This window comes from Humulus lupulus, chromosome 5 (assembly GCF_963169125.1).
Source record: "Humulus lupulus chromosome 5, drHumLupu1.1, whole genome shotgun sequence".
NCBI lineage: Eukaryota > Viridiplantae > Streptophyta > Magnoliopsida > Rosales > Cannabaceae > Humulus > Humulus lupulus.
Genome location: NC_084797.1, coordinates 150,497,599 through 150,569,687, shown reverse-complemented (window position 1 = coordinate 150,569,687; position 72,089 = coordinate 150,497,599). Strand labels below are relative to the sequence as shown.

At 37.7% G+C, this 72,089-nt stretch overlaps 1 protein-coding gene and 1 non-coding gene across 2 annotated transcripts; both read right to left on the bottom strand.

Annotated features, from left to right (window-relative positions):
* Positions 1–27,994: 27,994 nt before the first annotated feature.
* LOC133781063 (small nucleolar RNA R71) lies at positions 27,995–28,101 on the bottom strand. The gene has a single exon (XR_009869859.1). It is a non-coding gene; the product is annotated as a small nucleolar RNA R71 (small nucleolar RNA).
* Positions 28,102–43,043: 14,942 nt separating this feature from the next.
* LOC133777745 (26S proteasome non-ATPase regulatory subunit 13 homolog A-like) lies at positions 43,044–56,413 on the bottom strand. Its single transcript, XM_062217483.1, has 6 exons — positions 56,163–56,413; positions 54,072–54,515; positions 47,915–47,995; positions 46,410–46,606; positions 46,215–46,314; positions 43,044–43,477 (listed from the first exon to the last, which is right to left on the bottom strand). Exons 1-6 carry the CDS (start codon positions 56,310–56,312, stop codon positions 43,343–43,345), a joined length of 1,107 nt encoding a protein of 368 aa, XP_062073467.1. The 5' UTR covers positions 56,313–56,413; the 3' UTR covers positions 43,044–43,342.
* Between the last annotated feature and the right edge of the window lie 15,676 nt (positions 56,414–72,089).

Sequence of the window (72,089 nt, the reverse complement as noted above, 5' to 3'; positions counted from 1 at the left end):
CCCATGATCCATCATATAACACCACAATATTTATATGTGTTTGATCTGTATAACATATGACAAAGCTTAGGAACCCAAAGGTTATTAGGTAAAACTAGCCAAAAGAAATAAGAAATAAATGTGTGAAGCATGTGTGAACCAAGTGTGAAAGGTGTGTGAACCGTGTGTGAACCAAGTGTGAAGCATGCATGTGTGAACAATGTGTAAATCATACGTGAATCATGTGTGAACTGTGGAGTCCCAAAATGCTTACTTAGTTAGCTAGATAGTTAGTAGTAGTTATAGTATTTTAGATTTCGTGGATTTTGATTCAAACCGGGACTTAGTTGGAAACTCATAGCAACAATTATGGATTTTTATAAATTTAACCTATAGTTTAGGAATATTAATTATAATATAAGGTTTGATTAATATTGCTGGTCCTAGATATATTATTTATTATACTATAAGGTTTAGATAGAATTAATAAGACTATGACACTTGTCATGTGCATGTTTATTTAAGGATTTAACTATAGTTTAAATAAAAGAAAGTTCTAGAAAACTCTAGAACCATCCAAGACCATTAGGAGCATGGCATTTTTCATAGTCTTGTTTATTTGAGGAATTAAGCATTTTTAAGTGGATAATTCAAAAATAGAAGTTTCCAGAAGCTCTAGATCCTTCCAGAACTTGCTGGAATCTCATTATACTTAGTCAAAGTAGTTATCCCATTCAAATTATGCTGAAAAAGTGCAATTACGTGTTTAAAATATTCACGTATGCCGATATATCGCAGCAAGGGAGCCGATATATCGCCTAACAGAGGGTACGGAAAATACGTTGGCGTTGCACGAACGTACGAACGGAGGCTCGGGACTAGGGCAGAGCCGATATATCGCCATATAGGGGCAATATATCGCCCTTAGTGATATAATTTTTGAAACTTTTGTTTTTAATTTAAAAATAAGGCTTAACTACTTAGACCTACCTCTGAACGTTTTGACTGAGTCTTAAGCCTCTGATTGACGAATATTCAAATATTTTCAATTAATATTCATTATTTTTATTCAAATAAAAAAGGGTTTAGTTTCACTCCTTACCTCTATAAATAGGACCTAGTACCCACCCATTCCTCTCATTCTTCAAGCTGTGATCAGGGCCTCCAAGGTGCTAGTGTTACCATAGAGTGATAAACACTTGTGTTGGGAAAAAACTTTGTCATTCTTAAGCTTTATAAAATACTTGAGAAGTGAGGTTTAGTGTATTTCGGTATTGAAGTTAGACCAATCCATAAGGTCAACTAAGGTATTCCTATTCTTTAGTCCACTTCTTTAAAATTCCTTAGTTTTCTTAGTTTCTTTTATTCAGATCCTAACTTTTGTTATTGGTTCTTGATTAGGTTCTTGAAACTTAAAGATCTTTCTTGGTAAGTTTCTTCTTGAAGGTTTAGTTTCCACATTTATTCTTTACTCTTTAGAAATACTCACCGTTCTTATTGTTGGTTTTAGGAGTGTTCCAAGTCCCGCATTTGTTCTCAAATATCCCGGTTTTGGTAAGGAAAATAGGATAGTTTTTATATGCTTATATGTTATGATTATGCTATAATATGTTATGTTATGATATATATGTTTTTGGGGCTTATATTTGCTTAAATAGAAAACCCCAATACTTTTATGTTTCTTGGGGCTTATAATTGCTTAGCTATCAAACTCCAATGTATTTTGAGGCTTATAGTTGGTTAGCTAGTAAACCCCAATGTTTACCATGTACATGGGTTAGAATTGTGATATATGTTTTATAGTATATGTTTTTGTTATAGTCGTACGTTTATGTTTTATGTTATATGTGTTAGTATATTTTCCTTGTTGGGCATTAGGCTCACTCCTTTTTCTTTTAGTGTGATGCAGGAAACTAGATACGGAGGCGGGAGGATTCTTGGTGGCTTGACTTGTGTATTGAGGACGAATGGAATAAATGGGCTGCGAGTCAATCGATGATGATGTTATTTTTAGTTTTTTTTTAATTATATTTCATGTATTTTCCGCATCTAGTTTTGTAAACAATCTACTTTAGTTTAAAATTATGTTTTATGTTTTAAATAGTGAGTACCCATACCAAAATTCTATTTTACTTTGTAATTTCCACAATATTATGTTGAAGTTTTAATAAAGTTATTATTATTTCTTATGTATATGTTCTTCAAAGTAATAGCTATGTTTAGTAGTTCTAATGGTCCAAGGTCTTAGAATAGTTGGGTCATTACAGTTGGTATTAGAGAAATGATCCATTTACATGAAATTCTCCTTGATACACACACTCAAGCTCCGAATCTAACCACCAATGTAGGTATTTATGTTTTAGTTATTATGTTTCTGTGTTTTAGCTAACGTTTTAGCCTTATGTTTCAGTTAAAGAATGGATGGAGCTTTAACATATAACGATATCCGAGCCATTAAGGTCGTAAAAAGGATTAGAGAACCAAGGAATATAGTAGGAATATTGGAAAGAATCACTCGAAGATTACTTTTATTCCATAATCAAACAGTTCATCTCCAAGCAACTAAGCAAATAATTATGAGAGCTACAGAACAATATATTTTAGTAATTAGGCTTTTTCAAAGATTTAACTTTTGTAATTGCTGCTTTGGAAGAAATATGGGAGACAATAGATGTTGAAGATGAAATACCAGTGGAAATGAGTTATTATTTTCTCATAATTAGGTTTACCTCTAAGATGGAATTCCAATTCACAAGAGAACAAAAGAATAGAATCTTTACGAATCTTCCCCGAGGAATTTTCGAGGCTCACGAAAATGATGATTATGAAGAGATAGATGATGACATGTTAGATGAAGGATCTGATGTAGAAGATCCTGATTTTTAGAATAGATTAGTTTCCTTATTTATTTTATTTATTATTTTGCCTTTATGATTGTACTTAGTGAAAACTATTTTTCCAAATTAATATCATTGTTATTTTGATGACATGTATGAGTTTGATTTTATTTTGCAATCATAATAAATAATAAATTTAATAAATAATGACTAAGTTTGGTGAGGGTGGATACAAATCAATGAACCAGGGTTCTATATTGAGAGTTAGGGGCCATAGTAGTGGGAACGATTTTACTGATCCCAGCCCTCCCTTAGTATGGTTAACTTTGGAACAACGATGAGCTTCGAGCCTGAGAATTAAGTCATATAGGACAATTAGAAACACACTTCGAAAATAATAAAGATGGCTTATTTTTCCAAGTTTAGAAACACACCCTAATTATAAAGAAGGCTTATACCGGTTCGCAGAAGGGGAGTGCGTGCTAATGCCAACCAAAATGCACCGCCGCCGTTGGTTGACAACACTGTAGAAATTTCCAGGCTATGGCAGCAAGTTGAGGAATTACTACAACAACAGTGACAACAGGCTCAGCCTCAGACGCAGCCTCAGCCGCAACCACAACCTCAACATATGGCTCAAGCACCCCATCAAGTAGGTCCTTATGGGGGATGGCCAATGACGAACTATGCGCCATATCCAGCTCAGCACATGGAGCCAGTTTATGAGCGGTTTCATAAGCAACACGCTCCGAACTTTGAAGGGACAGCAAACCCTTTTGAGGAGGAAGAATGGCTCATAAATGTGGAGCCAATCCTAATGCACATGAATCTCGACAACGCGGACCGCATATCCTGCATTTCGTCCCTGCTTAAGAAGGATGCTAGAATATGGTGGGACCTAGTACAGTAGACTCACGATGTCGCCACCATGACTTGGACCAGATTTGTGGAGCTGTTCCACAAAAAGTACCACAATTTGGCAGTCATCGCTTCAAGGGTCGAGGAGTTCGCTGGTCTGAAGCAAGGAAGTTTATTAGTAGCAGAATATGCTCGACAGTTCGACCGATTAGCCAAGTTTTCATCAGAAATGTTTCCAACTGAATTTCTGAGGGTGACCAAGTTCGTTAGAGGACTTCTACCAAAGATTGAGCTAGGGGTTAAGCTAGCAAACCCAGGAAATACTACTTATGTCGATGTTATAGAAACGACAATAGAAGTGGAAAGGCTTTAGGCAAATGTTAGTAAAGAGGAGGCCAGTAAGCTTGAGCCTAAACAACAGAGTCAACCTCAGAATGGTCGGAACAACCACAACAACAACAACGGTTAGAAAAGAAGGCATCCTGACAATAAGCAGTCCGATAGCGGTAAAAGGGCATAGACGAATAATGGAAGTAATAGGCTGGGTTATGTAGAATACCCAAAATGTGCTAAATGCCAAAAGAAACATTCTGGTGAGTGTCGTCCAAACACTAAGGGATGGTACAACTGTGGTTAGGAAGGTCACCGAAAGAAAGAGTGTCCCCAGCTCAAGCCAGAGGGAAAAAAGAGACGACAAGATGGTTCCTGCTAGGGTATTTGCCTTAACCCAAGGAGAAGTTGATGCTAGCAATAAAGTGGTTACATGTCAGGTTTCTATCATCAATAATGTATGTTCTGTATTATTTGATTCGGGGGCCACTCATTTGTATATCTCGTTAGGAATGATAGAAAAATTAGACAAACCTTGTGAAAGATTTAGAACTAGGTTTGAAACAGAATTACCTTCGGGTGAAATAGTCCTATCATCACGGGTAGTACAAGGCGTACCGATCAAGATTGAGGACGTAGAATTAGAAGGAGACCTGATAGAACTGGAGATTAAAGACTTCGACGTGATACTAGGAATGGACTAGCTAGCAAGGCATGGCGCAACCATCGACTGCAAACGCAAGAAAGTAACGTTCGAGACTTCTGACGGTCAGAGACTATGCTTTATGGGAAAGGTTTCAGGGCTACGCACACCGCTTATTTTGTCACTCAAAGCTCAGAAGATGATAGAAAAAGGATGTCAAGCATTCTTATCCAGCGTTACGGATTTGGTAAAAGAAACACCGATAAAAGTTGGAGACATTCATATTGTAAAGGAATTTTCAGAGGTATTTCCTGACGACTTACCAAGGTTGTCGCTGACTCGGGAAATTGACTTCACAATCGAACTAGTACTGGGCACCGAGCCTATCTCTAAGGCACCATATCGGATGGCACCTACCGAACTCAAGGAGTTAAAGATGCAACTACAAGAACTCTTAGACTTGGAATTCATTAGACCGAGTCATTTTCCATGGGGAGCACCGGTTCTATTTGTGAAGAAGAAGGACAGGAGTATGCGGATGTGCATAGATTATCGCGAACTGAATAAGGTGACAACTAAGAACAAGTACCCGCTACCCCAGATTGATGACTTGTTTGATCAATTCTGAGGAGCGACCGTGTTCTTAAAGATTGATTTACGGTCTGGATATCATCAACTCAAGGTACTGGAAGAAGACATTCCTAAGACAACTTTAGAACTCGCTATGGGCATTATGAGTTTCTAGTCATGTCTTTCGGTCTTACCAATGCTCCAGCCGCATTTATGGACTTAATGAATAGGGTCTTTAAGGACTACTTGGATAAATTCGTCGTAGTATTCATTGATGATATCTTGGTGTACTCAAAGGATAAATTCGAGCATGAGAAACATTTAAGGTTAATCTTGTTGCGACTAAAGGAGCATCAACTATATGCCAAATTCAAGAAGTGAGAATTTTGGCTTTCACAGGTGGCATTTCTCAGCCACATAGTATCCAAGGACGGAATTGCTGTAGACCCATCTAAAGTAGAAGCTATGAAGGATTGGCCAAGACCCAAGAATGCATCAGAGGTAAGAAGCTTTCTGGGACTAGCAGGTTATTATCGGAGGTTTGTAGAGGGTTTTTCTAAGATAGCCACTCCACTTACCAACCTAACCCGGAAGCAACAAAGGTTCAACTGGATGGATAAGTGTGAAGAGAGCTTCCAGTTGCTTAAGGATAAGCTATGCTCAGCATCAGTACTTTGTGTACCGGCACCTAATGACAAGTTGTTAGTCTACTGTGATGCGTCAAAGCAAGGATTGGGTTGTGTGTTGATGCAGAATGACAAGGTGATAGCCTACGCCTCAAGGAAATTGAAGGAGTACGAGCAACGCTATCCAACACACGCTATGGAGTTGGCAGCGATAGTCTTTGCATTAAAAATCTGGCGCCATTATCTTTATGGAGAACAGTGTGAGATTTATACGGACCATAAAAGCCTAAAATATTTCTTCAGGCAAAAGGAGCTCAACATGAGGCAGCGCAGGTGGTTAGAACTAGTAAAGGATTATGATTGCGAAATTTTATACCACCCGAGAAAGGCAAACGTAGTTGCTGATGTGCTAAGTAGAAAGAATTATGGAAGTCTAGCAGCATTAGCTGGATTAGAAAAGCCACTACAGCAGGAGGTGATCAATGCTGGAATATAAGTAGTCATTGGTAAACTGGCTAACTTGTCCATACAGTCAAGTCTGTTAGAAGATATAAGGATTGGGCAAGGGCACCATGACATATTAGTAGCACATATAAATGCAGTCAAGGAAGGCAAGGCAACAAATTTCACAATATCAAGACAGGGGTTACTGAGATATAAGTATCGGGTATGTGTGCCAAATGATCAAGGAATTAAGGTGAAGATTTTAGAAGAAGCACACAATACCCCATACTCAGTTCACCCAGGGTCGACCAAGATGACTCACAATCTTAAGGAAATATATTGATGGCCAGGAATGAAGAAGGATATAGTAGAGTATGTGTCTAAATGTTTGGTATGCTAGCAAGTGAAAGCAGAGTATCAGCGGCCTGCAGGCTTATTGCAACCACTTAGCATTCCAGAATGGAAATGGGACGACATAGCCATGGATTTCGTGACGGGTTTTCCTCGAACGAATAAGCAGCATGACTCGACTTGGGTAGTAATAGATATATTAACCAAGTCAGCTCATTTCCTGCCTGTCAAGACTTCATATACAGTAGAACAATACGCAGACATTTATGTCCAAGAAATAGTAAGATTGCATGGAATCCCTAAGAAAATAGTGTCTGATAGAGGATAGGTGTTTACATCGAGATTTTGGGGAAGCTTGCAGCAAGCCATGGGTACCAAGTTAAGTCTTAGTACGACATTTCATCCTCAAACAGATGGTTAGTCCGAGCGTACCATACAGATTTTACAAGATATGTTGCACGCTTGTGTACTTGATTTTGGAGGATCATGGAGTAAGTATTTGCCACTGATAGAATTTTCCTACAACAATAGCTATCAGTCAACAATCGGGATGGCACCTTATGAGTTTCTTTATGGAAGGAGATGTCGATCGCCGTTACATTAGGATGAAGTAGGAGAAAGGCAACTTCTTGGACCCGAAGCTGTTAGAGAGGCTCAGGATGCAGTAGCGCTGATTAGAAAGCATATGTTCGTTGTTCAGAGTCGTCAGAAAAGTTATGCGGATACCAAGCGATGTGATGTGGAATTCAAAGTCGGAGATCAAGTCTTCTTAAGGATATCTCCTATGAAAGGTATGAAGCGGTTCAGAAAGAAAGGCAAGCTTAGTCCCAGGTTTATAGGTCCTTTTAAGATATTGGGCAAAGTGGGAGCAGTTGCATATAGATTAGCCCTACTGCCAGCTTTAGCAGATAGTCACAATGTGTTCCACATCTCGATGTTGCGTATATATGTGTCAGACCCATCTCATGTCCTCAAGTATGATGCGATTGCACTCTAGAAAGACTTGAGTTACGAGGAACAACCGGTTAGCATCCTAGATAGAGGGATGAAGGAGTTACGGTCTAAGAGTATTCCAATAGTCAAAGTCCTATGGAGAAATAATTCTGAACGGGAGGCAACGTGGGAGTTGGAGGAGGACATGCAAGCTCGGTATCCAGAATTGTTTAGTAAGTAAATTTCGGGGACGAAATTCTTTGTAGTAGGGGAGAATTGTAGAGTCCCAGAATGTTTACTTAGTTAGCTAGACATTTCGTAGCAGTTATAGTATTTTAGATTTCGTGGATTTTGGTTCAAACTGGGACTTAGTTGGAAACTCATAGCAACAATTATGGATTTTATAAGTTTAACCTATAGTTTAGGAATATTAATTATAACATAAGGTTTGATTAATATTGCTAGTCCTAGATATATTATTTATTATACTATAAGGTTTAGATAGAATTAATAAGATCATGACATTTGTGGTGTGCAGGTTTGTTTAAGGATTTAACTATAGTTTAAATAAAAGAAAGTTCTAGAAAACTATAGAACCTTCCAAGACCATTAAGAGCATGACATTTGTCATAGCCTTGTTTATTTGAGGAATTAAGCAATTTTAAGTGGATAATTCAAAAATAAAAGTTTCTAGAAGCTCTAGACCCTTCCAGAACTTGCTGGAATCTCCTTTTACTCAGTCAAAGTAGTTATCCCATTCAAATTATGCTGAAAAAGTGCAATTACGTGTTTAAAATATTCACGTATGTTGATATATTGCAGCAGGGGAGCCGATATATCGCCTAATGGAGGATATGGAAAATACGTTGGCGTTGCATGAATGTACGAACGGAGGCTTGGGACTAGGGCAGAGCCGATATATCGCCATATAGGGGCAATATATCACCCTTAGTGATATAATTTTTGAAACTTTTGTTTTTAAATTTAAAAATAAGGCTTAACTACTTAGACCTACCTCTGAACGTTTTGACTGAGTCTTAAGCCTCTAATTGACGAATATTCAAATATTTTCAATTAATATTCATTATTTTTATTCAAATAAAAAAGGGTTTAGTTTCACTCCATACCTCTATAAATAGGACCTAGTACCCACCCATTCCTCTCATTCTTCAAGCTGTGATCAGGGCCTCCAAGGTGCTAGTGTTACCATAGAGTGATAAACACTTGGGTTGGGAAAAAGCTTTTTCATTCTTAAGCTTTATAAAATACTTGGGGAGTGAGGTTTAGTGTATTTCGGTATTGAAGTTAGACCAATCCATAAGGTCAACTAAGGTATTCCTATTCTTTAGTCCACTTCTTTAAAATTCCTTAGTTTTCTTAGTTTCTTTTATTCAGATCCTAACTTTTGTTATTGGTTCTTGATTAGGTTCTTGAAACTTAAAGATCTTTCTTGGTAAGTTTCTTCTTGAAGGTTTAGTTTCCACATTTATTCTTTACTCTTTAGAAATACTCACCGTTCTTATTGTTGGTTTTAGGAGTGTTCCAAGTCCCGCATTTGTTCTCAAATATCCCGGTTTTGGTAAGGAAAATAGGATAGTTTTTATATGCTTATATGTTATGATTATGCTATAATATGTTATGTTATGATATATATGTTTTTGGGGCTTATATTTGCTTAAATAGAAAACCTCAATACTTTTATGTTTCTTGGGGCTTATAGTTGCTTAGCTATCAAACCCCAATGTATTTTGAGGCTTATAGTTGGTTAGCTAGTAAACCCCAATGTTTACCATGTACATGGGTTAGAATTGTGATATATGTTTTATAGTATATGTTTTTGTTATAGTCGTACGTTTATGTTTTATGTTATATGTGTTAGTATATTTTCCTTGTTGGGCATTAGGCTCACTCCTTTTTCTTTTAGTGTGATGCAGGAAAATAGATACGGAGGCGGGAGGATTCTTGGTGGCTTGACTTGTGTATTGAGGACGAATGGAATAAATGGGCTGCGAGTCAATCGATGATGACGTTATTTTTAGTTTTTTTTTAATTATATTTCTATGTATTTTCCGCATTTAGTTTTGTAAACAATCTTCTTTAGTTTAAAATTATGTTTTATGTTTTAAACAATGGGTACCCATACCAAAATTCTATTTTACTTTGTAATTTCCACAATAGTATGTTGAAGTTTTAATAAAGTTATTATTATTTCTTATGTATATGTTCTTCAAAGTAATAGCTATGTTTAGTAGTTCTAATGGTCCAAGGTCTTAGAATAGTTGGGTCATTACATGAACCAAGTGTGAATCATGGGTGAAGTATGCGCGAACCAAGTATGAACCAAGTGTGAATCATGTGTGAACCAAGTGTGAATAATGTTTGAACTCATTTGAACAATGTGTGAACGCAGTGACCTAAATCGTGGAAATCATTGAACCGTGTGTGAACCAAGCGTGAATCGTGTGTGAACCATGTGTGAACCAAGTGTGAAGCATGCACGTGTGAACAATGTGCAAACCATATGTGAATTATGTGTGAACCAAGTGTGAATCATGTGTGAAGTACGTGTGAGCCAAGTGTGCACCAAGTATGAATCATGTGTGAACCAAGTGTGAATAATGTGTGAACTCGTTTGAATAATGTGTGAACTATGTGTGAACGCAGTGACCTAAATCGTAGAAAACAATAAAAAATTTGTCATCTCAACATTAAAATATTTCTTTTCACAATTTTTTTAGTGTAGAGTAGTTCAAAAATTCTATTTAAACTATTACACAAGACACCCATAACCTATAAATAAAAAAAATACTTACTCATTATCAAATCAAATGTTCAATCTTCTTCAAGTTTGGGAGATGGTTTTCTTTACTCTTCAATCTTCTTCAACCTAGGTGAGAAGAAAAAAAAGTGTGATAGACAACATCACTTTCCAAAGCTTTGTGAGAAGAAAAATGGTGATGATCTCTCTTTCATGATGATTTGAGAGAGAAGAGGTGTTTGTTCTCTTTGTGAGAGAGAAGGAAGAGTAATAGAAATGGTGAGGAGGGCTGGTAGCTGAAAACGAAATGGGAAAAGGGAGGAAGAAGCCCTAACGTTAATAAGGGTAACTTAGTCATTTCACATGGGTATAAGGTTAAAAATATGAGAAACATTAAAGTGAGGTTAGAGTTAGTATTAAACTATTAAATAGAGTTCATTCATGGAAAGTACCTTGTGTAAAGACTCAGATTTTAAAAAAAAATTAAATCATATTTTTTTTATATAAGTGGGACCCGCTGAGTCAAAAGAGTTAAAGACTATTTTTCTTCTTCTCTTCCCCCTAACTCCTCTCTCTCTCTCTTCTCCTTCTCTTTCTTTCTTGCTCTATTGATAAGCAATGAAAACCACCAAACCCAACCATCGCTGACCATCATTTTTAACACACGCCGCCTCTGCAGCTTCCCTAACTGGTGATGACAACAACTCCAAAGTTTGGTGGCAATCGGAGCAGGGACACACTCGTGTGGATACTCAAAAGTTTCACCGTCAAAACTTTGAGGTGACATTTTGGCCAACTCTGACCTCTGTTTGACGAGTGGTTGGTACCATTGGAACCAACGTGAAGAGAGAAACGTCGTCCACTAAGTCTTTCTGGTCAACTCACCATTTTTCTTCGATGAGATTTTGGGTATCTCCACCACTTTCTGGCGAGTCTGAGCACTTTTTTGACCGATGGTTGGCATGAACATGATCTACTCGCCGATGTGGCCATTTTGATATATGCCACGCCTACCTTCATCGACGTTTCCAATACACCGCTCACTACTGCCACCAACCGCTAATGTGCACCGCTTGGGTGAGGTTCTGGAACTTGAAATTTTAAAGATGGTTATATTATATGTCATTGGACATGATTTTGAATAAGGAATGCAATGATGATAATCATTTTCTCATTCGATGCACGTAGGAAAAACGTGATATTAAAATTGGACTAAATCACTCTAGGATCATCGTTAAGCTTAGGAGCGTTGCTTTGGACTCGGATTGAAAATTTTAAGGAGGTAGGGACTCAACTTGACTTTTGGACTTATTTTACTCGTATTGAATTGCATTAAACATATTCCAATTTTGATATTTATAAAATGTTTGAAAAATAGAAAACTTAATTTGCATGTTTTCTGATCTGTTATGAGGTCTTCACTTATTTATGCAGGTTATAATTTTCGGGTTTTATTCAAATGCATCTGTTATGTTGCCCAAATTTCTAAAATATAAAGGGAATATGTTTCTTGCTTTTCATGTTTACCTGCATTTGGTTATACTGATGAGATCCATAGTGATCATGATTTGTGCATGTTGTTGTTTCACGACCTAGTCTCTATGTCATCATAGGTAGATCAGGCGTTCACTCACCTGTAAGTGTAAAGACCTAGCATCTGTATTTAAGAAGTTTTCTGAGCCTCCCCCTTGTGGTGGTTATTAGGTCCGGCTACCCGGTTTAGGATGTCAGTTTTTCTATGGTGGGTAATGGGAACTAGGGATCTAGTGGACGGTGTGATGTGCACGTGTAGCTATGCTCTTATGATTATTTGTGGTTTCTCTCTATTTTGGTTTATACACGATGATGTATATTTTATTTTCAAAGCTAACCATTCAGGGGTTGTATTAAAATTTTGGGTCCTATGATATTAGTTGCTTTCCTACTGAGCTTTATAAGCTCACCCCCTATATTTCTCTCATTCTAGGAACTCAGTGATGTGAATGTGGAAGGTGAATATTGATGGAGCCAATGTATTTAGCCTAGTTCTATTTAGTGTCATAGATTATCTTTTGAACATTATATATGTATTTGATTCAGGACTTAATGGTATGTATATCTCAATTATCTATGTAATAGTTAAGAATAAGGAATGGTGGATGCTAAGTATTATTTTGGCTGTTTTATGACTTATTAAATTTAACTGTTTGGTGACTACATAACCGTGGGGGATATTATTGTTCTATGTATAATGATAAATGATCATGCTTTTATCACTAATATTTTTATATATAAGGGATAATGGCGGCGATAATACCCAAATTTTTTCAAAAGTTGCACTTTAATACCCAAATATTTTTTTTGGCGGTAATAATACCTAAATATATAATTTTGGTGGATCCATTAGTACTCACCGTTAATTTCCCGTTAAGTATCCACGTGACACATATTTATTAGTATAATTGGCGGCAATAATACCCAAATCTTTTCAAAAGTTACACTTTAATACCCAATTTTTTTGCGATAATACCTAAATCTACAATTTTGGTGCAACCGTTAGTACTCACCGTTAACTGCCTGTTAAGTATCCACGTGACACATATATATTTCGATATGATTTTAGACTAAATTATTTAAATTCTTTAAATATTATAAAAATCATTTTAAATTTTAAAAAATCTAAAATAATATTAAAAAACTAATTAATAATATAGATTTTGGGATGATTTTGAGTTTCAATTTTAATTTGGGTGAGTTCGAATTTGCTAAAAAGACCCTTCAGAGAACTAGATCGCCTAATCCGAGTCTGTGTCCTTTAACCTTTGAATTGAAATAATGAGTGATCTTCTGTTGATAATGGGCGAGCTGTAATTTTGACGCCTCTCATTTTTCTTCGATTAGATTAAGGGATGCACTAAGTAGCTCGTGGTTATGATCTTGATCAAAGGTTTTTTTGTCTGTGAGTCATTACCAACGCCTCAATTGGGAGCATAGCCTCGCTTCCAAAGGTTAGAGAAAAATGGGTGTGTCTTGTGGAGGTTCTATGTGAGGTTCGGTAGGCCCATAGTACTTGTGGGAGTTGCTCGGGCCATAATCCCTTGGCCTCATCTAGTCTTTTCTTCAAGCTTGCCTTCAAGGTTTTGTTTACGGCCTCGACCTGGCCATTGGCTTGTGGGTACACTACCGATGAGAAACTCTTTGTTATGCCATATTTTTCACAAAAGTCTGTGAATAGATCACTATCGAACTGAGTTATGTTGTCTGACACGATCTTTTTAGGGAGTCTAAATCGACATATGATATTCTTCACAACAAAATCCAGGACTCTCTTCGAGGTGATGGTTGCCAAAGGTTAAACCTCTACCCACTTCGTGAAATAATCGATGGCGACTACTGCATAATGAACTCCTCCTTTCCCTATTGGCAGGGAACTAATTAAGCCAATTCCCTATACTGCAAATGGCCAAGGGGATGAGATCATGGTTAGCTCGACTGGAGCAGCTTGGGCAACTATGGTGAAGCGTTGGCATTTGCCACACTTTTGCACATACGAGATCGAGTCATTTGTCAATGTGGGCCAAAAATAGCCATGTCGTAATGAAATTGTAAATCGTAATGAAATAATAAGAACCCTCTCGTACACACACAACTTTTACGTGGTTCAATGGGTAAAATCCACCTAGTCCACGAGACAGTATTATTGCTTTTCTCTCACAATTTCTGTAGAGTTTTTGTAATACAAAAAGGTCATCCCTTTCCCTGTCCATTATCTCTGATATTTATAGGGGAACTTCATGGACAGGTATGGGTAACTGCGTGAATAAATAAGGTATACATTTAATATAGATTATTCCCATTTACAAAGGGAGATGATTTGATAACATAATAGAATATACTCTTGCTATCTCAGATAATAAATGATAGATATGCAAGACAGCCTAGGCATTAGTGAGCGTATAAGGAGCCTCTGATTCTCTTGGGATCCATCAATATGCGTTATGACTAGGTTTCCATGAGCTAGATATCTCACTCAAGCTCGTGTTTAAAGACTATCCGAACCTTAGTTCGTATTAAGCTCAGAGTGCCCAAATGTGGGTCTGGCCACTATAAATCTCGAACTGGATTTTTATCCTAAGAGACAATCTGATGGAAATATATATGTCGTGTACGAACTGGATTGAGTCTTGAGCTGCTCACATCATTGTTAACCAAGTATCCTACTTGGCTATTTTTCCACGTATTCATTTACCAGTTGTACCTGAACTGAGTAATTGAACTCGTGCTAATTTTAGGGTACAATAAGTTGTAACTAGGGAGTACCGCTAGGCTCAGGAGGAAAGGATCACACTCAGAGTTGTTATACTAAATTGCTCAAGACTTGAGGTAAGAAAACTGCACCTTGACTGAGATTAGGGCTTGAGCCCCAGTTTCTGAACGTGGTTATAACCATGCTTAGGAATGTTTTATTAAACATGAATGAATATATTATGCATAATTGTGTTATATGTGAAATACTTATCTGTTTGTATCTAATTGAAAATCTCGACTTATAATTTGTAGTCGACATTAGCATGCGGAATGTAGGGCGTTATGGTTGGGCCAACCCGGAAGCGTGATATACGCTCGAATGGATCTATAGTCTCTTGAAAGATTGAAGCATGATATACGCTTGTATGGCTCTATAGCCGCTTTAAAGATCGAAGCGTGCTATACGCTTGTGCAAACCTATAGCCATTTAAAAGAAAAAGGAAAGCGCGGTACGCACTTAGGTGGCCCTATGGTCGCTTAAATGGATTGGATGCATGCTTGAGTATTGGTTATAACTGCTAAGCATCCTATTTATGATATGGAATCTGTTGAATATCTGTTTATGTTGTTATCTGTGTTTTTGTAACGTCCTCCTAATCCAGAACCATTACACTGTGTACTTTAAATTGTGTCAGACTTGCTAATCAAGTCATTTGGCTCAAAATGTGTAACTATGGTTAATGTCAAGGATTAGGATTAAAAATTTGGTCAAAGAAACTATTGACTTTTATTTAAAAAGTTTCATACATTCGTGGAATCCCAAAATATTACAACCAAATTCTTAAAAAGATGTATGTATATCAAAAATTACATCCAGTCGACCTAAGCGGCAGAAATAGGGCTATAACCCTAGTTCCTTTGAGATATCCTCGGTCGTGGTGGTTGAGCAGCCACATATGTACACACTGCCACTGAAGCTCTCCAACTCATGGCTGGTCAAGCTTTCCCTTCCCCTTACTTGCACCACAAAGCACCTGTGAGCCAAGGCTCAGCAAGAAAACTATACATGTGTATAAACAGAACAATACAGATTCCCAGATACTTATCTAGCATGTCCAGTAGTAATAACCTGCACATACAGTCATTTAGTTACAAACAAATGGTCATTGGATCAATTTGGGGCCGCTGCCCGGAACAGTTGACCATAGAGCCAACCCTGGGCCTATGCCCTAGCTATGTGACCATAGAGTCACCTGGGGTCCCCGCCCTTAGCTCTGAGTAACTAGCCATAGAGCTAGCCCAACACCTTTGGTTTTCCAATGACCATAGAGTCGGACAACATAATAGTACGTTGCTGATTTAGGCCTAAGCCTTTCGATCAGCACGCACGCGCTTTTGCCATCCTTGACTAATAAGTCAAGCCCTGATCTAGGTATTCAAACTTCAATACAGAAACATTTATGAATAGACATATCCCAACAAAACAAGCACGTATGTATGTTAACCGCATAACACCATCGAGTAATCATACTTGTAATACTAATCATACCTACTTAACAGGCCTCAGGCCCTAACCACAGAATCCATGCAACAAACATGAAACACTTTTGCAGGTATAAAATATTCAAGTAGGATCAATCAACATGTGAAACAATATCTTAAACATAAACATTCTCAGGGGCCCAAGCCCTAATCACATATAACACGTATTGGGTGCAGTTTTCTTACCTCAGGTTTGAGTATAGCGTAAAATAAGGACAACCCTCGAGCACGATCCCGGTTCCGAACCCTTAGCGATAACCTAGTCACAATCATAATATAGGATTCCATCAATAACGAGCAAGTAAAGGCTTCCGGACCAAAACCTAGCCTCCAGGCCTTGAATTCCACTAAACCAGGTAGAGGAATCGATCCCGAGACCTAAGGAAAAGGTTCTCGTCATTAAAAACTCCACAAGGACAAAACTGCCCAGGTGGGCCGTGACCTGCCCTTGAGGGTCGCGGTGCACCCCTCTAACCCAAGGCCCTCTCCCTCTGCCAAAGGGATGCGGGTCGCGACCTGCCCAAGAAGGTCACGGCGCGCCTCCCAGATAGAGGCCTCCTAGGGCTCTGGGTTCAACTGAGTCGCGACCCCTCAAGAACAGAGCCACGACTTGGCCCTACGAACCTAGATTTTCCTCATTTTCCAACAGCCAAGTTCAACCCAAACTATCCCAATTTCACTCCCAAAACCATAATTCAATCACCACAATAGTTCTAACATCTTCCCAGCAGCAAAACCCAACAAGAATCTAGTTATAAAACTCATCAAAACACCAAATTCGCTCATGAGCTAAAAGGTTCAAAACACCTCAAGAACAGCCATGGATTCTACAAAAATTCAGTTACAACAAAGAGATTGAATTGTTACCTTAGCTGTGAATGAAGATCCCCTAGCCACAAGCTATCCAAATCCCAATCCTAAGCCTTCAATTCTTTGGTTTCTAGCCAAAATCCTTCTTAATTCTTCAAAGACTAGCTTAATGAAACTTTAGAGAGAGAGAGAGAGAGAGAGAGAGAGAAAGAGTGAGTTGGCCAGTGGTACACTTCTGAGTGTTTCTTTTTGTTTCCTAAGGCTTAAGTTTCACTTAAGCTAATCCCGAGGCGGGGTACCAAAAACATCCCCGAGGGAAAAATGGTTAAATTCCCCGACATTCCTCCTAAACTCACTAACTCCAAATATATCCCCAATTATTTATTCCCATTACCCGATAACCTAATTTAGTGCCAAATACCCCTTAACTCGCCCCGAGTCGGGTATTGGGTCCCGTTGTGACTTTCCCGCTAACTTGCTCCCTAGGATCGTCTCGTGTCGAGTAACTCAAATAAACCCACGTAATAATGTGGTCTCACACATATATCATAAATATGTACATATATATACAATTATGCCCATAACAGGCCAAATTACGAAAATTGCCATTCTATTAAGAAACAGGCTTACATGCATGTTTAATACCCCTAAACATGCACAACTAGTTATATTATCACATAACTCACATAATCACAATCAAATAAACATATAATTCCATATATTTCCATCCTGGCCCCCTAATTAAGGCCCTGAGCCTTATTAGGTAATTTTGGGACGTTACAGTTTTCTTACTGAGCTTTGGCTCACGGGTGATACGTGGTGCAGGTAAGGGCAAGGAGAAGCTAGACCAGCCATGAGTTGGAGAGCTTTGTGGGCAATGAGTACATATGCGGCGTGCTCGATCACCACGGTCGAGACTTCTTTTGTGGATCTAGGACTATAGTTCACTTTTCCATTTAGGTCGGCCACCTTGTACCTTGTTTATGGTTGTAACGACTTATAAAATATTTTCTATGATCCCATGTATATAATGAACTCTTTTAATGAAAAGTAATAGTCTTTTGGGCAAAAATTTGAATACCTAATCCTTTAATTAACTTTAATTACATGTTTAAGTCCAAATGACTCGTTTAGCGAGTCTAGCACTATTTTAAACACACAATGTGACAACCCCTGATTAGTAGGGAGTTACAACTTGGTATCAGATGTGCCAAGGTTTATTGGTTCCTGAAGATTGGCTGGACATGTACACTCACTACTAAAGATAAGCTCGATTCAGGGTTTGGTAACTAATGATGTGACTATGAGCTTAATTGTTTAATTGATATGAAAATGCCTTATCTGCATGTCTGAATAGGGAGCATGAGTTATACTAAGGGGGCTTGGCCCTTTACTGCTACATGAATATGAAGAGATGTGGTTATTAACACTATTGTTGCTTGTGGATACTAAGAACGTGCTTATTAGCACTATGGTTGAGCATGAATATGAAAAGGCTTGCTTAATAGCATGATTTATGTATGTGAAAGCTATTGAAATTATTATTAACATTGTTATTGCATGTGAATGCTTATTTGTGCAGTTTTGGGACTATGGGATGGTGCTGGGTACCGTTATCATTGCCTGATGAGCCGAGTCATTGATTACAGATATACTTGGAATTATGCTTCCAAGGAGATCATATAGACTAGTCGACGCTGAAATACAAGCTAGAAATGATGACCAGGGTCAGAACCCTTCGCCAGCCCCTGAGAACTGGCATCATATGTTTGCTAAAATGCAGGCCAGATTACAGATACAAGTGGATGAAATCCTCTTTTTGAGACAGCAGCTTCCGTCAGGGAACACTGCACCAGTTGTGCCACCTGCCGTGGTACTAGTTTTACAGCAGTAGCCGGGGGCTGAGAACAGGTGGGAGCCTTTATATGAATGGTTCAGAAAGCAACACCCTCCTACTTTTGAGGGAGGGCCAGACCCACTGTGAGCTGAGCAGTGGATGGGTATGACCACCTCCTTCTTAGATTTTATGAGGGTGGTAGGTAATGACAGAGTGGCCTGTGCCACGTACATGTTTCAGGAGGATGCTCGTATTTTGTGGGAGGTGGTGTCCTAGACTAGGGATGTGACCACGTTTAACTGGGAAGAATTCAAGGTTTTGTTTAATGAGAAATACTACAATGATGCAGGCAGGGCTACAAAGGCAGATGAGTTTAATAACCTGGTTCAGGAAAATATGTCAATAATGGAGTATGCTCTAAAATTTGAGAGACTAGCAAAGTTTGCTTCAGACTTGGCACCCATATATGTAACGAGGAAGGAAAGATTCCTTCGGGGACTGAATGCTATGATAGCTCGGGATGTCAGAATCACCTCTGTACCTGGAATAACTACTTAGTCTCAGGTAGTGGAGAAGGCCCTTACTGCAGAGGGCGCATAGAACAAGGTCTGGCGCGAGAGCACTGTCAGGCAGGATACAAGGAGGGTGGTACCTCCATTTATAGGATCTAGTAGGGGCGGGGGCCATAGTGACTAGAAGAGAAAGAACCCAGATGCTTCTATAGTTTCAGGCCTAAACAGGAGGTCCCAGGGCATTCAGGCTGGCTGCCAGGGCAACAATGAAACTTGGAGGACTTATCCGGAATATGCTAGATGCAGGAGATGCCATCTGGGAGAATGCCGAGTGAAGGCATGATTTTTTATGTGGGGTGGTTAGAAATCTCAAGAAAGATTTCCTGAGGGTGAAGAAGGAAGAACCAAAGAAGGCGGCAGCTTGACTCGAGCTCGAGTGTTCATCGTGATGTAGTAGTGATAGGTAAGATTTCTAGTGTTGGTTCTTTTTGCACTGTGCTGATTGATTCTGGTGCTACACATTCTTTTGTGTCTAGCAGAGTGATATATAGATTGTGTACACCATGTGATTATTGTGCTGTGGGGTTTGGGACTTTATTACCTACTGGGGAGTTGGTAGTCTCTAGGAGATTGGTTAGTTCTTTATCAATAGAGGTGGATAGTAGAAAACTATTAGTGAACCTGATTGAGTTAGCCATGGAGGATTTCGATATGGTTTTGGCTATGGACTAGTTAGCCAAGTATGGGGCAACCATAGACTGTAAGAGAAGGATGATGACATTTGAGCTTGAGGGTGATGATCCATTTGAATTTTTGGGTAGTGTGAATGGACCCCACATTCCTATGATATCAACATTAAGGGTTAGAGACCTTTTGCGAGGTGGTTGCATGAGATTCCTAGCTAGTGTGGTGGATACCACTAGGGTTGTATCGGTTGGGCCTAAAGAGACTAGATTGGTTGGTGAGTTTCTGGATGTATTTCCAGAGGATTTACCAGGGTTGCCACCGCATCGAGAGATTGAATTTTTTATTAAATTAGCACCAGGGACGGAACCAGTGTGTAGGGCACAGTATAGAATGGCACCAGCAAAATTGAAAGAATTGATGGTACAGTTGCAAGAGCTACTTGATTTGGGGTTTATAGGGCCTAGTTTCTCACCGTGGGGTGCACTAGTCTTGTTTGTGAAGAAGAAGGATGGGTCACTGAGGATGTGTATTCATTATAGAGAGCTAAATAAGCTGACTATCAAGAACAGGTATTCACTACCGAGGATCGATGATTTATTTGACCAGCTACAAGGTAGGACGATCTTCTCAAAGATCAATCTTCGATCTGGTTATCACCAGCTGAGGATCAAATATGAGGATATTCCGAAAACAACTTTTCGCATGAGGTATGGGCATTATGAGTATTTAGTCATGTCATTTGGATTGACTAATGCCTTAACTGTTGGTAATTGTGCCCTTAAAGTAATTGTAGTTGAAAAATGTCTTAAATGAAATAAATAATTGAATTGAATTATTATATATATAGACTATGTCCGATATTATGTTGATAATATTAAGTAAATATCATAAAATTCCAAAGTTATCTATGTGGTCTTAATCTCATATTGGTATGAGAGGATTGAGATTAAGATAATAAACTTGAAACAGTTTGCAATAAAATATTATGGAACCTTTAGATTAATTACTGCTAGTACGATTCGCTAGTATTATGAATACAAGTGGCCTAGATCTGGGTCACTAGTGTAGTATGACACTTTAGTGAAGGTACTTTATATATAGTGATATATAGATCTACACCAGATGTGATTTGTTAATACTTGTTTAAACATCGTTTCATAGTATTAATCAAACACATCAAACGATGATCATATACACAATGATCTTAATCTTGAGGTTACTATGAACTCCTGTATATGTCATCTGATCCTTTTATTCACGTGTTAAGGTTTGTCAGAATGATCAGGCTAAGAACAATTCTTTTGGGGACATAATGATATATATGGCTGGGGACATAGTTTGGCAGATATGGAATCTATACCTTCTTATAGATTGAATAATGGTTCCCTATTGGGTTGACTTTTAGAACTGAAAAGGTTATGAGCGCTCACATCGCAAACTTGTTGTGACACAACCTTCACTAGTAAAGTCAATGGTACACTAGGAACTAGATATAGTTAAAAGGGTAAAACTGTAATTTATTCCCTTTTAATTATGAACCATTAATAGAGGATTAACGTTGTATGTAATTATTCTATCAATGGACACTTTATTCTTTAGTAAACTACTCTGTAAATATATGTCTATAATTATCAAGAGTTCAATCTCATATTTATAGTGGAGTAATCATGAGATTAATAAATATGATTATTTAATCAAAGAGTTTTGACTAATAATCTAATATTTATTGGAGCTTGATATTATAGGTCCCTATGGTGACTATCAACACTATATCAAGGTAAGAGTTGATACAAGGGTAAAACTGTAATTTAAAAATTTGAGAAGAATTTTATTCTTCGGGTCAAATATACAATTATATGATAATTGAGTTGAATAATTAATTATTAAAATTTTGAAAATATGTTTATTTATTTAAATATAGAATTTTGAAATATATATATAAATTATAAATTAATTTTTGAAATTAATTATTTTATTTGAGTGGGAGAAAATAAAATTGGTATGTCAAATAGTTTTTGATTTATTGATTTTGTAAAAAAAGATGATGATAATGACGATCATCATTTTGAATTTTTAATTTAAAATTTAAATTTTGAAATATAGTTGTGATCTTTTCCTTAAAAAAGATAATACCATATTTTGTGGGAATGATTGATTTTAATTAATTAAATAAATAATATAAAAATGCAGTATTCCCTAAAAAGGAATATTGCTACATGCATGACACAGTCCAGGGAATGTGCCATGCGTGTAAGTTAGTACTGATAAAGTATCAATATTATTTTTATTTTATTTATTTATTTAATTAATAATTTGAAAATAGATTTTTTCAAATTTGGTAAGTTAGATATTACCTAAATCAATTTCTATCATCATTATGATTGTATTATTATATTACTATTATTATAATGAATAATAATGTAATATATAATCTCTATATATATTATGTGATAAGAAGAAATAAGAGAGTGGTAATTCAAAAAACGTTTGAGAAATAGTAGACAAGAAATTGTCATATTCTTCTATTATTCTAACCTTTCGCAAGCCATAATCCAAGTTCTCACGTGTTGAGATAAACTTGTGGTTTCTAAATTACAAACCCTTGTTCTCTATGTGCCCACACACATCTTGAGGTGTAGAGAACACTCAGGAAGATCGTGGTTTGAGTACTCAAAGCGTTGGATAGGAAGATCATTGTATATACGAAAAGACTCAAGGACACTTAATAGACTTCAAGAGATAAAATATTTTTGTTATTGAATATTTGTATACATGTGCATATGATATATATAAGTATGTGTATAATTATATATATGTTGCATGATTAATGATATTGTATATTAATGGTTCCTGTCTGGATGTTTTCTTGAACATATAAACTGTTTATATGAGAGATATAAATTTTTTATTGTTTATAAACTGGGCCCACCATGCCAATTCGCTGTGCACTCTGATTGTTTTTCCAACACCAACAACTTTTATGGATCTGATGAATAGAGTGTTCAAGGACTACCTAGAAAGATTTACGGTAGTATTTATCGACAACATCCTGGTTTACTCTCAGTCAGAGGCTATAGAGGTTGGTACTATAGAGGTTGAAGGAGCACATATTGTATGCCAAGTTCAAGAAGTGAGAGTTTTGGTTACCTAAGGCGATGTTCCTCTGTCACATTTTTAGTAAAGATGGAATTAAGGTGGATCTGGCCAAGATTGAGGCAGTCAGAGATCGACCAAGGCCAAGGAGTGCTTCAATGATTAGAAGTTTCCTTGGATTGGTAGGGTATTATCGGCGTTTCGTGGAAGGGTTCTCAAGGATTGCTCACCATTGACAGAGTTGACACGCAAGAATCTCAAGTTTGTATGGTCAGACAGATGTGAGAACAACTTCCAGGAGTTGAAGCGACAATTGATTATTGCTCCAGTGTTGAGTCTCTCATCAGATCAAGAGAAATTTGTGGTATATTGTGATGCGTCGAGACAAGGGTTAGGTTATGTCCTTATGCAGGCTGGAAAGGTGATTGCCTATGCATCACGGTAGTTAAAGGAATATGAACAGTGGTATCCTACACATGATTTGAAACCAGTAGCGGTAGTATTTGCATTGAAGGTATGGCAACATTATCTATATGGAGAGAAGTGCGAGATCTACACCGATCACAAGACTTTGAAGTACTTATTTACTCAGAAGGATCTAAATATGAGGCAAAGGCGTTGGCTAAAGTTAGTAAAGGATTATGACTGTGAAATCCTCTATCATCTAGGGAAAGCCTATGTGGTGGCAAATGCTTTGAGTAGGAGAGGTCCGTGACAGTTATTCAGTTTAAAGTATATATCAAAAGAATTGGCAGAGGATATGACTAGAGTAGGGATAGAGTTGGTGGTGGGCCAGTTAGCCAACATCACCTTACAATCTACTCTTTTGGAGAGGATAAAGGAGGGTTAAATAAGTGATCCCCAATTGATGAAGCACAGAGGGGACGTCCTAGCTGGAGTGGATAAGGACTATACTATTTCAGAGATGGGTCTGCTGAGATACAAGGAACGGATTTGTGTTCCGATGGATGCTGGTATCAAATGGGATATTCCGGATGAATCTCATACTACACCGTATTCGTTGCATCCAGGCACCACGAAGTTGTATCAGAATCTAAAATCTTTTATATTGGTGGCCTGGGATGAGGAAGGATGTGATTGAATATGTGGCTAAGTGCATGATATGTCAGCAAGTGAAGGTTGAACACTAGAGACCAGCAGGGCTATTACAACTTTGGGCATTCCTGAGTGGAAGTGGGAAGACATCACTATGGATTTTGTGGTGGGCTTTCCTAGAACGGTGGGGCAACATGACTCGGTATGGGTGATTGTAGACAAATATACCAAGTCAGCCCATTTTCTGCCTGTGAGGACAAATTTTAAAGTAGATCAGTACGCTGAGTTATATGTCAGGGAGATTATACGTCTCCATGGGTCCCCAAAGTATATTGTGTTAGGTTGGGACCCACCTTTACTTCCAAAATTTGGGGAAGCCTGTAGAAGGCAATGGATACTCAGTTGAAGTTTAGTACTGCCTATCATCCTTAGACAAATGGACAATTTGAGAGGACGATTCAAATATTGGAAGACATGTTGTGGGCGTGTGTACTGGACTTTGAAGGTTCCTAGAGTAAGTATTTACCTTTGATTGAATTTTCCTACAACAACAACTATCAATCAATGATTGGAGTGGCTCCATATGAGATGTTTTATGGTAGGAAGTGTAGATCACCCATTCATTGTGATGAAATGGGTTAGAGGAGATATTTGGGTCCTGAAGCAGTTTGAAGGATCAATGAGGCTATTGACTGTATTAGCTCGAAGATCACCTCGCAGAGTAGGTAGAAAAGGTACGCTGATCCTAAGCATAAGAGTGTAGAGTTCCAAGTTGTGGACTATGTCTTTCTCCGAGTTTCACCTTTGAAAGGAGTAAGAGAATTTGGAAAGAAGGGAAAGTTGAGCCCTAGGTTTGTGGGACCTTTTGAGATCTTGGAGAGGATTGGACAGGTAGCCTATAGGTTGGTTTTACCCCTATCGCTGTTAGGGGTTCATAATATGTTTCATATCTCCATGATTCGAAAGTATGTGTCAAATGCAATTCATGTGTTGAGTTATGAGGATCTGGAGCTACAAACAGACTTGTCCTAAGAGGAGCGACCAGTATAGATCCTGGATAGAAAAGACGAAGTCTTGTAAAACAAAACTATTCCTCTGGTTAAAGTACTATGGAGGAACAATAAGGTCGAGGAAGCGACCTGGAAGTTTGAGTTAGACATGCGGGATCAATATCCCGAGTTATTCAGGTAAATTTCGAGGATGAAATTTCTATTAGGAGGGGATAGTTGTAACGTCCCAAAATTCCTAATAAGGCTTAGTGCCTGGGTTAGCGTGCCGAGAGGGCACGTGGAGTAATTATGTGTTAATTAATTGAGTAAATTTGTGATTATGTGAATTATATGAGTAATATTTTGATATGACTAGTTATGCATGTTTTGGTGTATTAAATGTGCTCATAGGCCCGCTTATTCTAGAAAGAGGTATTTTCGTAATTTTGACCCGTTGAGGGTATACTTATAATTATATGTATTATATGACTAAGACCACATTGATATATTTGGGATATTCAGCAAGGGTCGGTCATTTTGAGCAAAGTAGCAGTAAAGTCACAACAGGGATAAATACCTGACTCGAGGTGGGCCTAAAGGTATTTTTGGTAATTTTGTGAATTACTGGGGCTCATTGGAGTATGGGTTATATTTGGAGGGAAATAATTATATTTGGAGGATTAGTGGAGTTAATTGGGGATTATAAGTAAAATTTGAGGTTTAGTGGGAAAGTGGTGTCAAATGACCTTTTTGTCCTTAAGGGGCTTTGAGAGGAGACTTGTGGGGCAGAGGCATTTTGGTACTTTGGGACCATTAAGTTGGGAATAGGCGAAGTGCCGAGCTGATTAGCTCAAACCGTTACTTTTTTTCTCTCTCATGCTTTGAAAGTCTCTTGATAAACGAGTTTTAGGCTCGTTTATGGTCCTAGTTTTTAGGCTATTTTTCATTAGTTAGGATTGTTTTATTTCAGATTTATGCTCGTTTGTTCTTGTTTCAGGGTTATTAATGTTAAGTGATGCAAATATTGGAAAGGAGCGAAAATGGAATGAAATCGAGACTGATTTGTGACTTTTGGTGGTTCTGTAAGAAGCGCTACAGCGCTACCTTGGGAGCGCCGTAGCGCTAGGAAGAAATCTTGAAGAGGCTCGGCATTGACTTTAGCGCTATAGTGCTACAACATCAGCGCTACAGCGCTTGGACGCAGTTTTCAGGAAGTTAGTTCCTGACTTTAGCGCTACAGCGCTGGTGCCCAGATTTTCCCCCATTTCGGCTCTGAGTTTAGCGCAACAGTGCTACAAGAGTAGCGCTACAGCGCTGGTTTCGCGATTTCTGACATAACTGGTTATTTTTTATGGGCAATTCAGTCTTTTCCAGAGGGAACTTTCAGTAGGGTTTTTTGGGAATCATATAGGCGACTGAGAGAAGAAAAAGGGGATAACGACGGCTGGAGTAAGAACACCATATTGGAGGATTCGTCCCTGAGTTTTTCATCTTTTTCTGTTAATTTTCATGTTTGTAATTGAACTATTATATGGCTAGAATGAATATCATAGGCTAAATTTTCTTTTAGGGCTTTTATGTGAATCTTTTGGAAACCCTTGTTATGGTTTAATGCAAAATTGATATTCTTCTTCATCTCTTTCAATTCCTTGCAATCTATGTTAATTGTGCGATTATTGATTGATCACCTCTAATTGCTATTTTATGAATCAAATTGAAATCTGAAAAGTGAAATTTGATATGCTTTGATTGTTTGGATGCAAATTTAATTTAGAACGGAAGTATCTAGATTATTTGCTAATTTTCTGAGTTGCGTGGCTAATGCCCTCTACATGATTCAACTTACCATAGAAATATAGGAAGTTGTCATTTAGATTGAATTTCATAAGTCTTGACCAGATTATGAATTATTGTTGCAACTTATTCTTGAATAGGGAGAAGGGGATATAGATACTTGCATAAGGAAATAACAGGGTGGAAAAATAGAGGATCATAATTGTCCTAATTGTATTTTCTTTGTTAATTCGTTTAATTTTTCATTGTGCTTTGTTAGTATTTTTCTTAGTTTAAAATCTCTGATAATTGTTTAATCAAATAGAATTAAAGGATTAATTGATTGGTAATTGATAAATCAGTCCTTGAGGACGATACTTGGTTTTTACCATTTTATTACGAACTGCGACTGTGTGCACTTGCACAGCATAAAATATCGCAACAAGTTTTTGGCGCCGTTGCCGGGGACTGAAAATAATTATCAATATCAGTCTAATTAATTTTTATTCTAATTTGATTTTAATTTCTCTTGTTTCTAATCTGTTTAGTTGCTTAATTTGTCTATCTCAGGTGAATTTTGGTATATGCGTGGAAGAAAAGGAAAAGACACACTTGTTCCTCTGAATCCCGAGATTGAAAAGTATTGCAATCAAATCAGAAAGAACAAGGGAGAGGCCCAGAATTCTATGAAGATGGCACAGAATGACGGGGATCGCAGGAATGCTCTAAATCCAGGAGTTGTACAAGGGGTTCAGGCTCAGACTAATGCTGAGAGGAGCTTGAGAGATTATGTGCTACCCACTCTGACGGGAGTACAAAATAGTATACGCCCACCAGCTGTAGAGGCCAACAACTTCGAAATCAAGCCTGCTATTTTACAAATGGTGCAGTCCTTTGTGCAATTCAATGGGTTGTCCTCTGAAGATCCTCACACCCATTTGTCCAACTTTCTGGAGTTGTGTGGAACCTTCAAATATAATGGGGTGAGTGATGACGCAATCAAGCTTAGGTTCTTCCCATTTTCTCTAAGGGACAGAGCTAAAAGTTGGCTGAACTCTCTGCAGCCAAACTCTATTGTCACCTGGCAAGATCTAGCTCAGAAATTTTTGTCCAAATTCTTCCCTCCGTCCAAAGCTGCTAAATTGAGGGGAGAGATAAATAACTTTTGCCAGAATGACGGAGAGTCACTGTATGAAGCTTGGGAACGGTTTAAGGAACTCCTGAGAAGATGTCCTCATCATGGCATTGAACAGTGGATGCTAGTACAGAATTTCTACAATGGTTTATGTCCTACAACCAGAACCATTATTGATGCTGCAGCAGGTGGCACTTTTATGAGCAAGAGCGCAACTGGTGCTTATGAGCTACTAGAGGACATGGCCACAAACAATCATCAATGGTCTGAGGAAAGATCATCAGGAGTTAGGAAGGTAGCTGGGGTGCATGAGCTGGATGCAATCACTGCTCTAACAGCGCAAGTAGCCTCTCTGACAAAGCAGTTACAACAGAGCAGTGTATCTGCTAATGCGGTTCAGATGGCAGTGAGGTGTGAAATGTGTGGTGGTGCTCATTCTGTCGATCAGTGCCCTATCTGTATGAATAATAACACCCCAATGGATCATGCTCAAGTTCAAGCGGTGGGAAACTTTCAAAGGCCGCTCAATAATCCATTCTCCAACAACTACAATCCTGGGTGGCGAAATCATCCCAATTTTTTCGTGGAAGAATAATCAAGGCCAACAACCTCAGTTTCAGGGCCAATTTCAGAATAACATGCCTCAGCCACCTATGAATCAAGCTTCATCATCACAACAGCTTAGGCCTCAACAATCAATGCCTCAACCTGAGAGGCCTAATGAACTGCAAGCTGCCTTGTTGACTCTTACTAATACTCAGACTCAATTTATGACTGAGACCAGATCCTCTATTCGAAACCTTGAGACACAGGTTGGGCAGTTGGCCAATATGCTCAATAACAGACCCCAGGGAAACTTGCCTAGTAACACTGAAGTCAACCCCAAGGAGCAAGTTCAGGCAATTACTCTGAGAAGTGGGAAGCAAACTAAGCATCCTAGACCTCCACAGGCAGTGGTTCAGAATAAAGAGATGGGTGAACAGTCTGGTTCAGAAAGGGTTACTGAAGACCATCAACAGTCAGAACAGAGTCCGCCAGTTGTTATTGAACAGCCAGTTAGAGTTCCATATCCTCAGAGGCTTAGAAAGACTACACTTGATAAACAGTTTTATAAGTTTCTTGAGGTGTTTAAAAAGCTGCACATAAACATTCCTTTTGCTGAGGCCTTGGAGCAGATGCCCAGTTATGTTAAGTTCATGAAGGAGATTCTGTCAAAGAAAAGGAGAATGGAGGACTATGAGACTGTAGCACTCACTGAAGAGTGCAGTGCGATTTTACAAAGGAAATTACCCCAAAAGCTGAGAGATCCGGGGAGTTTCACCATACCTTGCACCATTGGCAAGTTTGAATGCAAGCACGCCTTATGTGATCTGGGGGCAAGTATCAATCTGATGCCCTTATCTGTGTTTAAAAGACTTGGTTTGGGGGAGGCAAAACCAACAACTGTCACTTTACAGCTCGCAGACCGATCGTTAACACATCCACGAGGTATTATTGAGGAAGTTCTTGTGAAGGTGGATAAGTTCATATTTCCAGCTGACTTTATTGTTCTAGACATGGAGGAGGACACAGATGTCCCAATTATTCTTGGTAGGCCATTTCTAGCCACAGGCCAAGCTCTTATTGATGTTCACAAAGGAGAGCTTAAGCTTAGAGTTCAAGGAGATGAGGTGGTCTTTAATGTCTTCAAGTCTATGAAGTATCCGGTGGCTAGTGACAGTTGCTTTAGTGTGGATGTGATAGAAAAGGCAGTCTCCAAGAGAAGGGTGAGCAGTGATGCCTTAGAGGCAGTATTATTGGGTGATGAGGGCGATGATGACGATGATGCTGAGATCAGAGAATGTGTAAACTGGATCAACTCGTTCTTACCATATTGGAAGAAGTTTCAAGAACTAGCAGATGCGACTGATAAACCGCTTACCTCCATTCAGCAGCCACCGCAGTTGGAATTAAAGGTCCTCCCAGATCACTTGCGCTATGCTTATCTGGGAGAGAATGAAACTTTACCTGTCATTGTGTCAGCTGACCTGTCAAAGGTAGAATTGGAGAAACTGTTGAGGGTTCTAAGGGAGCATAAATTGGCCATTGGGTGGACCTTGGCAGATATTAGAGGAATCAGCCCATCGACAGTGATGCATAAAATTTTGTTGGAGGAGAATAGCAAGCCATCCATAGAGGCCCATAGAAGACTCAATCTAGCTATGAAGGAAGTAGTATTGGAGCAGGTTCTTAAATGGTTGGATGTTGGGGTGATCTATCCAATTTCTGATAGTGCATGGGTGAGTCCTGTGCAAGTGGTACCTAAGAAGGGTGGAATGACTTTGGTGAAAAATGAGAACAATGAACTCATTCCAACAAGGACTGTAACAGGGTGGCGGATTTGTATAGACTACCGCAAGCTTAATAAGGCCACAAGGAAGGATCATTTTCCTTTGCCTTTCCTTGATCAGATGCTTGACAGATTGGCAGGCCATAGCTACTACTGTTTCTTGGATGGGTATTCTGGGTATCATCAGATCGCTATTGCACCAGAGGATCAAGAGAAAACAACCTTCACATGTCCTTATGGCACATTTGCTTTCAGGAGAATGCCATTTGGACTATGCAATGCCCCTGCAACATTTCAACGGTGCATGATGGCCATATTTTCAGACATGGTAGACCGGTGTATTGAGATTTTCATGGATGATTTCTCTGTTTTTGGTTCATCATTCGACCTCTGTTTGGGTCACTTGGAGAACGTGCTGCGTCGTTGTGAGATGGAAAATCTGGTGTTGAATTGGGAGAAATGCCATTTTATGGTGAAAGAGGGGATTGTTCTTGGCCATAAAATTTCAAGTGAGGGAATTGAGGTAGATAGAGCAAAAATTTCTACCATTGAAAAGCTGCCTCCACCAGTTTTAGTCAAAGGAGTTAGAAGTTTTCTTGGTCACGCTGGGTTCTATTGAAGATTCATCAAAGATTTCTCAAAGGTGTCCAAACCTCTCTCGAATCTGCTTATGAATGGAGTTGTCTTTGATTTTAATGACGAATGTTTGAGGGCGTTCAATTTCTTGAAAGAAAAGCTTATTTCTTCTCCAATTGTGATAGCTCCGAATTGGGAATTGCCTTTTGAGTTGATGTGTGATGCCAGTGATTACGCAGTGGGGGCAGTTCTGGGACAGCGGATTGACAAGGTATTCAGGTCTATTTACTATGCAAGTCGGACTCTAAATGATGCTCAGCTGAATTATGCCACTACAGAAAAAGAGTTGCTAGCTATTGTGTTTGCTTGTGACAAATTTAGACCATATCTGATTGGTAACAAAGTGATTGTCTACACTGATCACTTTGCCATTAAATATTTGATGTCAAAGAAAGATGCCAAGCCCCGCCTGATTAGATGGATTCTTTTGCTTCAAGAATTTGACTTGGAGATTCGTGACAAGAAGGGCAGCGAGAATGTGGTGGCTGATCATCTCTCTAGACTTGAGTTGGAGGAGACTGAAAATAAGAAGGCAGTGCAAATCAATGATCACTTCCCTGATGAGCAGTTGTTTGGGGTAAGTGAAACTTTAGCTGTCCCTTGGTTTGCAGACATAGTGAACTTCTTGGTTGCCAAGATTGTGCCTCCTGAAATGTCAAAGCAACAATTAAAGAAATTCTTTTCTGAGGTGAAACACTACTATTGGGAGGAACCTATTCTCTATAGGCACTGTGTTGACCAGATTATCAGACGGTGTGTTCCTGAAGAAGAGATGCAGTCCATTCTTAATCACTGTCATACTCAACAATGCGGAGGGCACTTTGGAGCATCAAGAACAGCAGCCAAGGTATTACAAAGTGGTTTATATTGGCCTTCATTATTCAAGGATGCCAATGTTTTTGTCAAAGCTTGTGATAGGTGTCAGCGAACTGGTAATATCTCGAGGAGAAATGAAATGCCTTTACAAGGGATTCTTGAGGTGGAACTGTTTGACGTTTGGGGCATCGATTTCATGGGGCCTTTTCCACCATCTTACAACAATGAATACATTCTATTGGCAGTGGATTATGTATCCAAATGGGTGGAGGCTGCAGCAACTAGAGCCAATGACGGTAAAACTGTGCTTAATTTTCTGCAGAAACATATTTTTACTAGATTTGGCACTCCCCGAGCTCTGATTAGTGATGAAGGGAAACACTTTGTGAATAAGCAACTGGATGCATTTCTGGCTCGTTATGGAGTTTATCACCGAAAAGCTTTGCCTTACCATCCTCAATCAAATGGGCAAGCTGAAGTTTCGAACAGAGAAATCAAGAGCATCCTGGAGAAGACCGTTGACAGTTCGAGGAAGAATTGGTCGAAAAAGTTAGATGATGCGATTTGGGCATACAGAACTGCATTCAAAACACCAATAGGCATGTCTCCTTACAGGTTGGTGTTTGGTAAAGCGTGTCATCTACCAGTTGAATTGGAGCACAGGGCATTCTGGGCTATGAAAAAGTTGAATTTTGATTGGAATGCCGCTAGTGAACGAAGGCTGTTGCAACTGAATGAACTTGACGAGTTCAGAAATGAGGCTTATGAGAATGCCAAGATTTATAAAGAAAGAACAAAGGCTTGGCATGACAAGAACTTAATCAGAAAGGAGTTCCAACCAGGGCAGCAGGTACTTCTGTTCAATTCAAGACTGCGACTGTTTCCTGGCAAATTGAAGTCAAGATGGTCAGGGCCATTCACTGTTGTTCAAGCTTTTCCATATGGTTCTGTAGAAGTTCGGGGCAATTCAGGTGATTCCTTTAAAGTCAATGGCCAGAGATTGAAACCTTACTTGGATGGTACTTTTGATCAAGCAAAGTCTGTCCTCCTTCTGAAGCCTCTTTGAAGAGGGATCCAGCGTCCGGCTAAATGACGTTAAAGACAGCGCTTTGAGGAGGCAGTTCTCAGTTGTAAATTTATTTTATTTTATTTTATTTGGTTTTGAACAATGATGGGATTTTGTATTTAGTTGTTATTTTTATTTTCATATATTTTTGAACCGTGAAAATCGTGAAAAAAATAAAATAAAATAAAATAAAAATGGAAAATACAACAATGTGGTGATTTCAGGCACCATAGCGCTACAGCGCTAGACTTGCAGTGCTATGGCGCTCTTCTCAGAGAAGGACAGAACATTCGGGGGTCAACAAGCGCTACAACGCTGTTATACCAGCACTACAACGCTAGTTCCAGAGGCCAGAGTCCAGATTCGCGTAACAGCGCTACAGCGCTACCCCTATAGCGCTCGGCCCAAATTTTTTTTTAAAATCAGAGGGGTCCGATATTTTCCCTCATTTCTTCCACTTTCTTTTTCTTCATTTCTATTTTTCTTTTCTCCATCATCTCCATAGCCTCCATAGCTCTCCATCTTCTTCCCTTGCAACCTTTCCTCCCTAGAAATTTCACCACACCTTCTCTCTTTCTCTCATTTCTTTCTTCCTCTCCTTCTCTCATTTCTTTGATTTCTTCTCCAACCCAGTCAAATCTCCCCAATCATTTGAAACCCTAAAAAAAAAAAAAATGTAAAAACTCACTGATTTAATCTCTTGTTCGAGATGGAAATTCTCAAGGGGCTGTCCTAATTCAGGCGTAAGGGAATCTATTGCAAAGGTTTGGTAAGTGGTCTTCTTCCCTTTCCTCCTCCGATTTTTTTTGTTGTGATATTTGGGATTGGCTGGCCTTGATTGATTGAAGAGGGTGAATCCTTTCTGTGGCTTGGGTTTGGGGATTTTAGTTGATTTGCTTGAAAGGTTGAATATTGTTACTGTTTGTGAAGAGGAAAAGGGTCCATTGATAGGGGAGGTGCTGTAAAAATTTTGTCTTGTGGTTTGGTGATAATAGAGATAATGGCACCCAAGAGTAGAGCGGGTAGAAATAAGGACAAGGGAAAGGGGCAAGCATCTGCGTCTCAACCTAGGGAAGATAGTTCTGAGCATGAGTATGATGAGACTCGATTTATCAATTTCAAGGCTCAGGAGCGGTATGAGAAATTTGTCAGGAAGCTTTTGATCCCCGAGAGGGAAGTGGAATTTCAGTCTGAACCGTTTTCTCATCCGATTTTTGAACGGGTTCGGGCGAATCTCATGAATAGGAAATGGGGCGATTTTGTAACTAGGCTGGCACAGGCTAATGTGTCGTTGGTGTATGAGTTTTATGCCAACTTACGAGATAAACACAATGACACAGTCTTTGTTCGAGGGAAACGTGTGCCCTTCACTGCTGAAGCGATTAATAAGGTGTTCAAAGCCCCGCATATCAAACAGGAGGAGGAGGAATATGCCCAATTCTTGAGCGGATTTATAGATTTTGCGGCTGTGGCTGATAAACTGTGTTTTGAAGGCGCCCCTTGGAATTTATCTGGCAGCCTCCCTAAAAGTATAGCATCATGCCAGCTTAACATGGAGGCAAGATTTTGGGCGTTCTTTGTGTGTGCTCGATTCATGCCCGTTAGTCATGTATCTGATATGACTAAAGATCGAGCCTTATTGATGTACGCATTGATGCAGGGCATGAGTGTTAATCCGGGTATTTGGATAAAGGCCAACGTCAATTTCATTGAAAAAGGGCACACTACTGGAGGTTTAGCCCATGGATCAGTCATCACGATATTGTGCTGTAAGGCTGGTGTCCCAGAGTTCGTTACTGATATCTATCATTCGCTGCAGCAACCATTATCCATTAATTTGATGAATGGCTATCCTGAGCCTTCTTTATATGTGCCGCAAGCAAGAAAAAAGGGAAAACACCGTGTGGAAGCTGTTGTGGAGGAGGAAGATGAACCAGTTTTATTGGGTGGCGATAGCAATTCAAGCTTGCAGCAAGTTAATGAGAAGTTGGATTATCTAATCCAACAGAATCAATATGTGGTTCAGCAGCAGCATATGGTGAATCAGTATTTGGGCCAGCGATATGATTATGAAGTGAGTCATGTGGCTCAATTAAACAATTTGGTGAACCGCTGGTCGCTGGATGATTCGGATCGCACTTATTTTGCTCCACCTCCACCCTATCCACCGTACTCTCCGTTTTACCCTCCGCCTCCACCCCCGTCCTTTCCTGGTTTTCCTGCACCTCAACCTCCACAATCTCAGCCTTTCGAAGGTCCTTCGTTCCATCCACCACCACCGCCATACTGATGTGGCTGGTCAGGTAAGTTCTCTTCCCTTGTTCTTTTCTTTGTCACATTGGGGACAATGTGCATTTTAAGTTTGGGGGAGAGCTTATTTTGTTTTGTTTTGTTTTGTGCGTTGTTTAGTTTAGTTTTTAGTCTGTTGTGTTATTTTCTGTGTTGTTAGTGTAAATGTTAAACCATCATTCGTGTCTGTTGTAAACCATCATTCATGTATGTTGTTGCTTTGGCTTTGCTCGTGAAAAAAAAGAAAGAAATTGAATTCAACTGTGTGCTTGGTTCAATTGTTTTAGAGTTTAATTTAAAAGTTTTGTGGGAAATTTTTAATATGTTTTGAAAATGCAACATTTTGGAGTTTATTATATATGTTTGACTAGGGTTGGTGGTATGACAATTTGAATTTGATAGAACTTGCATTGTTTGGCCTTTGAGGCGAAATCCTTGATGACATGTGTTTAGAAAAGTGATTTAGGCAATTTTATTGGATCGATTGTGCCTTTCAAGCCAACCTTGATTTAATTATCCTTAGTCACCCTTTTTGAGCCTTAAACTTGGTTTTTGTTCTTGATTATACTATTTGAGCCTAAATTTCCTAACGTCATTATTTTTGTTTTCCTTTTCCTTTGTTATCATAAGCATATAATTTGTGGGAAAGAAGAATGAAAAATAGTAAGGAATGTAGTATGATTGTACCAAAAGAAGAAAGAGAGAAGTCTTTGAGAAAAAAAAAAAAAATCACTTTGTCACACTCCTCGATTATATAGATATGGAAAATCTTTAGTTTGGGGGAGTGTGATTCAGAAAAAAATATATATATATATATAAGAAAATGAAAAGTGTTGTAATCTCTCTCTCTAATTGTATAAAAGGGTGATTTTTGGGGTGGTAAAGAAAAATTTGGCTGGTTTTAAGGTTGTATGCTTATGGTAACGATTGAGCTCAAATGACAATTTTATCTACCCCTGCCTAAGCCTAACGCTATAACCTGTGAAAGTCCTTTTGATTTCAAAACACGTGTTATTGACATTAGTGGAGAAGGTCAAGTAATGCAAGCATATTGAAAAGTTGGTTTGTGGAATTGTCTGGAAGGAGTTGAGCATATATGATAGAGTCCAAATGTTGCAGTCATTTTCATGATATATTTTTGATTTCCCTAATTGAATTTTACAAATTGGACTTTAAGGCAATTGAGCTGAAATTCTGGTTATTGTTATTGCAATTGAGATTTCATGAGTTTTGGCAAAGCAGTATAGATGGTAATGATGGTTTAGTGTGTTCGTTTTGTGTTTGTTTCGTTTTGTCAGTTTAACTTAGGATTTACTCGAGGGCGAGTAAAGATTTAGTTTGGGGGAGTTTGATAAACGAGTTTTAGGCTCATTTATGGTCCTAGTTTTTAGGCTATTTTTCATTAGTTAGGATTGTTTTATTTCGGATTTATGCTCGTTTGTTCTTGTTTCAGGGTTATTAATGTTAAGTGATGCAAATATTGGAAAGGAGAGAAAATGGAATGAAATCGAGACGGATTTGTGACTTTTGATGGTTCTGTAAGAAGCGCTACAGCGCTACCTTGGGAGCACCGTAGCGCTAGGAAGAAATCTTGAAGAGGCTCGGCACTGACTTTAGCGCTACAGCGCTACAACATCAGCGCTACAACGCTTGGACGCAGTTTTCAGGAAGTTAGTTCCTGACTTTAGCGCTACAGCGCTGGTGCCCAGATTTTCCCCCATTTCGGCTCTGAGTTTAGCGCAACAGTGCTACAAGAGTAGCGCTACAGCGCTGGTTTCGTGATTTCTGACATAACTGGTTATTTTTTATGGGCAATTCAGTCTTTTCCAGAGGGAACTTTCAGTAGGGTTTTTTGGGAATCATATAGGCGACTGAGAGAAGAAAAAGGGGATAACGACGGCTGGAGTAAGAACACCATATTGGAGGATTCGTCCCTGAGTTTTTCATCTTTTTCTGTTAATTTTCATGTTTGTAATTGAACTATTATATGGCTAGAATGAATATCATAGGCTAAATTTTCTTTTAGGGCTTTTATGTGAATCTTTTGGAAACCCTTGTTATGGTTTAATGCAAAATTGATATTCTTCTTCATCTCTTTCAATTCCTAGCAATCTATGTTAATTGTGCGATTATTGATTGATCACCTCTAATTGCTATTTTATGAATCAAATTGAAATCTGAAAAGTGAAATTTGATATGCTTTGATTGTTTGGATGCAAATTTAATTTAGAACGGAAGTATCTAGATTATTTGCTTATTTTCCGAGTTGCGTGGCTAATGCCCTCTACATGATTCAACTTACCATAGAAATATAGGAAGTTTTCATTTAGATTGAATTTCATAAGTCTTGACCAGATTATGAATTATTATTGCAACTTATTCTTGAATAGGGAGAAGGGGATATAGATACTTGCATAAGGAAATAACAGGGTGGAAAAATAGAGGATCATAATTGTCCTAATTGTATTTTCTTTGTTAATTCGTTTAATTTTTCATTGTGCTTCGTTAGTATTTTTCTTAGTTTAAAATCTCTGATAATTGTTTAATCAAATAGAATTAAAGGATTAATTGATTGGTAATTGATAAATCAGTCCTTGAGGACGATACTTGGTTTTTACCATTTTATTACGAACTGCGACTGTGTGCACTTGCACAGCATAAAATATCGCAACATCTCTCTTAAGTGTGAAGGAAAGCTTTTGAAATTTCAAGGCTATAAGTGATTTTTGGAGGGAATTGGAGGTTTATTCCTGAGGATTTAAAGCTGCCAAGATTTGGGAATCCAGTAGGGAACTCGAATTCTAGGAGGTAATCTTAGTTCTCATGCTTTTTAGTTTTGTTATTGGTGTTTTTGAGAAGATCTTTGGATTTTGGGTTTGGGTGTGTGTTGGTAGTTTTTTATGGTAGTATTATGTGTATTTGTGTTGCTGGAGTTGTTTTGGTGGTCAATTCTAGTTGGGTTGTTGCTTTTGGTTGGGTTTTGGAGAGTTTGAGATTTCTGAAAATCATAGAGAATTATGGGTTTCGGGTTGGCACCGTGGTGCTTGGTAAGAGCATCGCAGCTCGCTTGAAGGCTCTCGAGGCTGGGGTTCCTTGGACAGCCTTGGCGTCACGACCCTTAGTGGGTAGCACCATGGCTAAAAAATGTGAGGAAATGGTGAATGGGCTCTCTACCACGTTAGGCGTCGCGACCCTTAGTGGTGGCCATAATGATGCAAATTGCCTAAGAATTTAGGCTGGCCTCTCGACCTAGTGTGGGGCCGTGACGGATTTGGGAGGCGTCGCAACTCTAAATGGGAAATTTTGAATATGTGGCTTAGGGTTTTGGAAACCCAAATCAAAGGGCCCGAGAATGATTCTACTACTCGGTTTAGTGGAATTTGGGGTCCCGAGGGCTAAGGATTGATCTTGTTGGCCTATAGTGGGTGCGTTCTTGATGAATATTCCTTAATCTGTTGTGACTAGGGAGTACTGCTAGGCTCAGGAGGGAAGGATCACGCTCAAGGTCGTTATACTAAATTACTCAGGACTTGAGGTAAGAAAACTGCTCCTGGACTGAGATTAGGGCTTAAGCCCCAGTTTTCGAACGTGGTTATAACCATGCTTTGGAATGTTTGATTAAACATGAATGAATGTATTATGCATAGTTGTGTTATATGTGAAATGCTTATCTGTTTGTATCTGATTAAAAAGCTCGACTTATAAGCCCTGGTCGGCATTAGCATGCGGAATGCATGCCATTTTGGTTAGGCTAACCCGAAAGCGTGATATACGCTCGAACGACTCTATAGCCGCTTGAAAGATCGAAGTGTGGTGTACGGTTGTGCTAGCCTATAGCAATTTAAAAATTAAAACACTACAAGAAAAAAATGCTTTCAATAAGACCAAAAAAGTATTATCAAATACATACCATAACATTTTTCGATGTGTTAAGGAAAGCGATGTTATCGTAGATCAGAGCACTTTGCATAATACTTTTCCATAGTTATGGAGAAGTATTATTGTATATTCTACCATAACACTTTTGTTGTGCTATTTTAATAAATTGATAAGTATTTTCATATGTTCTTTATAATAGTTTATATAACACATTTTGACACTTATAAAGTAGTATTATAGTATAATTTATGATAACATATTTTTTATATTATTTATTGTTTTACTATGCTCACATTATTATTATTATTATTGTTATTATTATTATTATTATTATTATTTGTATACATAATACTTTTCCATGCTTTTGGCAAAAATTATTTTAATATGCACTTAATAAGTTTATTACTACTAATATTAAAACAAAGTAACACTTAAAAGAAAATGAAAACAACTCTCGTTAATTAATTAATTGAGTACAATTACAAATATTCAAGCTCCAAATGGAGAGCCTAAGCGCAATAAAATACATAATTAAATAGAAGTATGCTTATTAGAAACTCCAAAACAACAACCCGTAACTATTTACATACAATACAATATTTGGCCCATACAAATAACTTTTGAGTAAATTCTTGAACAATTATTTAGAATGGATTGATAACAACTATGATTGTGTTGGTATTAAATAATCAAATAAAAGGTACGCAGCAGAATATATAGACCCATTTTAATAAATATTAATACTAGTCAGGATCATATACATATATAAATATTAAATCACATACAAATAGATCAGGGATTATCTCTTGTAGCCTATCAAGTGTCCTTGAGTCTTTTTGTATAAATCAATGATCTTCCTATCCAGTGTTCTGAGATCTCACATCCTGATCTTTCAGACCAATCCTCAAACACACAAGGACGTGTGTGGGCACGTAGGATTCAAAAGGTTGATTTATGTGACTCCCCAAATGTACTCAGCACATGAGATCTAGAGAGCTTTGATAGAGAGAAGTTTTACAATAGTTTTCAGGTTTAGAGAAAACTATTGCTTTAGAGAGAGAATCTGATATCCATCATCCTTCTGAATATCACGTATATCATATTTATAAAGATATTTAATCTAATTAAATAATATTTATTTAATTTAAATATAATTTAAATTAAAACTGATTAGATATTTTTATTTAATTATCTATTTAAATCATATTTAAAAAGAATAATTAAATAACTGATTAAACAAATTTATTTGAAATTCAAAATTCAAATCCCAGAGATAAAATCCCTGATGCTAGGCGCCACACACTGTACTGTACAATGTGTCTTACCCAGCCCTATTAGTGTTGCCCTAATTTTCTCATTTGTTTAGGTAATCAACTTTTTAAGACAAGATATTTATTCCAACATAAATATCAGTTAATTCAAAATTAGCTTTATCTTAAAATATCAGTTTTAAATTAAATAAATAAATAACATATTATAAATAAGATATTTATTATTTTATCTCTTTATATTAATCCAAACAAGACTATAGTTTTTCAAAATAAAAACTATATAGTTAAATAATTAATTAATTCACAATTAATCAATTACCCATAATTATCAAATAATTATTTTCTTGCCCTGGAAAATTAATTCCTTTGCAATTTAGTCCTTTCTCTTAACAAATCTTTCTTTTGACATCCTTACCCTTGATAGTGTAGGACAGAAGTGATCTGGGGACCATGGACCTATAATACGAAACTCCAATAAACCAGATTATTAATTAAACTCTTTAATCTAATAATCTTATTTATTAATTCCATGATTACTCTATTATAAATATGGAATTATACTATAAGTACTTATAGAATTATATTTACAGAGTTTTCTCTAGTAGTCCATTGATATAATCAATATATGTAGTTCTATCCTCCATTATTGGTTCGTTAATTAGAGCTGTGTAGAGTCCAAAAACTTTACTTAGCTAATTATTTAGTAGTATTATAGTATGTGTAGTATTATCTTTGTTACTGTGGATTTTTGGTTCAGACCGGGAATTATTTGGACACTCATAGTAGTACTTATAGACTTTCTAAGTTTAACCTATAGTTTAAGAATATTAATTTTAACCTAAGGTTTGATTATATAGTTGATATTAAGGATAATATTTGTTATACTATAAGGTTTAGATATCAACCAATAGGATTTTAAGCACATGTTATGAATGAGTGATTAAAGATTAATTATTTTGAGGATTTAATTTAATAAGGAGTAAAGTTTGAATGTTATAGGGTCAGTCAGCAGCTTTGAATACGTTGAAGGCTTAGTCAAGGTTGTTTACTCCATTCAAACTTAGCTAAAAATGTGTAATTTCGTGTTTAAATATTCAGCGTGTGCTGATATATCGTAGCTTTAGGGGGCGATATATCGTAGCACGTAGATACGGAAAACACGAGACGATGCATGGTCGCCTCGGGCATACTAGCCCAGGCGATATATCGCCTACAGGGGGCGATATATCGCCTCCTTCAGTGTATATTCAAATGTTTTTGAATTCTTTTCCCTTTCAGCCATTCAACTTCTTCATAAGTCCAGCATCTTTTGAACGAGTCTTCAGCCTCTGCTGAATGATTATTCAAATTATTTTCACCTAAAAAGCTATTATTTTTATTCAAGTAAAATTAAGATTCCTTCATTCCCAAACTCTATAAATAGGACCTAGTACCCAGCCATTATTCACCTTTTACTCTAAGTTCAGAAGTTGCAAGTGCTAGGAGAGTGTGAGAGTTAAACACTTGGGTGGGGAAATAATAAGCTTAAACATTATAAGCTTATCAAACACTTTGGGAAGTAAGGTTCTATAGTATTTCGGTTGAGGTGTAGATTGATCTTACAAGTCTTTGAGGTAAACCAAAGCTCTAGTTCATTTGTTTTATGTTATTTTCTTTCTCATAGTCTTCTACTCAGTCTCCTAACCTCATTCTCATTTTGGTTAGGGAATCTAAGTTCTTGAGCACATAAGTTTTGGTAAGTGTGACTTTCAATGGTTTAGTCTTTCCATTCCTTTCATTTCATCTCTTTTTCTTCATTAGACTCACCCTGTTATATATGGTTTTAGGAGTGTTCCAAAAGTCCCAACTCAGTCCACATATCCCGGTAACTTTGGTAAGGAAAATAGGCTAGAATCAATATGTTATATGTTTATGTTATCTTATGTTTTATGTTATCAAATGTGTTATGATATGTATATGTGTATGTTTGTAGGCTTGGGCATATGACCCATATGACTAACAAGACCTCAAATGGGTTATGGGCATATGACCTACTTAGCTAGTAGGACCCCATTAATCCCATGGGCATATGACTTGTTTAGTCTATGGGACCCCAAGTAATAATGGCCATTATAATAAGTGTATGTAATAAGTGTCATGATATGTGTTTATGTTATTATGAAATTTATGTTTATGACTATGTGTTAGATTTTCCTTGCTGGGCATTAGGCTCATTCCTTTTGTTTTATGTGCAGGAAAATAGCTTTAAGGGGCGGTAAGATTCGTGGACGCTTAGAGAATGTGTATCGATGGTGAATGGAGTCAAGGAGCCGAGCGTTATTCGATTCGAGGATGTAGTTTCGTTTTATGTCTTTTTACATGTATTTTCCGCACTATTTATGTAATGTCTTTTTATTTTAAATCATGTTTTATTTTTTTAAAGACAATGGGATCCCATATCCTTCTTGGTATTTATTTTGTAAGTAACTCTTATTTTTACAAGTTACTTAATAAAATTATGGTATTTTCGTAAATGTAAGTTCTATCAAGGATTGTATGTATAGTTTCATTAATGGTCCAAAAGTCTAGATTAGTGGGTCATTACAAGCTGGTCAAAATTAACGTTTTGCCCTTCTAATTACATCTTGATCCTAAAGTACCATTAATTCACTAGCGAATAATTAATCTATAATCTAATTATAGATTTGAGCTCAATAACTATTCAGTTCCAGAATCAACCCTTAAGAGAACCAATATTCGATCCGTTAGGAAAGCATAGATTCCAATATTGTAATTCATGTTCCCAGCCATCCATGATATTGAATCTCCAAAACAAAAGTCATTAGCCTCATTATTCTAAGAGACCTTAACAAGTGAATCAAAAGATCCAATAAACATAAACAGGAGTTCATGAATACTCAGGATTTAGACTGATCTACAAATGATCATCTATTATGACAAGAATTAAATATTTATTTATATTATATATAGCACATTTACTAAGATGTCTATCAACATCAGCAATCTGAATCTAGATTACTTTCATCTCTTATGCTTAGCAAACTGTACTAGTAAGCATTCATTAATTCAAATAATAATTATAATATTCAAATATAATAAAATTGTACTTTTATTTAAAACCAATAAAATGTCTTTACATGCTTTTAGGACATTAATCCTAACATATTGGTCTTGCTTCTGTCTTAGTAAGACAACTTGTATCTGCAAGACATATAACCACAATGTAAAGACATTAGAAAATAAAGATTCCAATTAATGAAAATGAGAGAAAATAAAAGTTAGCCCATTAATGAATAAAAATAGAGCCAATTCATATGTTAGCCCATTTACCAACAAGAAAATATAAGTAAATATATATGTATTTCTTCGCATTCCTTCTCATTACCCTACATTAAAAAAAAAAACTCTAGAATCATAATCAACCTAATCTCCCATAAAACCCTTAATGCTAAATCAACATGTCATTTTATGCAATATAATTGCATAGAATTGACATACCATTGTGTTGTGAATCACATTTGAATTTATTTCAACCTGTTAAACTATAAAATGGAAGTTGAAAAAGAAAAGAGAGAGAAAAGATCTTAGTAGTTTGAGGAATATCACTTGAAAATGTTTGAAAAAACTGCCAAATCAATAACTAATACTAGAATCAGTAGTTTTTTCAAATAAATAAATGGTGAAATTACATAGTCAAGAATCCATAAAAACATAATTGTTATCACACCACATATCTATATGTATTGGATTACATATGCACTTAGGAGAAGAAAGAGAACACATAGGGCACCTTTAGGGGCTCCCTAATCATCATTATCAAAAACTAGTTTTTTATGTGGGAGTTCATGAATTAGTTGTCATAAACATGAGTAATTGTCTTAAATTAATATATATATATATAATTACAAAATTAATGAATATATATTTATTTATCGATTAAAAAAAATTATATAGTTAAGATTATTAGGACCCTTAATTTTATCTATGCTCACATGAACAGTTTCATACACTTCTTTTTTCTTTTTTATATACATACATAAGCTTCCTTGTTTTTTTTTTTTAAGTGTAGCTCCTTGGGTTTATAATATATATGTATATATTATTTATCATGAGAATACATATGTTGCTCAATAATGTATGGCCAAAAAATAAGAAGTTGCATATGTTATAATAATACAATATAGATAAGGAAATAGATACATTTTCCTAAAGAATTGGTTCGTGACCGACCATGCATATGCATGAATGGAGATGAATTGACTTAAATATTTTATAATATTTTTTAGCATTATCATTATTATTTTACACTTAACTAATAATTAATTAGAAAACAGAGCATACAAAAGGCCACCCCAGATCAAGAAAATAAAAATTGTAAATGCTCTACTATAATGTATCAGATGTATACCAATCGATTCTCACAAATTTGACAACACTAAAAGAAAAAACTAGAAAACCAAAGGTATAATTAAAAATAAAGAACGATTAAAAAACTGACAAAAAGAATACCTAACATGCACATTAATTAGGACAAACACTCAGTTACTTGCAAAACTTTCTTTACAGCATTTATGAATTAAATTTCAAGTTGTGAATAAAGCTAGAATCATCAAACGATACTAAAATCAAGAAGACACAAAAATATACCTGAAATCTACTTGAAGAATTGAAAACTTGCCTGTTTGGCATTGTTTTTTGTTTTTTGTTTTCAAAGTTGTGTTCTAAAAAATGATAACAGAAAATTGTTTTTGTAGTTTTCATAAAACAAGAGGTGTTTGTTAATGTTTTCTAAAAATAATTTTTTAGTTTTATTTTTTTAAAATCTTAAATAAAATATTAACAAATATATTTACAAAGAAAAAGATATTTTAAAAGTTTGTAATAAATAATGACATAAAATAATTTGAAAAAAAAATGCTGAAAAATAAGAAGTGAGAAAGTAAGGAGAGAAAATTTGAAGAAATAGAAATTGAGAAGAGAGAAATTGATCCAAGAAAAAATGAGAGAGAGTGTGATGAGAAAGAAAGTGAAGAAAGAAAAGTGAGTAGAGAGAAAGTGATGAGAAAGAAAGTGAAGAGAGAGAAGTGATGAGAGAAAAAATGATGAGAGAGAAAATGATGATATATTAAGTGATGAGAGAAAAAATGATGTGAGAGAAACTAATGAGAGAGAAAATTATGTGACAATAAATGATGTTAGATAATAATAAATAAATAAATGATGTGAGAAAAAAAAATATAGATAAATTTTTTTTTAGAACAACAGAAAACAACTTTTTGTTGTTCTAAAAATTTTCTGTTTTTTTAACTTTGTTTTTAAAAATTATTTTCTAAAAGCAATGCCAAACACCCCAAGTTGTTTTCAAAAAATAGTTTTTAGCTTTTAAAAACAAAAAACAGTTTTTTAGTTAGGGTGCCAAACACCCTCTTAGATTTCTTGTTTGACATAACAAACGTGTTCTCTTGTCATTAAATAAGTAATGTCAGAAGAACCAATACCTAAGAATTTTCTTCTACACACTTAAACACAATTTATTGGTAAAGGAATATATGCAAAGAAGGCAGAAACAAATAAATAGTACAACTAAAAATAGAACGACCATGCTAATATGTACTGGGAAGTCCAGAATTTAACTCAATTTCAGCATTACTAACTTCAAAAATAACCGTAAATAAGCACTTAACTTTCCAATCAACATTCTATAAAACTGCTGAAAGATCATCTGCAGGTAATGATAAGGAACGACTTGGTTGTTTCAAGTCATTAATTCTAGAGGATAAGTCATGCGTCAATAGAACAATATATTTAAGACAATGATGTCTATCTCAGTGGTGCAGTGCTACCATTAAGGTCATTAAAAGAAATTGTAATGATCACAAGTTCTAGAAATTATATTGATCAATTCAGTGCTCATTAAGGTTTCAAGTGATGAACTTACAGAAAGACTCTTCATGAGAAGATGCTCCACATTCTCAATTGAAAGTTTAGTGCGGTCAGCAATTATACTCAAAGGTATAGTCCTGTCGTCAGATGACCGGCTGCAAGAATACACAGCATCATCATGGTTAAATTATATACAGAGAAACACGCAAATCCTTTTTGTATAAAATGATGGCACAAAAAAGAACCAAACCTGAAGATGATTTCCATCAAACAAAGAATGTTAATCTTTTCCAGAAGCTTCTTCTCATTCTCAACCAAGGCTGGTTGAGCCCTCAAAGCAGCATTGTGCACACGACATAGTTCCTGATAGCGAACTAAGTCACCAGCGTTGAATGCTTGAAGAATATAGTAGAGCCACTCAACCTTTGTCCCAAGAAGACTCTTAATCTGAACAATGTTGTATCATTATGATGTTATCACAACAAACCAGGATGATAAAATAGAGTGCAAAAGAACCTAAAATTAATGTCATAAAATTCTGAGCTAAAATGCATGATAATGCAATTGAATATAGACATGATCGCTGATAGACATGAAAGAGATGGCACTGACTTATGAGGATGAAGAAAATCTAACTAGTAAGTTCACTTTATTTACCAAACCCATTTTTAACAGGAATATGAGAAGCATATTACTTCCAGATCCAGCACTAGAAATTCGCTATTTTGCTTTTGGCTAAATACACTTTATTTGGCATATTCAAGTGGCGATATTTCTGTCATAGAAGTTGACCAACAGCATATTTCATGCTCTAACAGATGTAATCCTAAGTAAAAGTAAAGTAGTATTACCAATAACATATAAGCATAACAATTTAAATTAAACAACCATGCTGTATCTTCAGGGGTGTTATATACAAATAATAAGAATAATAATGATGCTTCAAATCATATTATCTGGTGAAAACTATTATCACATGTACAAACCAAACCAAATAGTCTCTTTGCAATATTCTTGTTCAGCCTTTAGACAAAATAACTTTTGGCTTTGCTTAGGATTGTACAAATCCATTGCAGAAATGAATACAAGTAATATGATTCTTATCAGCTCACAACTAGCCTGCTCTCCTAGTTAAAATGTGACACTGGTGTTTTTTAGTAACCTCAGAGTTAAATTTAGGTAGTGTACACATCATACACTCAAAGCATGATTCATATTTAAAACATCTCACTAAAGTCTCATTTCACAAATTCTTTTCTCTTCCTGTATGATTTCATAAGTTTCCCTCGTCATGTATAGTTTTCTAATTCATTTTAATCAATAGAACTGCAGTCATTTATGTCCTACTTGATTGGCCATTCATAACACTTTCTTTGAGTGCTCCAAAACTTGTAGATTCGTAGGGCAGTATGCTATAGACAATATCAATCATATACATGCCATCCCTTGTAAACCACTACCAATGATGTAAAGGATTTTTTTCAATAAGATACTAATAAGGATTTCACCTTGTACTAATACACCCCAGGATGATATATATAAGAGGGTAAGTAAGTATGTCAAGGCACTACAAGAATCCAGAGAAGAACGAACTTTAAATCACCAAAATGGAAAATTGTTACACATCACAAGCACATTCAACATGAAATATTTCCAATTGTAAAATGGAAAAAAAAAAAGTAGAGCAACTAAGGCAAGTTGAGTAGAAAGAATGGAAAAATACACACACACAGAGTAGGGCAGAGATATTCTTACAATAGGATGTGCCAGCAGCTCGCCAAAGTTGTAGATATTATCCCCAAGCAGTGCAGAAAGTGATAAATCAAATGCCAAGTCCTAAAAAATTGTACAAAAAAATCAAAATACTGAAACTAACAGTCAAAACAGCTGGAAAAGTTTAATGCATGCTGTTGGTCAAACAAAATTTCTCTAAAGAGGCTCCAATTTAGAGAATACATTTTTTAGAAATCTGAATTTATTCTTTTGCCAGCTGGCCATAAATTAACCTTGTATGATTGTATCACAAGATTCACAATACAAGAAGACCACATAAGAAAACTACTTAGCAATATATACACTGAAAACGCAAATCTTCTCATTTCAACGAATTATAGAACATTGAATGAGTTCAAAAGACTTGAGAAAAGATTAATGTGCTTACATAAAAAATAAAATCATGACAGGATCTCTTTCTTTTCTTTTTGTTCTTAGCCAAATAATGCAATGTTATAGATGAGGGTCACAAATGTAAAAGAGAAAAAAAATAATTAAAGCATCCTCACCAGTCAGATGCTATTACCTAAAGATTATCTTAAATAACTCAAACTATTATTATAGGATTCAATAAAATGCCCAAACGAGCTTTTATCCCTTTCCCGTGATCTTACAAAAGTCGATACAACCTTATATTTGCAGCTTTAACATAGGACCATTAATTTCCCAATACACCACAATAGAAGCCCTTATTTAAGATGATGGGAGACAACAAAAATGTTAGGACTGACATACGGTTCACTTATGCTAGGAGAGCCAGGTCAACACATAAGGGGTAAGGTAGTCTTTCGGTTGGGTCAGGGGCTTTTTGGTCATTGCTGTAACAGAAAGAGAGTGAACCAATATAGGTAGTGGGGAGATCAATGAGTGGGGTATGCTTGAGCTATAATCTGCTTACTGCATAGGAGGGTCCCAGGCCCTCGAATACCTGTGGAAAGTTGTACTGTTTGGTTGCTGAATTGAGATACAATTTCTACTGGTTTTAGCCACAATTCTCTCTGCTGTCTTTCTGTACTATTCTATGTACTGTTCTATTGGTTTGCTAACTCTCTTGCAGGTAGTCGGGGCATAACAATTGGTATCAGAGCCCTTCGATTCCTGGTGGATGCCGCACACTCAGATGGATTCTAGAGTTGACTCCGTTGAAGCTCACTTAGCTGCTCTTCAAGACACAGTGACCTCGCACTTTAGGACACTGGCGGTGATCACTGAGAAATTGGAAATGGTGATTAAGGGCCAAGCTCTCATCGCCTCGGAGTTGGCCACGGGTCGATTCGACTCTGACCGTCCGCTGGGGGCCAGTGAGCAGTCCTCGACCGGTTCACCCCAACAAGGGGGGTCGTCGGGCCACGCGGGAGACGAGGGCCATCGCCATGAATTCCGAGCTCGGAAAATTGAATTGCCTGTGTATTCGGGGGCTGACCCGGACGAGTGGGCTTATCGGGCGGAACGGTATTTCGGCTTGCAACGGTTGTCAGAGGCGGCGCAATTGGAGGCTGCGATCATGTGTTTCGAGGGGGCCGCTTTGCACTGGTTTCGCTGGGAAAATCTGAGGCGGTCGATTGCTTCGTGGGAAGAGCTGAAGTCCTTACTCGTCAAACGATTCTGTCCCGTGACGAAGGGTTCTCTATACAATCGGTTGCTCAATCTCTGGCAGACATCCACTGTCCAGGACTATCGGAGACAGTTCGAATCCATTGCCTCGACGCTGGGACGATTGACGACTCCATGCTGGTCTCCACCTTTCTGAAGGGCTTGAAGCTGGACATTCAGGGCCCTTTACGTATCCTCAAGCCCGCGGGCCTGGCCTAATTAATGGAACTGGCTGAAGTGATTGAGGCCAATCAGACCTTGGTTCGGGCTCATTGTGGTGGGCCGCCCAAGCCGCACCCTAACCCGGCCCAACCCTTGGGCCCCTTGCAGAACGAGAGCCCTCGGGGCACCTTTCCTTATTCGGCTTCCCTTTCGCCCACCGCGGCTTCACCCCCTGCATCCTCGACAGCTTACCGACGGCTGACCGAGGCGGAGCTCCAGGACCGGAAATCTCGTGGTGTTTGTTTCAAGTGTGAGGGCAAGTGGCGTCGAGGGCATGAGTATAAATTTCCGGAGTTGCAGATTGTTTTGGTCCAAGATGAGGCCACTGTTGACGCGGCTGAGGACCCGATTGATGAGTTGCTGGGTATGCCTACGGGTACCCCAACATCGATGGATTTGGAGGCACAGATTGTCGAGGTTTCCCTGAATTCTGTGGTGGGGTTAACTTCGCCGAAGACTATGAAGTTGCTGGGTAGTATTCACGGCCGGGAAGTGGTGGTTTTGCTTGACAGTGGGGCTACGCACAACTTCATCACCGCTGACTTGGTTTTGGCATTGCAGCTGCCGATTTCTAGCACTGAAACGTATGGGGTTCAGATGGGTACGGGGCAAGCCGTGCACGGGAAAGGAGTATGCCGCTCGGTTCCGCTGTTGTTACAAGAATTGGATATCATTGACGATTTTTTGCCCTTACCGTTGGGCAGCACTGATGTTATTCTGGGCATTCAGTGGCTTGAGACTTTGGGCACCACCATTGGAAGGATCATATCATGAAGCTGAATGTTGGGGGTAAGGCCTATACGGTTCGGGGAGATCCTTCGCTGCATAAAACCCGAGTATCCCTTAAGACAATGCGAAAGATTTTACAGCAGGAGCGTCAAGGAGTTTGAGTGGAATTGGGGACGTCTACAGTTACCTCACCGGGGGCAGAGACCACCGGCCCAACCGCGGCCCTCATTGAGAAATTTGCTTCGGTCTTTGCTATGCCAGCCACATTGCCGCTGCCTCGGAGTCATGATCACCGTATACCCTTACGGCCAGGGACCTCGCCGATAAGTGTGCGACCGTATCGGTACCCCCAGATTCAGAAGGATGAGATTGAGCGGTTAGTGGGAGAGATGCTGGCGGCTGGTATCATTCACCCCAGTACCAGTCCATACTCCAGCCCGATTCTGTTGGTTAAGAAGGACGGGAGTTGGCGATTTTGTGTGGAATACCATGCCCTCAACCGTGAGACGATCGCCGATAAGTTTCCCATTCCCGTTATCGACGAGTTGTTGGATGAACTCCATGGCGCCAAGGTCTTCTCGAAGTTGGATCTCCGTTCAGGGTATCATCAAATTCGAGTACGGCCGGAGGACGTTCACAAGACGGCTTTTCGAACTCATGAGGGTCACTACGAGTTCGTGGTCATGCGGTTTGGGCTAACAAACGCCCCTGCCACGTTTCAGTCCTTGATGAACGAAGTCTTCAAGCCATTTCTACGGCGTTTTGTGTTGGTCTTCTTTGATGACATATTAGTTTACAGCCCGGATACCGACTCCCACATAAAGCCCCTTTCCTTGGTCCTACAGATGTTGGTTCAGCACAAGTTGTATGCGAACCTAAAAAAATGTTGTTTTTTCCAATGCCATTTGGAGTATTTGGGTCACCTCATCTCTGCGGAGGGCATGGCCGTGGACCCCTCAAAGATCCAGGCTATGGTGGATTGGCCACTACCAACCACCCTCAAGGAGTTGCAGGGATTCTTAGGACTGACGGGGTACTATCGGAAGTTTGTGGCCGGTTATGGGGCCATTGCTCGACCACTCACGGACCAATTGAAGAAGGATCAATTTGGGTGGACCAAGGAAGCATCGGAGGCGTTTATGGCTCTCAAGACAGCCTTAGTATCTGTGCCCGTGTTGGCTTTGCCTGACTTTACCAAACAATTCGTTGTGGACACGGATGCTTCGGGGTATGGCCTTGGGGCGGTCTTAATGCAAGAAGGGCGTCCACTCGCTTATTTCAACCAGGCACTTAAATCTCGTGCCCAATTGAAGTCCATCTATGAGAACGAGCTTTTGGCAATTGTCCTTGCTATTTTGAAGTGGCGGCCATATTTGTTGGGTCAAAAGTTTATAGTGCGAACGGACCAAAAAAGCTTGAAGTTTTTGCTAGAGCAACGCCTTGTGTCGCAGGAACATCAAAAGTGGCTGGTGAAAATTCTAGGCTATGACTTTGAGATACATTTTCGGCCAGGAGTGGGCAATAGTGCAGCTGATGCGCTTTCTCGGTTACCCCAGGTGGAGTGTGCCACTTTATCCTCTACTACTTGGCTGGATTGGGACGTGGTGGCTCAGGAGGTGCAGCAAGACAAATTGTTCAGTGGGGTGCTAGCTGACCTTGCCCATGGGAAGGGGGTCCCGGGTTTTACTAGGGAGCATGGTCGTCTCCTTTATAAGGGCAGATTGGTCCTCACAGCGACATCGGCATTGCTGCCGGACTTCTTGCGTGATTAATATTGTTCACCGGTTGGGGGACATTCCAGGGAGTCTCGGACTTACCAACGACTATGACGCAATGTGTATTGGCTGGGTATGAAAAAGGTAGTGGTCGAGTTTGTGCGGCACTGTGATGTTTGCCAAAGGAACAAGAGTATGGCCATGTCGCCTGCGGGGTTGCTGCTGCCAGAGCGCGTTTGGGAGGATGTTTCGATGGATTTAATTGAAGGATTACCCAAATCCGATGGGGTGGACTCGATTTTAGTGGTAGTGGATCGGCTGAGTAAATACAACCACTTTATTGGTCTCAAACATCCTGTCAATGCTCGGACCGTTGCAGAAAAGTTTGTTGATTATGTGGTCAAGTTACATGGCATACCCCGCTCTATAGTTTCTGACAGGGACGGGATTTTTCTGAGCAATTTCTGGACTGAGTTGTTTCGGTTGCAGGGTACGGAACTTAAGCGGAGCACGGCCTACCACCCCCAGACCGATGGCCAAACGGAGGTGGTTAACAGGTGCCTTGAAACTTATCAACGCTGTTTCACTTCGGAGAAGCCTCGAGTATGGGCGAAATGGCTGTCTTGGGCTGAATATTGGTACAATACTACATTCCATTTAGCCTTGGGGTGCACCCCATTCAAGGTTTTGTATGGTCGTGATCCACCTTCTTTGCTTCGCTATGAGAATGGCACCACTACCGCTGTGGCAGTCGAACAGTTGCTGGAAGACAGAGACGCTTTTTTAGATGATTTGAAGATGCATTTGTTGAGGGCACAGCAGCGGATGAAGGCAGCAGCTAATTTATCTCAGCGACCAGTGGAGTTTCAGGAGGGGGACTCGGTGTTCGTCAAGCTGCGCCCATACAGACAGAAATCCTTGACGATTCGGAAGAACGAAAAATTGGCAGCACGCTTTTATGGGCCATTTAAGGTGCTGTCTAGGATCTGCCCCGTTGCCTATCGCCTCGATTTGCCAGCATCTTCTACCATCCACCCCGTTTTCCATGTATCCCAGCTCAGAGCGACTGTTGGCACAGCGCATTCATCTCCCACCTTGCCTCCCACCATCACTGCTGACTTGGAACTGATTGTGGAACTGGAGGACTTACTCAACGTACGCTACACCACAGACGGCGCAGGAAGACAACTCGAAGTGTTGATTAAATGGAAGGATCTACCCATGTTCGAAGCCACATGGGAGAAGTTTGACTCCATTCGACACCAGTTTCCAGCATTTAACCTTGAGGACAAGGTTCGAGATATAGAGGGGTAATGTTAGGACTGACATACGGTTCACTTATGCTAGGAGAGCCAGGTCAACACATAAGGGGTAAGGTAGTCTTTCGGTTGGGTCAGGGGCTTTTTGGTCATTGCTGTAACAGAAAGAGAGTGAGCCAATATAGGTAGTGGGGAGGTCAGTGAGTGGGGTATGCTTGAGCTAGAATCTGCTTATTGCATAGGAGGGTCCCAGGCCCTCGAATACATGCGGAAAGTTGTACTGTTTAGTTGCTGAATTGAGATACAATTTCTACTGGTTTTAGCCACAATTCTCTCTGCTGTCTTTCTGTACTGTTCTATTGGTTTGCTAACTCTCTTGCAAGTAGTCGGGGCATAACAAAAAACTGAAGTAATTAGATAAACACAAATAAATGGTCACCATGCATCTAAAGAGAATGACAACAAACAACCTTCACACACAATACATCTTGACTACAAAGAATTCAAGATTTACACAACATGACAAAAAGAAGGTCAGTTGAGAGGGCAAAAAGCAGGAATTGTTTCCAAAAGATGTTAATGCTTATATGTACATTTAACTTAACATGAAGTAACACTTACCAGCTTAAATGATTCTGACAGAGATTCCACTGAGGTATACGCTAAGTAAAGAAGAGCACTTTTGTAGAACTCAGCAAATTCTTGACGAAATTTATGGTATTGAGAAGAAACCCAATAATAAATGGCATACACAGACGGATCAATGTCAGTCATGCTATCAATTGTAGTCTTTCCATCTTCTAGAAGGATTTTGCACTCCTTTTGATCTTGCTCAAGTTTGAATATGGCAATTTGCATCTTAATGTAAAGAACTGGCTCCTCTATACGCTGCTCCCGAGTGGCTCTAAGCTTCTCTATCACCCCTTCAAGATACCCAATGGCCGCTTCTTTTTCAGGATACTGTCGAGAAACAATAACTGCAAAATGTGCAAGCTTGAGAAGATTGATTTTGGTCTCAAAGTCGGTGATGAAATTATGATACAATTGTATCAGAGCATCTCCAGCCTGCACTCAAGAATAAAAGAAAGTGTCAGGGATAGAAAAGTGAAAGCAAAGATTTAAATGTACGCAAGGATAAGAGGAGAACAAACACAATTTGTATAAGCAACAAGAGATAATTCATGCAATAGATACAAATTCCAATCCAAAAGTTCGAATATTTTGTTAATGAGAAAGCAAGCCTAAATAACAACCAGAGAATTGTTGTTGAAACACTAGGCAATTCATTGAAACAAGTTAGAGTATTTACTTGCCTATAATATGAATGAAATTTACATAGAGCATAATGTATTACTAGCTTGCAGTAATAACACTATTATTAGGGAAAAAGTGAAGTCAGTAGAAGATGTACTAATGTCAACATTATATTGGCAGGCACGTAAATACTAGATTCCAAAGGTATAGTCATGCACTGACTTTTCTCATAAAGGTTTTCTGAGGGCAGGGAACCCAGGAGGCATACATGACAAGCAAACCATATATTGCAACTATATTAACAACAGCCCTGGATTTCAAACTAACACTGATGTCACATTCCCATACTGGACTTGAGATGAAGATTGAGAAAAATCCAATCAAAGCCTGCGCATATATAAATTGTTATTTATTGCATGATAACACTCTTCAAAGGAATGAAAATTTGAGAGAAGAAACTATACTGCCGTTAGCATTTTCTAGAACAATCGAAATCAAAAGTTCCAACTAAATTAGATTCAACCTCTGGCTTACTGCACTAAGATGCATGTATTTCTAATAGTCCAACTCTACATAGTTACTAGACTCCATCCCATTTTAATAAACAAGCAAATTAAAAGATAGCAAATAACACCTCTCAATGTTGCATGGCTAAGAGATGGTGAAAAAGTAAATAAATTATGCCATTATATGGGAACATAAAACATGTAGATAAAACTCAATTGGTCATACAAAGAGGTCCAAGACGCTCTTATCATAAAAGGAAAAAGTCTTCATGCAATTCTTATAATTACAAAGTCTTAACTGTGACAAACAAAAGATAGCCCACATTCTAGAGATATTGACTCCACAGTGGAAATTGACCAACTCAACTCATTTGAGGCCCAATATCCATCAACCAAAAATACACAAGTGCATCAAATCCAAGATCAATAATGCCTGTAGCCACAAGTAAGTAGCAAGTTACGCTGGCAAGTGCAAATAAGCAGCCACAACTCACAACCTTATCAATATAATTTAAAACTATTAAAGTTTCACATAATATAGTTACACCACATGTCTTCTAAGACCTCCAACCTGTCCACAGACCAAGCAAATTATTGCCCACTTATCAAATTTTCAGCTTCCTTCCTTTTTCTTTTTTACCCCCTTTTCCAGTGAAAAGCACCATCCCATGTAAAAAACATTTTGAAGAAAGTCTTTTCACCTATATGTCATACTACAGAATATTCAAAAACCCTAGCTTTCCATCTAAAGTCTCAATTCCTCCCCTCCCCTGTCCCCTACAGAAACCCCAATTTCGCAATTAAATTCCCAGCAAACAAAGGGCCACAACATTTCCAAGATTCACAAACCCTAATCTTCATCACATCACAAAGAACCCTACTTGAACAGTTGTTCTACCATTTCTAAATATAGTTTAGCATCTAAGGAGTACAAATGGTATGGGAAACAGACCTGGAAGACAGCAAGGGCTACGAACTCCTCGAGCTTGAGAGTGAGTTGGTGCCAGAGCTTCTTCTGGTACAGATCTGCAAGCGAATTGTACCAATCACCCAGCTCTGGATGTGTGCTGCGCAGAGACTCTAGGTATTGCAGCGCGGCCATGGCTGAGTCACAAAGAGAGTGTTGGTAGAGAGAGAGAGAGAGAGAGAGAGAGGTGCAATGGGAGAGATTTCTGAGGCAAGATCTCGTTTGTTTTTGAATTTATACGAATCTGGAAAAAAAAAAAGTTTCTTTCCTTTTTAACTTGTGCTTAAAGAAAAGTATAAATACATAAATACGTAGTTTTTGTAATGGGTAAATTGGTAATTTTCAAACAAGTGATGTCGTGCTTATCATGAATATATAAGGGGTGCTTGGCAAAATCACTTATTTTTATAGTGTTATAATAATTGAAATTATCCTATTTTGTATACTCTGTATATCAGATTTCAAATGGGGAAAAGACTGAACAACAGCACATTGGAATAAAGAAAAGAAAAAACACATTTTCAGTAGGATTATAATCAAAATATTATATATAGTCATACTATATTTAAATAAGAAAACAACTTGAACCAAATAAAATCACTCCAATATCAGTGATACATGAAAGCTATAAACTAAAAAAGGAGAATAAGAAAATATTATTGTACTAGTAAAAAAAAATCTTACTTTATTTCCTATTTATCCAAATGATAAATGATGCTTGAAAAAGAAACTCCTAGAAAACAAGATATTACTTGATTAGAATTTAGACTTAACTCATGTGATTCTGTATATGAAGTACATACACACATTTATATAAGTATATAAACACATACACATTTCTAAATACATATACACACTCACACAAGACAAATAAGCTCAACTTACCTTTTCCATTTCCCACTCTACCAATCCTTACAAAAAAAAAAGAGCAAAAGCACTAGAAGACAAAAAAAGGCAGAAAAAAGAAAAATAATTTCAATACCTTACAATATGATTAAATCAATCAAGCATATATATATATATAAAGCATCATATTAGCCTTTTATTACTTTGAAAACAACATGCAACTATAAAGTTGACGACGAGAATACCTAGAAAATAAAAAATATTATTTATGAGTGAAAATAAAACCCCAAAATAAAAACAATTGAAATAAAATTTTATTCAAACATTATAACGAAATTGGTATTCGAAGTTTAAAAAATAGCACATACCTAACAAAAGAAAAGAGAGAGAGATTGACTCACCCGATGAAGCAAAAGTAGAAAATATAGTGAAGAAAAAAAAAGTAAATAAACCAATCAAACATTGAGAGAGAAAGAGAAAAAGATCACCTTAGCATAGAAGAAGAAGCCCCAAGTGACCGGTTCCATGGAGAAAGAAGAAAAATAGGTACTATAAACAATATAGAAGAACCTAAAACACATCTCCACTTGCTTTTCATGAGTCATGATTTTTTTCCTTGCCTTGATGTACTCAACATATTTTTTGATTGGGGGATTTAGGTTAATGTGGCTATTGATGGTGTTTCTGGAGAGGGAGAGGGAGATATGAAAGTCTCAATAAATGAGGCTGAAATAGGTTTGTGACCATTAATAGTGGCGCCCAAAATTAAAATTAAAAAACAAGCCAAAATTAAAAGAAAAAAGATGGCGCCTAAAATTTTAAGTATGTCGCTTAAAATTTTATCACAATGCATAATACTTTTTTAATACTATTAGATTTTAGTGTTGTGGAATACCTTTTTTGTTGTAGTGAAAGGAAAGCATGGTACGTGCTTGGGGTGGCCCTATGGTATCTTAAATGGATTGGATGCCTATTTGAGTATTGGTTATAACTACTGTAACGCCCTACTACCTTAGAGCCGTTACTAAGTGAGTTTAAAATAGAAATCGTGCTTTTGACTGACTCTAAGTGGTTTCTAAAACCAAAAGTGTGGATAAATCAGAATTTAAGGTTGTACTCTTTAAAATGTTTAACTTCATTGAAAACGTAAGTATAAAACATCTGGGATCCCAAAATAAGGTTTACAAGATATTTACAACTCAAAAATAGATTTACATCAGGTTAACTATCAAAAGAATGGATCAATACAGCCATTTACAAAATGCCCCCAACCAAAGCAGTCGGGCAGGCCGAACATGTACGCGCCGCCCCCACGCTCTCCATACTCATGGTCGGTTGATAGACTCCTTTCTTTTACCTGCCACACGGAGCACCCGTGAGCCGAAGCCCAGCAAGAAAACCCAAATAGCACATAACATATGCAATAATAATATCACTGGCATAATTCACTGAAAAATAGGAAAATCATCGATTTAAACAAGCACGACCATGCCGCCCCAGAGGCCTTACCAAAGCTTGGGGTCTCGGTCATTACCGTAGGATAACTCATGTATCCCTTGGGTCCCACCCTCGCTATAGCATCCCATGTGCTGAGCGTTGCTTCCGGCCCCACTGCCGTACTCGGCCCTTGCCGCTCTCGGCCTTGCCGTTCATTCAATTACAATCACACATATCATGCATTATGAAATAGCCATTCAAACATACAATAGTTTATCTAAGATTACACATTTGCACACAATACAAGCTAGGGCCGTGCCCTACAATCACACAGTGGGCCCATGCCCTAATCTCGGGTGTTACGGTTTTCTTACCTGTATTCCGTGCTTTCCAATGCACCACGGTCACGAGCACGGTCCACTAGCACGAGCCTCTCCGAAATCCTAGTCACAACACACATAAAACACTTTTAATACTAACCAAGCCCAAAACCACTTCCCGGGACCAATCCCGTACTCCCGGGACCTCTAAAACCTTAAAACAACACCCCGGAGGCATCCCCCGAACCCCTGGAGCTAAGACCTAAAATTGCCAAAAAAAGCTATCCTGAAAAATGCCTTGTGCCGCGGCACCCAACAGACAGAAGCTCCCCTACCGCGGCGCACAAAAACCCTGCCGCGGCACACCTTCGCAGACCCAGAATTCTGGGTTTTTCCTGCAATTTTCTCGAGCTTTAACCTCTCCAAATCACCCCAAACCAGTACCTAAGTCTCAAAACTCAAATCCAAACCTCAAATAAACAATCTAACACCCTACAAACACTAGGATCAAGGTCAAAACATCAACACACCCAAGATCCACACCATTGATCTCAAATTCAGCAACCCAAACCAAAACCCATGAAAATCTTAACTCAAACATTAAATTCCTCAATCAACACAGAAAACAAACTTAAATAAGCATAAGATCCTTACCTCAAGAGTAGAATCCACCCTAAAAGTTTCCTTGATCTCCTCCTAAGCTTCCCACTTCAGCCCCTTCCACACCTCTTCTTCTTTCCTCTCCTTGCCCTAGCCTTTCTCTCCTCTTCTTTTCCTTCTCTTCTAATTTTATCAAAATCACAAGTGAACCCAAATGCCCAAACCGTATCCCCATATACCCAGCTGAAACTTGCCTATTTGCCTTGCCAAAAGACCAAATTATCCCTTCTTACTAATCCTTCTAAGCTAAACCTTCAAGGGTACTTAAGTCTTTACACTTTCATTTCAATTCTACCACCTTCTATCTTAAAACTTGTTACTCACAGCAGTTACAAATGGTTACCAAAATACCAATAACTAATCACTCATTCTCAACTCAACTTATAAGATTCCCGAAGTACCCCTAGGCTCCTCCCGAGCCGGGTACAACATCCCGTTGTGACTTATAGACTAATTGGCTCACTAGGACCGTCTCGATACGTGCATCCTGATAATAACACCACACTCACATGGCACAATTCACATAGTACAATCATCACAGATATGCCCTAACATGGCCAGATTACAATCATGCTCATTCTAAGACAATCGGGTCTACATGCATACTAATTCACATAGTCATGCATCTCAAATAATCAAATAATCACATAACGTGCAATAATTGTAATCATGCATTAAGCTCAATAAAGACACACACCAAATCCCATTATGCCCTCCAGGCATACTACTCCAGGCCCTAAGCCTTAACACTGAATTTGGGTCGTTACAACTACTAAGCATGCTATATATGTTCTGAAATTTGTTGAATATCTGTTTATGTTGTTGTCTATGTTTTCTTGTTGAGCTTTGGCTCACGGGTGCTACATGGTGCAGGTAAGGGAAAGGAGAAGTTGGAGTAGCCATGAATTGGTGAGCTTTAGGGGCGATGTGTACATATGTGGCCTGCTTGATCACCCCGGTCGAGAATTCTTTTATGGATCTAGAGTTCATTTTTCCACTTATGTCGCCCACCTTGTAAGTTGTTTATTGTTGTAATGGCTTATAAACTATTTTCTGGGATCCCATGTATAGACTGAACTCTTTCAATGAAAAGTAATAGTCTTTTGGCCAAAATATTTATTGCCTAATCCTTTAATTAACTTTAATTACATGTTTAAGTCCAAATAACTCGTTTATCGAGTCTATCACTATTTTAAACACACAGTGTAACGATCTGTGATTAGTAGGGTGTTACATATATGCTCACTTTGGAACAAGGATTCAGATTCCTTTACAATGTTTGCCCTAGCCCTATTTATAGGCTGTTGGGCAATTAAACTCATTAATTGGAGTTGATTACAATTATTCTCCCTTAATGGGGATTTATTACACGATAAATGTTCATTCTTCTAATAACCTAGGTGGCGGGTTCCAACGTATCTTAGTGGGCCCATTGTGAGGAATGTTAGCCCACTATTTTGCCGTGGGAAATGCCTCTGACACTGTTAGAATGGTAGCTAAACATTTTTCAATGTCATGCGGCATTGTGGTATAGCCATTTTGCCGCTTGTACGGAGTCGACACCACGATCTAGGTGACAATGGGTGTCAAAAAGTTGTCGGTGGTCCAGGACCACTGTGCTTGACACATGGCTACCCTTCTCATGGGCCGGTGGAATGTCCTCATAGACATGGAGGAAGCAAATGAGGGGACGGTCTTGTAGTGAGACTTGGAGCACCATCTTGAAACATGGTCCTTGGGAAGTGACGCCTTCGATAGTGGTAAGTTGTGGTTGAAGGACGGGCTTACCTCCTATGGAGCTCAGAGTAGGCTCTGAGAGACTTGAATCATTTTATGTGGAATCTTAATTCCCTTCAAAGTGTGCCACGTGTCACCTAGTGAAAACACGGGCGACATTTTCCCCCAAGTCTTCACTTATCCTCGGGCAGTGGAGACTTCAATCGAAAAGAGCGTCCTCAAAGGATTATCTCGAGACCTGAAATTTCTAGAAAAGGGGCTGCCACATGTCGGTTCCTTATTGTCGGGCCCATCAATTGGTGCCATTAAATGAAGGGTCTTTTCCGTACCTGAGACGCCATTTCACCTTTTTGAGTGTAATCCCAATCTTAATTTGTGTGACCGTTGGATTACACTCGAATACCTACTCCCTAGGGGATCAACGACTGCGATTGAGTTGCTTGTTTCCCACGACTATGGGTATTTATTAAAAAAATTCCTCCCATTCTCTTTACTTTTGCACTCTAAATGTTCATTAGAGAGCTTAAGAACTCTCATTCACAGAACCCACTTCTTAATCCCAAACATTCTTCGTCTTCGATTCTAGCAGGTTGGAGGAAATAATGATATTTTTTGGGTAAATTGAATGCAATACCTGCACGTTCAAACTCATCTAATCACCTATCGATGCTATATCTTGAGTAAGTTCTCTCCACTGACTCTGTTTTGCATTTCTTTTCTTATGAATTTCTGGGTTTTTGGATATTTGAGTTCTTGTTTAGTCTACTAAAGTTGTTAGGATTAGAGGTTGTTTGACCTCTTTTTAGCCTTATTTTGGGCCTTGGTTGGTGTCGAAACCAACTGTAAGTTGCTGTTTTTGCGTTTTTTGATACCAATCGGTTTATGGGAAATTCTCAGATTTCAATGGTGTTCTCGAGCCTCCGATGGTGTCTCCGGGGGCCATTTTCGTGCTCTGGGGGCATTCCTTTTTTTTTTAGAAAATTATCCTCTTCATTGTCCCCAAGCAAGAGTCTTAGGGTACTCTCGTGTTTTGGCCATTTTTTCTTGGGTCAAAGCGCTAATTGTTTGGTTCATTTCAAATGTCCGAGGAGCTTTGTGAGCTACATCAACATAGTTTCCATGATTATGACAAGGAACTGACAACAATGGCCCGAGAAGGTGGTCGGTAACTAGAGGAAGCAAGGGCACTTGTAGTGAGGGAGGTTGCTCTTGTTGACAAGAGGCCGACATGGAGCGACCAGTTTATGATGGAGACGGAGGTAAACAAGGCCCCCATCCCCCACCCTAAGGTAACGTACGAGGACTCAGGATTTGAGGCAGAGTAGATCGCGAGCAAGTTGAAGCATCCTGATGCCATGAACAACATCATAAACCATTATGGGATTCGAGGAGAAGACCATCTCATTCATCTTCGTTGTGAGAACAAGATATCTCGCTAGATCATATACGGCCTCAGAGCCTAGAGCTAGTCGCACCTCCTGGGAGAAGCGATTCTGCCTCTCCACCAGTACTTTGTCAACTTATTGAAGTACGTGGGGATTGATCCTTTCCAATTGATCCCTAGTGGTTACAGGGTCCTCGCGAGCCTGTATGTTCTGTACCGGAGAAGAAACTGGCCCGAGCCTTCTCTAGCTAAGATTCTATATCTCTACCTCTTCTGGGCTTGCCTGAAGAAGACAGGGATAGATCTTGACGAGTTCTATACCCTCATGAAGTTTTCCAAGTTAAGAAATTCTTGGTGAGTTTCTTGGCGAAAATGAGTGTTCTTATAGAACTAGAGAAGAGAAAACGGTTAGGGAGAGTTGAAAAGTGTGATTAAGGCTTTACAAATCTAAAGACCCCTATTTATATTATAGGCACCATCACTAGGATAAACCAATATGATTAGGCCACTTAAGCATTTCAAATTGAGTCATTTTAGCCTTTCTCGAAAGGCTCGAGGCAACATGTCACCTATGTGTTTTTTTAGCATAAGGCTTTTTAGTCTTCTGGCGACATGTCACCACATTGGTTGCGACATGTTGCCTCTCCACTGCCTAGGGTGCCCAAAATCACCCTTACACACCTTTAAATGATTTTGAACTTTCATGGGATGCTTGGATACCTCATTATACCACTTTAGACCAAAAAAGTCAATTATAAATGCATACAACAAAAAAACTCATATTTTCATTTTAACTTAACCGTTAAGTATTTTGCACCACATTGTGTAAACAAATTAACCATTATATTTAACCAATCTCAATATTCTCCCACTTGGTTAAATGTAATCCTCTCTTCTTAACTAAAACAATATTGGTGTATAAAGTAAAGTATCTTTCAATTTGAACTTTACTTAGTGAAAGCATTACAAAGCCTTATCGAAGTGATTAGTGTCTTAAAGATTGAACTAAGTACTCCTAGTGATAAGACCGGTATCATCTCATACACCTCCACTTGACCATTCATTTTCCCACTTTTCTCGAATAGCACTATCATGGCGGCACCACCTCCAAGTTCACATAGGTGAAGTTTGTACAACATCTTTGCTAGCTTTAGAGATGCTTGTTGCACTCAATTGAACTTCATTAAAAGCTTTAGGTTAACCCTCAAGTCCAGTAGTGGCCAACACTAACCATATCATATGGGACTCACAATTGTTTAGTGTTGAAAACTATAAAATTATCAATGAATTATTCCTACCCATTAAACTTTTGTCCTTGATGTTCACAAGTTTGGAGTTTGGTTGCCATCATTGGTGAATATTTTATTCTAGGAGTTTTAGTCCCATCCTTCTAGATGTAGAACTTACCAAATATCTTTTAAGAGGTTTGGTGAATGGATCTGCTAAGTTCTCACATAAGAGATCAAAATTATTCTATCTTGAATCAATTGTCCCGCATACTCACGTCTTAGAATTATATGTCTATACTTCCCATTATATATGTCATTATAGGCTCTAGCTAATGTGGCTTAACTATCACAATGTATCAAGATCATAAATACCTCATCCATGGAAATTGGGATATACAACATGAGATCCCTAAGCCACTCGACCTCTTTGTCGATTGTCGTTATGGCTATAAAATTGTCCTCCATGGTTAAGCTTGAAATACATGTTTGTTTCTTTGAACCCCAAGAAACTGCTCTTCCTCTGAGCATAACCACCCAACAGGTAGTGGAGAGATTGTCTCCCACACTTGATATCCAACATCCATCAGAAAATCTCTCAAGTATTTTTGTAAACTTTGAATATTGGAGGCTTAACTTTTTGGTCCTCTTAAGGTACCCTAGAACTCTCTCAGTTGCCTTCAAATGTTCGATACTTGTATTGCTAGTAAACCTAATTAGTTTACTAACCGCATATGCAATATCCATTCTTGTACAATGAGTGGCGTACATTAGACTCCCTAATGCACTTGCATACTCAAGTTGAGCCACTGCTCTACCATTATTATTTTCAAGCTTTTGACTTGAATCAAATGGCGTATTTGCCTATTTGATTTTGAGATGTCTAAAATTGTTAAGCACTTTCTCAATATAGTGGGCTTGACTTAAGGCATAACCCCCACTATCTCTTCTTATTTTTATGCCCAAAATGGTATTGACCTCTCCAAAGTCCTTCATTTTGAAAGTGGATGATAGAAACCTCTTCGTTTCTATTATGCCTCTCATCTCATTGCTCAAAATCAACATATAAACACAGCAAGAAGATATATCCATCACAAGTCTTGGAGTATAAGTACTTGTCTGCATTATTGCATATAAACCCATTTGAAACTATGGCTCTATCAAACTTTTCATGCCATTATTTTGGTGCTTGTTTTAATCCACACAATAATTTAACAAGCCTACATACTTTATGTTCATTTCTCCTTAGAACAAAACCCTCCGGATGTTCCATATAGATCTCCCCATCAAGATATCCATTTAGGAATGTCATTTTGACATCCATTTGATGAACATAAGGGTTGTATATTGATGATAAGGCAAATAAAACGCTTATTGTAGTAGTCCTAGCAACGGGGGCATATGTGTCAAAATAATTGATTCTTTCATTTTGTTTAAAACCTTTGGCTACCAATCTAGCCTTGAATATTTGTATGGTGCCATCGGTGTGATATTTTCTCCGAAATACCCACTTCCACCTAAATTTTTTTTAACCTTGTGGAAGGTCTAATGATTCTTATGTATGGTTTAACATAATTAAATCCATCTCATCATTTATTTCCTCCTTCCAAAACGTGGAGTCTTTCGAAGATATAGCTTCTTGATATGTTTTGGGATCATCCTCAACTTGAAGAACCATATGAAATTTCCATGTTACTTCTTCAAGGTTTTCCTCTACTAGGTAAACTATCTCCACTTGAAAACATTTATCATTTTATCCCAACTTTTTAAGCCTTTGGCTTATTCAAGGCAATATAGGTGACTAATCAACCTTTGGATCATTCTCCTCATGAGATTCTGTAGCACATGTGGGTTCTTGAGAGTTATTATCACAACATAACATGTTCTCAAATAACTCCACTTTTATTGATTCAATTATCACATTAAACTCCAAGTCTAATAGCCTATAGACCTTGTTATTTGAGGCATAAACTACAATGCACACTTAATGGCCCTTGGACCCAACTTGGTTCTCTTAGGCTTCGCGCTCATGCAATAGGTAAGGCACCCACACATTTTAAGATAATCTAGGTTAGACTTCTTTTCCATAACTCAAATGGAGACACAATACTCTTTTTCATTGGAATTTGATATAATATATGGCACATAGATTGCAAGGCATCACCCCACAAATTATAAGACAATTTAGCATGTAAAATTATAGAGCTAATCATCTCAAAGTACGCCCTATTGTTTCTTTCAGCTATCTCATCTTTTTGTAGAGTGTAGGGTGAAGTGCATTCATGAATGATGCAATGTTGTTCACGAAAACAATTAAACTCATTCGAAAAGTATTCGCCACCTATATCACTTCTAAGAGTCTTAATTTTCCTTTCCAATTGATTTTCTTACTTCAACATTGTAGATTTTAAATGCATTAAATACATCATCTTTACACTTAAGCAAATACACATAAGTATACATAGAGAAATCATCTTTAAAAGTTATGAAGTATCCATTTCCTCCTCTAGTCAACTTGCCATTTAATTCACATAAATCGCTATGTATTAAATCCAACAAGTTTGAACATCTATCAATATTAGGAAAATGTTTCGTAACCATTTTAGATTTAACATATAATTCACATTTATCATTCTGATTCACATCACAATTAATTAATCCACATTTAACAACTCTTTTAATTGCTCTATAACCTGTATGCAAGTCTGTTATGTCACAAAGTAATAGAACTAAAATTAATCACATTACAATAAGTAGATGTGAATCATCTCATCACATTAATTACCCTATCCTACAAAAGTGCCCAAATTAGTCAAAATTAGTTTACCAGATTCAAACTCCATTTTGATACTTGGTTTACTTAATAAACTTTCACTTACAATGTTTCTATTCATATCAGGAACATAAAAAATATTAGTTAGGGTCACTTTCTTTCCATTGGTGAAGAACAAATCAATGCAACAATTTCCAAGTACCTTGGATCTCTTTTCATTTCCCATTTAGACTTTGAGTCCATCATTTGCAACTTCAAAGGTTTTGAAAAGAGTCTTATCATCATAGGTTGCATGAATGGTGGCACAAGTATCATACCAGCATCCTTGCACCTTTGCTTAGGTTGCATTAACTTCACTCAAGGTTGCAATGATCTCAACATCAATTGCATTGAAATGTTTACGTTTTCTTAAGGTTACATTACCCTCATCACTATGTCAATTACATAAACTATGTCAATTTCATTTAGAATTGTTATGCATCCCTCGTTGATTGCATTAAATTTATTTAAGGTCACAAAAATCTCATCATCAATTTAAGTAACTCATTAAATTCATTTATGAGTGCAATGATCTCAACATCAATTTTATTAACCCTATTACAATTACCATATTTCACATGATGATCAATAAATTTACATACAAAACAAGTATAACAATAACCCTTAAATTATTCACTAACATTCAGCATTGACTCTTAATATAAACAATAACCTCAAACTCACAAAAATATGCCAGCAAACATTTTTTATTCAAATTCTTGATATCTACACATTTAGAAACTAGAAATTTGGTGATTACTTTCACCACTAGATTAAGATCCCAATTTGTATCTTCATCTTTAGTTGATGAAGGCCATAGATCCACATTTACATCTGGGTCACACCTATAGATGTAGAAGTTTCTTTGGTCTACCATGATTATGTATTCAATACAAATTAAATCTTGAAGAAAGAATTTGAGAATAGTAGAAGATATAAGAATTAATCTCATTGTTGATTATGCAAAACACAAAAAATAAAGTAATTAGAATATAAATTTTGATTGTTGGGAATTTATGGCATGCACTCTCTAAAATTATAATGAATAAATTCAATAATACAAACTTTGAAGACTAATCAAGAATCACATGTATAGTAAGAAGGCAAATCTTTAAAATTCAAAGATTAAACCAAAATCTAGAAAATGATGTTAACTAGAGAGTGAAATTACACCTCCTAGATAAATGAAATTTTCACCTAAAATATAATAAAACTATCAAAGATAAAATTACAAAATATAATGGGAAACTTAACAATGAAATCAAAATAGTCTATCTCATATAGTTAGGGTTTTAGAGAGATAAACCTTTGAATTGAACAATTGAGTCATCAAACTTAGGAGAACATCAAAATGCTTATACACGAGGAGTATCACTATCCAAAATCTCTATTCCAAGCCTCCCCAAGTTGCTTAGAAAACTTCACCAAGATGGAAAGAGTAGCGGAATTAAACAAGTCTTTGAAACTCACACAAGTCATGTAATGACCCAACTAATTCTAAGACTTTGGGCCATTAAATCTATTACACATAGACACAATTCTAAAAAAACATACATACGAAACATTCACAATTTTATTACAAAAATATAAAGTAAATGTTGAAATACATAAAATTCGGGGTATGGTATGGGATCCCATTGTTTTAAAAATTAAACATAACTTCAATCTTATATAAATTGGTTACAAAACTAAGTGTGGAAAATACATAGAAAACATAATTAAAAAGACTATAAACAACGACATCCTCAAATCGTTCACGTAGTCCATCGACTCCATTCTTCCTCAATACACAACCCCAAGTTGCCATGAATCCTTCCGCCGCCATAACTTTTTTCCTACATACATAAAAATAAAGGAATGAGCCTAATGCCCAGCAAGGAAAAATCTACTAAAAACATAAAACATACACATAAGCTATATCATACACATATACTATAACATATGTCATATACTACTACAATGGCCATTATAATACTTGGGGCTTGTAAACTAAACAAGTCATATGGCCAATAGATTGGTGGGGTCTTGCTAGCTAAGCAAGTCATATGCCCATAATTTATTGGGGCTTGCTAGCTATACAAGTCATATGCCCAAGGCTATAAACATACTATACATATTACATAACATCACATCACATAAGATAACATATAAACATATCATAAAACATATCATATAAACATACAAGGTCTATCCTATTTTCCTTACCAATACCGGGATGAGAGAACAAGGACGGGATTTGGGAACACTCCTAAAAACCATCAATGAGCACGTGAGTATTTCTAAAAGAAAAGAGATGATGACAAGAGGACTAAACCATCGAGAAGAAACTTACTGACAAGAAATCTTAAGTTCAAAGAACTTAAATGCCTAACCAAGATAATGAAATACAATGACTTAGGATTTGAGTAGAGAAAAAACTATAAGAAACTAATGAAACATACAGAAATGGACTAGGAATAGGAATACCTTTGAATGCACTAGAACCGAACTACACCTTGATATCGAAAAACACACTATTAAACTTACTTCCCAAGTGTTTAATAAGCTTAAGATGATAAAGCTTATAACTCCAACCCAAGTGTTTAACACTCTAGAGTAAACCTAGCAGCTTGAAGGCTCTGAACTCAGCTTGAAGAATGAAAGAAATGGCTGGGTACTAGGTCCTATTTATAGAGTTCAAGAATGAAATGATCTTCTTTTAGCTTGAATAAAAATAATGAATATTTAATTAAAACATTTGAATGTTCGTTCAGCAGAGGCTTAAGACTCGGTCAAAAGGTTCAGAGGCTTATCAAGAGGTTAAGGAATAAAATGAGCTCGGTTTCAAAACCATTAGAAATCTTTCCCTAGGGCCAATATATCGCCCATGGTAGGTGATATATCGCCTGGGCTTATATTCCCGAGGCTCGTCGAAGCGTTCGTGCGAAGTTACGTGTTTTCGTATTCCCCATGTGGCGATATATCGCCCTTAGAGCTGCGATATAACGGCATACGCTGAAATATTATACACGTAATTGCACTTTTTTAGCCTATTTTGAATTGGGTAAACAGCTTTGACTGAGTCATATAATGATTTCAAAGTTGCTAGCACGTTCTGGGGTTTTCAAATATTTCTCTTGTAAAACTATTCATAAAAAATGCTTAATTTCTCAATAAACATGCACCTGACAAGTGTCATGATCTTATTGGTTCTATCTAAACCTTATATTATAATAAATAACATCTTTATAATCAGCTGTATTAATCAAACCTTATGTTATAATTAATATTCTTAAACTATAGGTTAAACTTATAAAATCTACCAGTGTTGCTACGAGTGTTTAACTAAGTCCTGGCTTGAACCAAAATCCACAGTAATAAACATACTATAACTACTACTAGCTATTACTATTTCTAACTCGCTAAGTAAAGTTCTGGGACTCTACAAGTCAAGCAATTCTTAGTTAGTTTCTTGGAGAAAATGAGTGTTCTTAGAATGTTAGAGAGAAAGAGGTTAGAGAGAGAGAGTTGAAAAGTGTGATCAATGCTTTACAACTCTAAAGACCCTTTTTTATATTGTAGGAAATGTCATTAGGCTATACCAATAGGATTAGGCCGCTTAAGCATTGCAAATGGAGTCATTTTAACCTTTCCCAAAAGGCTTCAGGCGACATGTCGCCTGTGTGTTTTTCAGCATAAGGCTTTTAAGCCTTCCAGCGACATGTCGCCACATTGGTTGCGACATGTCACCTCCAATGCCTAGGGTGACCAAAATTACCCTTAGATACCTCCAAATGACTCCAAACTTTTAGGGGATGCTTAGATACCTTATTATACTTCTTTAGACCCAAAAAAGTCAATTATAAATTCCTACAACAAAAAACTCATATTTTCACTTCAACTTAAGTGAAACCGTTAAGTTTTTTGCACCACATTGTGTAAACAACTTAACCAGTATATTTAACCAATCTCAACATTGAGTGAAGGCCAAAATATCTTCTTTTATAAACATTGGTGCACTCCATATTGTGTGATCTTCTCTTGAAATGATTGGAGCATTACATTTAGTGTTACATTCTATTCTAGCATAATGACTACAACTTGTGCCAAGTGTTTGACGTCCTTCACTTGGTGTGTGTGCCCGTGCAATAAGGACTGGATCTTCTTGTACTTGTTCAACTTGCAAAATGTCTAACCTCTGATTTGGAAATTCTTCACTATAATATGCCTTAGAATTGTCCCCTGAGCCCTACTCATTTTCTTCAAAAATTCAGCAACTTGATCGTCATTCACATAGGGGTCGTACTCATACATTATTTTCTTCGGGATAAATATTTCAAGAACAACCTCCAGTAGGGATATTGACATGAACACTAGCCATGGGATCTGTTTTTGGAACAAAAGTGCCCGCCTCACTATGAACTTCATTGTATCTAGTACTTGGGGCAAATGGATCAACACTCAACTTCTTCGAGTCTTCTTTGTTAACACTGGGAGAGTGAGATGGATTTGCAATGAAATTCTTCTTAACTAGAGTCACACATATGACAATCCTTTCTTGTAATCTTATTCCTAAGAATACACGAACATGAAGATCATTTATAGCATGAACGGGTGTAAACGGTTGGTCGCCACATGTGTACGAAACTTCTAGTTTTAACCCAAACAACTCTTTATCCACCTGAAGTGTCTCGTGGAATATGTCAAGTAGTTGAAAGTGTGTTACTAATAAGATATATTTATGTTACTTTTTAGTTTTAGTTTTTTTATATACATTTTTTTAGATTTTTTATGTGTGGTTGTGGTATTTTTCAGGTTGCTATATGTTGCATGGATATTTGAGAAATATTTCAAAATTTATTTGAAATATTATCTTCAATCAAAAGAAAACAATAGAAGATATTTATTTGAATGGATTGGAGAAGATTAAGGAGAATTTGTAAAATGCCCTATCTCAACTATCTTTGCAAAAGTACCATTTTATACTTATTTAGAAAAGTGCCAACAATTATCCAAAAGGTTCATTGGGGCTTTATTAAAAACATGCAATATGGGCCCATTTTCTCAAAACAAAATAAAATGTCTTTCACTCAGTTCATAAGAGAAAAATAACTAAAGTCCCACTGAAATTTAAATAAACATGATAAAACTCAACATAAGTCTATTGGCGTTCCTAAATCGTTTTTGTTCATAGCTCCCCACGGTATACACACATGACTTTGGAATTCCCCAACTCACCATGCGTGCCAAACAGAAATCTTATTGTCTACCTGAAAAAGGTAAAGTAAGGGGGTGAGCTAAAATCCTAGTAAGGATGTACAAGCATAAAACATAACACATAATCACAATAACAAACTAGTCTCAGCATAATAACTTTAAACTGAAGTAACACAGGCATTCCATAATAAGCATAATCTTCATATGAAAAACAACATAAACATATAAGCTATATCTCTGTGAGGTAACTAGGATCTCAGGTCCCAGAATAACCTCCTCTTTCTCCTGGGCCTC

Excerpts from the sequence above, each read along its gene's own strand:
- LOC133777745 (XM_062217483.1), bottom strand. The coding sequence starts at position 56,312 with ATGGCCGCGCTGCAATACCTAGAGTCTCTGCGCAGCACACATCCAGAG. Across the intron at positions 47,996-54,071 it reads TGTCAGAATCATTTAAGCTG|GACTTGGCATTTGATTTATC; the intron begins GTAAGTGTTACT and ends ACAATTTTTTAG. Across the intron at positions 46,607-47,914 it reads AGCTGCTGGCACATCCTATT|ATTAAGAGTCTTCTTGGGAC; the intron begins GTAAGAATATCT and ends AACATTGTTCAG.